This window comes from Pinus tabuliformis, chromosome 3_2 (assembly GCF_031772625.1).
Source record: "Pinus tabuliformis cultivar Carrire ecotype Pingquan chromosome 3_2, CPIR1, whole genome shotgun sequence".
Classification (NCBI taxonomy): Eukaryota; Viridiplantae; Streptophyta; class Pinopsida; order Pinales; family Pinaceae; genus Pinus; species Pinus tabuliformis.
Window position 1 is genome coordinate 93,510,429 of NC_142302.1, and position 72,089 is coordinate 93,582,517.

The 72,089-nt window shown below is 35.6% G+C and overlaps 1 pseudogene; it reads left to right on the forward strand.

Annotated features, from left to right (window-relative positions):
* Window positions 1-13,728: 13,728 nt before the first annotated feature.
* On the forward strand, window positions 13,729-50,149 carry LOC149179990 (uncharacterized; annotated as a pseudogene).
* Window positions 50,150-72,089: the final 21,940 nt, after the last annotated feature.

Here is a 72,089-nt window from a genome sequence, read left to right on the forward strand (position 1 = left end):
TGGGCTAATTTTCCATGCTTTCTCCAAAATAAAGATTCATTCATTGTCATTTTTTCTAAAAATTATTTCCCAAAATTTTATAGTATAAAATTATTTTACTTTAAAATTCACCAAAATTTTATATATAGACTATACAAAATTATTAGAAGTTTGAATAATTCTACTAAAATATCACCGAACATTTTAGAAATTTCATATTACGGACTTGTAAGGTTAGCCAAGGTTTCTAAACTTTAATAAAAAAAATCATCCTGAGAATTTTTTGTGGTCAAAATTTATGGATTCAAAAGCATCATTAATGTTAAGGTGATACAGATTATAAATTATACTAACCCATATCCTTCCTTTTAAGGAATCAATTAGGACTTTGATAACCATGAAATGATCACTCTAAATAAGAGGTAGATGTTTTTTTGAATCAAGGTAATTGATCATTACTACGCTATTCGATCGATATACTAAAGATCGATATCTGGAACATGTAAGACAGGATTTCAACAGAAAATACCTTGACAATATCTCCAATGTGACTATGGAGGGAACATTATATCAATATTACTGTTGATGGCATGTTGTGCTGGAATAACATTAAATATTCTTCCTGAGACTCACAAGAATCACTTGAGAATTGGTAGCAGAGATTACATAAATTCTCTACTAGAAGGTGCACATATATTACTCATGCAATACGATGGATTGGAGAAATGATACGTAATCCCTTGAAGTTTTATGTGGTGGTAGATGCTTATTATTTTATATTATATTTTTAGTTTTAGATACCTAAATAGGTAAGACTACAATCCTTTGAGGTAGCTTTAAAATAAACTACTTTTCACTAGTGAGTCGTGCATAAGGATAAGATGCACTATCGAAAGACATGCATAATTTTTCTGTAAATTAGGTTTAGGATGGATGTACGAGACACTGAACCAAGGCATATTGGGTTGATTTTACCTACCACTCCCTCGAAGGGTACATTTTAGTTTGGAATAAGAAAAATATACGAGACGAGGAATGGATAAATATATTTGTACAAACATTGGCTACTATCATATGGAACGAGTATATTGAATTAGAGGTCAATAGAGGAATAATAAACTAGGGAAAAATGACTCAAAACTTTAAAGTAACATTCAAATATGAATCAGAGGATCGTCTCATTTGATACAACTCTGTAGAATCTCAAGAAAAATATTTTTGCACTAGAGGGCCAAATTGCGGTTGTATCATTGTGATTCATCCATATACATTCTTAGATTGTTAAAAAAATCATGGAATGTTACAATGTCACAAAAGGATGTGAAGAATGGGATGACCTGAGAAACTTACAAGTACCAGAAGTAGAAGGAAAACATGCAATAGTAGGTCTACAACTAAATTTTGTAGACTGTTCAAGGTCGATAAGAATGTGCAAAGTTAATATTGGAACTGAACACAACACTAATATTGTAGTTATTAGGGACTATTGGGATGTGTAGACAATCAGAAAGGTTACTAATTTCTTGTGTGAGTACCATGACCTTTTCTCAACCACATTTTTGAGATGAAAGGTATTGATTGGGAGCTAGAAGTGATGAAATTCCCCTTGAAACATGGAATGTAGCCAATTAAACAAAGACAATACAGGATGAAATCAATGTATAAGCATAATGTTAGAGAATAGATAAACATGATGTTATAAGTTGGAATCATTAAACCAATATAAGATTCATAATGGATAAGCCCAACAACAATGCAAGGTAATAGAAAAAGCTAAATTAGAGTATATATATATATATATATATATATATATATATAAGAAAGCTTAATGATGCTTGTGCACATAACCCTTTTCCTAGCCCATTTATAGATGAGGTGTCAGAGAATTTACTTTGATAGGAGGATTATTCATTTACAGATGGTTTCTTAGACTAAAATCATATTAAGATTCTGCTAAAGGAAAAACATAAGACTGCTTACATCATAAAATGGGGATCCTTAAAGTATACTACCATTCCCTTTTCTCTGAACAATTCACCTGCAGTATTCTCCAAGTCGTGGTGACATGATTTAAAGATTTCATCCATAAGTTCCTAGAGGCATATTTGGATGATTGGAAAATATTCAACCTTTTAAAGAAGCATACTAAAGTCCTATTCTTGATGCTTGATAGAAGTGGACCACTACATATTTCACTGAATTTTAAGAAATGTATCAGTTTTTCATCATTTGATATTCTATTGTCACACAGTGTGCAATAAAGGCATGTTTGATGATCCTCCAAAAATCATTGTAATAGTGTATTTACCTCCACCTACCTCAGTGTGACATTTACAAACAAATTTTGGTCATACAAAAGGTATTACAGGAAATTCATAAGGGGATATGCATGGATTACGACACCATTACAAAGGAAATTGAGGAAGGAGGTTAACTTCCATTGGGATGAATATTGTCAATAGAATTCAGACACCTTAAAGGAGAAATTATTCACTACATTGATTTATTTTTTTCTTGATTGGGGAAAGGAGTTTCATTTTCAAGTAGATGCATTTTCTATACCTTTGGGTTCATTTTTATCTCAAACAAGAGAAGGGTAAATATGTCACCCTATTTCATTTTTTAGTAGGAAACTATCAATTGTTGAATAGAACTATACAACTATAAAGTGAGAAATATTTGAAATGGTATATGGTAACACTATGGAAGTTCATACATTACCTACTTGGGTCACACATAAATATGTATATTGAACATTCTATGTTGAGGTACCTTTTCAACGATCAAGTGTTGGGGAGAGAATATGTAGGTGGTTTCTACTCTTCAAATAATATGATTATGAGTTAATTGTAAAACCTAGGAAGCTTAACGCAAGACCCAATAATTTATCATGTATATTGAATAGGGAATATGTAGGGAATACCAATGACAACTTGCAAGATGCAAATTTATTTTAGTAAATATGGTTGATGATTATTTCCCTAAAAATATATAGTTCCTTAGCACAGGAGTAGCTCCAAGAGAATATATAGTAGTACAGAAGAAATAGTTGGTGGTAAAGTCAGTAAATTTTCAACTCATAGCAATATGGCTAGATAAAGTAGTCGCAAATGGAATGATTTTTTGTTGTGTATTGGAACATGAAATGACTTTAATACTATTAGAAGCACATGAATTTGTTGTAGGAAGCATATATGAAAAATATCTATCATGCAAAAGATACTACATGCAGGAATTTGGTGGTCAACTCTTACAATGAATGTCGATGAATTATGTAAAAAATGTGATATATGCCAGCGGGTTGGGAAACTATCCAAAAGGGACGAAATGTCGTTATTTCCATGTGTGAAATTAAAGGTATTTGAAAAATGGGAGGTAGAATTCATTGGAATTATTAACCATCTAACATATAAATCTTGAACTCAGTATATAATAATCGTGACAAACTCCTTTACTAGTTGGGCTAAAGTAAAAATTTTCGAATACTGCAGCATAAAAGCAATAGTGTGATTTATTTTCGAGAATTTGGTTATAAGGTTTGGATGTTAGAAATTACTTAATATTGATCAAAGCATCCACTTCTAAAATAATACAAGAACTTCCTTGAGAGAACAATTTAACATTTACCATCAAAAGAGCACACTCTATCATCCACAAATTTTTGGCACCATTGAAGCCTTAATCAATATCCTAGGAAATAATTTGGCAAAACCATGCAATTTAAATCATGATGACCAAGATCTAAGTATTCAAATATTCATATGGGATTATCATACCATATGTGAAATATTTATATGGAAAACACCTTTCATACTCATACATGGATAGGAAGCGATGATTCCTATAAAAATTATGGTGCAAAGTCTACACATTATTGCATTGACACACTTTTATAATTCTAGCATCATACAAAAGATATTGTTAGAAGAACTGAAATTTGAAGAATGTTGTGCAAGAACAAGTTTTCACCAAAATGTCCAAAAATCCCAAGAAAAATCTTGGCATGGTAGGTGTATAAAATAAAATAAAAATTTCAGCCATATGACTATGTTTCATTGTATGAAAACAAATTTTTGAATCATCCAAGAATTCTTCAAATGCATTGGATATGCTTGAATCTAAACAAGAATGTGATAAAAGTAGGGTTTGTTCACTTGGAAAAACAAAACGAGGATCCAATAGAGGGTTTTGTCAATGGAATTTGTTTGAAACTATATATGAGTGGACGAAATTTCACACAATATTGACTATATATATGGAGCATAAAATAATATCTTTTATAGATTATTTACAGACTTGATATAAAATTAAGATAAGAAATAAGGTTTTGGTTTGATAGGATTAGTAATGCTACAAAGCATAGAGCATACCCTTCACTTCTTTTGCAGACTAAAACATACAAACACCAAATAACTACATAATATATTTTTTCTCCTATGTCTCCATGTGGAATGAATTGGTTGAGTATTTATTAATAATAATTCTTCTAGGTAAACTGGTAAAACAAACATAGAAATGGTGATTCCCAGAAGGTGTTAAAGTTGTCGTTAAGGATAGATAAGGTACCAGATATGATCTTATATTATATCATCCCTTGGACTATTTTGACATATGGGGACTCATATAATTTTAGTGCAATCATATTTCAATGAACAACTATCTTAAGAATCTAGCATAAGATTTCACAATGGAGATATTATCAGAATCCCATGATACTAGTCACACTAAGTGTCAGGTGACTAGACATTACATGAATTTACATCCCACCATGCATCATACAAAGATTCATTCAATCACTAATGTCATTGGAGTAGCACAAATTTTGAATTCTTGGTTAGGGATGCCCTTCGACATGAGGTAGCGTACAGTTGTAGCATGGGAAGAATGGAGAATCATACATCTGTGACACACTTTCATCTATAGGATTATAGACTGATCTGTGGAATAGAGATATGTCTTATATATAATATTTTATGTAAGTATGATTCTATGAATCATGAATATACTAAATAGATCTTCTGACTGCAGGTAAAACCATGCCTCAAATTGTGTTGTTGTATGGGTATCTTCTGAGATCTGGTTTATTAACTCATTATGTTTGTTGGGAAAATTTCCTCATCCCATAGACACGAATCGCATAGTAAGATAATGAACCACGGTGACCAGTGGTTGTAGGGATTTCTCATCGGGCTACATTCAAACATCAACAATACCATTTTGGCATATTTTAAATGTCTCGTTATTTTACCATACGTTGTATAGCCTCTCCATGGATCATGCGTACATATATATCTTTGTCCTAAAAATGTTGCAAACCCAATATTCCCTTGGTACATTTTGGGTGAATCGCTAAGATACATTATATTACTTAAATTGATGTGATTGTTATTAATATAATGCTCAAGAATATGTTCCTATGCAAGATTGTTTTTTACTTTTTCTATAAGTTAATGAAAACAAAATAAAAAGAAACAATATTTACATAATAAAACTGAGTGAAATCCTTTGAAAGTAAGGGTTGTGTTAAAGTAGTTGTTGAGGTTATGGTTGCTGGGAAACCTGATATCTTGACATATTCAGGAGTTTCTTCCCTTGTAAGAATATATTATAGACAATTATCTTTGGGTTTTTGGTACTCTATTTTAAGATTGAATCTATCTAGCTAGAAAATCCATATCAATATCCTGTTCTTTCCTTGTTAAAGAAACCTGTTGTTTCTCAACATTATTGCCATATTTTTAAGGTTTGTTCTAACACAAAATTTAATTGGTGTAAGAAACAAGTCAAATCTTTAATCCCATTGTTCACAGTAAGAATCTCCTTGTGGGATGCAGGATATTTTTCTTCAGTGTCATTAAGGCATCTTGGTGCATAAGAACAAACTTCGTCTCACTTGGAATGGTTTTTCATTAGAACTACCCAAACTTCATTTGACACATCTATGTCCAATATGTATGGAAATTAATGTGATATCAAAACCAAACTTGGTATATTTTGGACCTTTTTTTTGATGATATTAACTGTTTATGTCATAGTTGGGGTCGATTCTACTCCTTTGAGTATTTTCCATAGGTTTTCTACATCCTTGGCCTAGTTCTAATAAAATTTCTTGATATAGTTAAGACTGCCTAAGAACCTTTGTAGTCATGCGCTATCATGAATTGTTACTGGGAACTTTTATAAAACCTTTAACACATGCTCTTGTAGTTCAACCATTCCCTAAACTAGGATTAGTCTTCAATATTCAATTACGATCTTAGTAAATCAAAAAATTTGGTTTTCTAAGGACTAGACCATGCTTGATGATCCTGTGATGAACAATATATGTGTGTTTTATGTGCTCCTATAAGTCAAAGGAACAAATGAACATATCATCAATATATATGATTACAACCTTTGGATCACCAAGTATGCCTTCCATATATTTTTGGAATTCAAAGGGTGCACTCATTAGAGGAAATTTCATTCTTAAAGTACCCATGAAAATTCCATATAATTTTCATGTCATAATAAGTAAACCAACCAAAATCGTTTAAATTTAAAAAGAGGCGCATTTAAATATTTTGGAGGGAAAAGAAGAAAAACTACTTTTTTTAATTGTATTAAAAGGGGAAGGTTTTTTATTAGAAAATCTTATCCTAACAACATAACACAACCTATAAAAAAATTGTACAAATTTAATTTATAAAAGTTGTAACTCCATTAAGAAGAATAGGAAGGTATTGAACCACATATCTAGTGGTCATAAATGTTTTATTTACAACTATAAACTGCAGACTTGTGGGTTTCGATTAGTATTCCGGAATTGCATTATGTTTTGAACATGAATTAATGGCTCCTATATCTAATTGGGAATATAGGGAGAATTTCTTGTAACCACTGACTTTGACATCTATTCTAATAACAATTCTAGCTTCAAATCCTTTCATATGAAGAATAAGTGTACCTAGTTCTTGTTGAGCCACTAGGTTGTCATTATTATTATCACTCTTTAACGCCTATTTCATCCATTTCTACCCTTCTTTATCACGTCATTTATCATACTTTATCATATAATTCCATTTTATAATTATTTATGCTCTTATGGATAAATATTATCTCTTCTCTTTATTTATAATAAATTGATGATTATTATGCATGATTTTACTAATGATGGTTTATTAATAAATTTGTTGTAACATCACTCACCATTTTAGCCTCCAAGATATTTTCCAGATTGCAGATTTGATCTCCAGCTCATCATTAAATATGCCATCTCAGAAATTCACTGGAATAAGAAGTGACAATTTTTCATTGGACGTTTCGGCCAAATGAAGAAGAATCTGGAAAATCTAAAACATGGGTTTTGTTCAGAAAGGACTGAGCTAGTTTTGTTCAGAAAGGACTGAGCTAGTTTTGTTTTGCACAATTTTACCAAATTTGGTCGGTATTAAGAGAAACAGAGGGTTATCTAAACACATTTTTCTTAGATTCGTTGTTGCAGCCGGTTTCCAAATTATCTCAGTTGCAATACCAAATTCGACCTATTCCCGTTGAATGTTGGTGGAAAGATATTTCAGATATGATCTTGCTGATCAATTTGTTGTGAAAAATCCAATTTTGTAATGGGAATCATATTTTAATCATCTCAGTTGTAACTTCTCTTTTCTCTCTATCTATTTAAATGAGAACATAGATCAAAGAAGGGGGATGGATTATTAGAGGTTAGAGATTAGATTAGAGATGGATAGGATAGGATAGGAGGAGATATAATGGAGGGATTTAAATTTTCATTGGGGACTGTTGGAAATAATACTGAAAGGGGGGGTCAATCAGTATTATCACATCAATATAACTTTTTCATTTCCATATTAAGATTCATATATGCTACTTTAGTTAAGGCAAACCGCGTGTATACGCAACTGTGTTTAAAGCAAAAAGTGTATATCCAGTAAACTTATGATTCAGTTAGTTGATCCTTAATGAGTGCATCAGAACATTATTAACCATATGAACAATAAACAAGAGTAGTAAAATAGAATAGATCATCACACACAAGAAGCACACATGAACACCATGATATAAGGTGGAAACCCAATGTGGGTGAAAACCACCTGCTGCAAGTTGTCTCTATCTTCTTTTAATAAGAAACTTCTTTTTACAATATTTATGTACTGGTGTAGTCTTATACTAGTACACAGGCTTCTACCTGTAGAAGGCTACAACCTTCTCTCGTTCTCCAGCTTCTCCTGGAAGGGAGCTGCAACCCCCTTTGCTCTTGTACTAGCTGATCCTTTTACTAGTACGTAGGTGTCGGCCTACTGAATGCTCCAACCTTCACTCGTTTTCCAGCTGCTACTGGAAGGGAGCTACCACCCCCTTAGCTCTTGTACTAGCTGATGTACTAGTATGTAGGTACCGACCTACAGAAGGCTACAACCTTCTCTTTCTTCCTCCAGGTACCACGTTTCATAAATTTTCAGACTGGATACTCATGGAACACATCATCATAATCTGAAGGCCACGTTTCATCCAATTTTCATACTGGACCCATCAATATCATTGAAGCACACAATCAATCAACATTAGCATCATCAATCTCTGAGTCACCCAATATTGAATCATTGAAACCCTGTCAACAAACTGCAATCACCAGAACACAGAGCAGAACACAGAGCTCTGCAACAATGTTCAGATCTAATTGTATCGTCAAAAATCATGCATCAGAGTGCATACGCTACTCGGAAGAGCCGAACCAGCGTGTATACGCAACTTCACCAGAGCGAAATAGTGTATATGTCATTAATTACTTACTTATGTCTTCGCTGCACTTCCTGACTTCAGACATAACCAGATCATTACATATACAAGAATAATATTCATGTTAGCAACCAGATCTAGTCCATCAGATCACATAAAGATAAGTCATTATGATCCTGATCCATCATTAATACTGAAGCTAAACATAATCAACCAATCTAACACCAGTAAATAGTCACCAGAACTCAGACTTTGCATCAACTACCAGAACCCCTTGTAACTTCAAATATCATGGTGTATATGGTATATGCTACTTAGATGTATATAACTTGCGTATGTACGTGCTTTTATCAAAGTCAGCCAGCATATACATCTATAAATATTCATTCATGAGTTGCAGCTATTTCAAACTTAAGTTATACCTAGATCAGAATATTACATGCGTCAGTATACAGATCTAGAATAAGCATAATCAAATCATATAGAGATGATTCATTCCAAACCATTTGATCCCGATCTATCCCTAGATCTTGTTCTCCATCAACCGGTGAGATTCCTCCTTAGCTCAAATCAAGCAAAGCATCATGAACCCATAACCTGCATACTGAATCTCATACTTCATCAGATATTCAAGACTTTCTCTCTAGCTTTGCCTAATGATCTTCTCCTACTCTTATAGTCTTAGGCCTTACTCAATACCATGGTCCAAAACCATAAATAATCAATACCTTGGACCAAATACCTAGGTTCAACACTTTAGAGGAGATACCATGGTCCAAAACCATAGGTCCAAATACCAAGGACTAAATACCATGAAACAAAACCCAATGTGCGTGCCTTCCCTTGCATGAAAGTGCATGTATACGTATACGCACCTTTTGGTCAGCTAACCCACGTGTATACGCAGCTTTATTAAGGGTAACCTGCGTATATCTCCTTTTCTTCATTCAGTGAGCCTAAACTGTGATCTGTCATCTTAGTAAGTTGCCATCAAGGACAATACTTTTATCATAATGCCAACAATCTCCCCCTTTGGACTTGATGGCAAAGCTAACTTGTCATACTGAGAACTATCATCTTAATGAGTTGTCATTGTTCATTACATCTGAACTGATTCCTTTGAGCTGTCCTACTTCCCATGTATTCTATCACATCTGATATCACTTCTGTAGATTCATCTAGTTATATATAAGTGATTTGTTCTTCTATGAGTGGGTTTCTGTTGAGTAGGTAAATCCCCTCTGCGGACAGAGGCGATCCCTACTAGCCCAAACCGGGTCTAGCAACAATCGTACAACGCTACAGTGCAAGTTCCTAATTGCAAATTAATAGAACAGCGATAAAGGCCTACCTGGATTCCAACACTAGTGCTTGTAGAAGACGTAGTGCTCCCGTTCCTTTACTCTGGCAGATCACAATCCTCACGATCTCCATGAATAGACACCTGCACATGCAAAGAATGACACAAACACAAGCATACAATCCAGCATATGCAACTATATGTCAGTCAGAAAGGACATAACTCATCATCATCACAAATAATAACAAGAGTGGAACCATAATGATAGTCGTCTATTATTGATAAACAAAGAAGAATACAACCATAGTTCTGACGTCAAATCCTTCTTTGGTTGGGTGATCAGCAGCACATGCCTTGCAAAGCTTGTTGGGAATGGGGAAACAAGCCTCTCTCTCCTTGGTTACTTGGACAAGAATCTCCTCACTTTAGATTTAGCTTTATGGGAATGAAGAAGGCTTCTTGTAGCATGAGCTTAGCAATTCTCAGACTTTGGGACTTAGAATTTGGAACTAGCTTGTCAAAGGAAAAAGGACAAGCTTTTATAGATAGAGGGGAAGGAGTTAGGATTTTCCACAATATTCATGGGGTTGGCTTTATCACTAAGAAGCTTCCATGAGAGGTGGAGAACTACTTCCCTCCTATGGAGATTCGAAGCCAAACTGACCCAACTCAATATAGATTCAGTTCATGAGTGGGTTAGGAAGAACCTTCGTAAGTTTGTTTGTTAAAAACTTTACCCAACTGGGCTGGCGCGAGTGCGACTCTGAGACAGAGCGCCAGCTGGCGCACCCTCTTTGGAGGATTTCCCCCATTGGCGCGAGTGATACACAGTGAACCCGCACCAATGGAAAAAGGGCTATTTTTATGGGTATTTTGCAGAAGGTGTCTTCAGGGCATATGAAGTACATACTTAGGGGAATACAATGCAAGTGTTTCCAGGTTATGTCACTTCTCACAAGTCCCGGAATAAGTCCTCCAAGGTGCGGGAGAAGGGGTAACAGGGACAGTGACAAATTACTGTGTAACAGATGCCCCCTAAAGCATGAGGCCCGAGAGAGAGAGAGGGGTGAAATGCTTTACAAGAGCATGGCCAACTGAAAACATTGCCTCCGGAGAACCTGCATGAAGAATTACAACTAATATCTCAAGTACATGATATATGTGGTATGGGCGCAGCCATCCATAGCAGAGTACATAAAAATCTGGATCCAAGGTATGGACGCAGCCATCCAGTGAGGATCGATAAACAGACTCAGGCATGGTCACAGCCATCCAGTGAATGAGTCATGTAATGATCATAATAATCCACAAAATCGCAACCTGGATCCCAACAGACAAAATCCAGGGTCTTACGCTCCATCTCAACCCAAAAAAAGTACAAGTTCAAGCATGCGAATATGGGAGTCGAAGTCGAACATGCAAGAACATCGTCTGATTACTAGTCAATAATGAAAACTGTTAACAGATGCGAGAGGTACCACCAATAATGACAATGGTCCTCAAGGTACTATAGGTACAATCTACGGCGTGCGAATCAGTGAGCCAGCGTCGAACACCCTTAGAATCATTCAATCGGAGGTCAATAATGAAAACCTCGTGTCGAACACGAAGAACCTGCCATTAAGGCATGCAGGCTCCAAGGCACCTGAAGGGAGTCTCTGGGTCAACTTCCTGGATAATGAGCTGAAGTCGACAGTGAGTGACCTAAATCGAAGGTGGGCCATAATTTTTCCCACATCATCGACACGAGAAAGATAAAAATGTTTTGTGAATCAGGATTATGTGAGGCATCAGAGGGAGGTTGAGTATTCTACAGAGGTCAACTTCTCTTGAACATATTGGCGGCACGACAGTGGACTTGGCAGTATTTGACATCAAATGATCAGGGGTCATGGTGACAAGGCAATGAGCAGATGAGAGGTCAAACAGGATAACCCAAACCCACGGAGGCAAGTGTAAAAACAAGATGAGGTGTCCCCACCCAGACACGAATGCAAACAAGTGCCATGTTCAAGAACGACATACTGCCGACACGATAATAATTGTGGTTCCGTTTTCCCCACCATCTCTGGCGAGTACCCCGGTTATTTTTTGATGACAAGCTTGACGGGGATAGCATATGCTTGAAAGGCGTTATTTCGACGGGATCCGATGTCATTAAGTTTTAAGGAGTCTGACAAAGGAAGAACTCGGCGTCTTTTCATGTTTAGAGAGTTTGAAAAGACAGCAGAAAAGTAAACTCCAGGGGCGTCCTTTTTCGTAAATTTGTGTCTCTAGAGTCTGAAAAAGTATAAAACAATGCTCGAAAGAACCGCCAGATTATTATGATCGAGGATTACTTTTCATGAGTAGTGATTTCGATCTGAAAAAGTAAAAAAGTGATCGAAACTACGTCACTTCGTAACCATTAACAAACCTGAAACGACAAGGGTCCGACGATCTTTTCGTCTTTACACAGTCGGAAAAGGGTTTAAAGATGACCCCCTCTCATTTATGTTTAACGAGTCGAGAGGAATAACTCGACATTCTTTTCGCGTTTAGAGAGTCATAAAAGAGCAGAAAGATGACTCCAGAGTGACTTTTTCGTGTGTTTACCGAGTCCGAAAAAGTATAAAATACAACTCGTTTCATCACCTAAGTCACACAAACACCTGTTGCTGCACAAAAACCAATGTAAAATCCATTTTCGACACAAATATACATTAAAATATTCATAAAAAGACTTTTAAAACCTATTGAGGATCAAAAAAGCTATAAAATAGGTGAAAATGGTAAAAACAAGAATTACTTTTCACTTTTACCTCATCGAGAGTGACATTAGTGCTTTTGGTGTGCGATATTCAGGCGACGATTGCGACAAATCCGGGTGACCATTTGGAGCGCCGTTAGTTCCATGTAAGAGGCCTCCTCTCCTACTCCATTTATGTCCGTTTTTAATTTGCTTTAGTTTGTTTTATCATCCTCTATGGAGGGAATTGCAAAAATAAGGGTTGCACCCATTGGCGCGGGTTTCGGGCACGGACCCGCACCAATGGGGCAATTTTCTACAAAGGCTCGCGCCAATGGCCGAGCACACCCATTTCTCAAAATTTAACAATTCTAAAGCTATTTCACTACATTTTTTAATTTCCCAAGGATCTAATTTGATGTTTTGACCTTGTGATTGCAGGAAAACACGCAAAATGGTACTCCAATGGAAAGAAAGAGAACATGACCAAGTAGACACATTGGCCTTAGCAGATGAAAACTGCATGGAAGCACTCAGAGCTTGCGGGCTTAATAAATACTTTCTCCTGTCCTATCTACGAGCTCAGCCGGCGCTCTTGCGATATTTGATAAACCTGTGGGATGAACATGATCAGGTGTTCCGCATATGGGACCAAGTACTGGAATTAGACGTATCTGACATCTATTTCATCACTGGACTGTCGCGTAGAGGGCCAGTGCCCCTATTGACAGGTAGCAGGCCAACCGGGGAGAAGATGGAGGAGGTGAAGGCTCGAGTTTGCCCAGAGGCAAAATATGGGTCCGGTAGCTCAAAAGTGGATATCCCCACTGTTTAGGACCTAATACTCAGAGCTCTATTGTTCACCATCACATGAGCTACGGGGGCACAGGCACCCCACGAAGCCACAAAGAACCAACTCATATTGGCCACAAAGTGTCTGAATCCCACTATCTTTGATTGGGCGACAGCGGTGACTACCAACATGAAGAGACAGCTTACAAAAGCTAAGCGAGGCAAACTGCAGTAGTTTGGGTATGGTTCTATCCTAGTATCGTTCATTCTGGAACGATTACCAATCTTTCAGGGCCAAGGGGCCATCGTAGCTGATCCAGTACCACGGGAGCCAAGAATGGCTCGCTGGGTAGCATTGATGCCCAGAGGGGGAGGAGGCCAGAGTTCTTTGGGTGGCTCCGTCGCCAGTTGATCGTGGTCGAGGATTGGCCGTATGCAGGGACTGACTTCACAGGTGACCTGGATCTCCCACTGCCAGAGGGAGAGGAGTGGGATGAGGAGCTGGGTATGACCTATTTTTTATTTTATTTGTTGTGATTTTTTTTTGTTAATAAATGTTCGTTCTAACAATAGTTATATGTGTATGCAGATGTTGGCCCAGAGAGACCAGCCGGTATGTCCCCTATTTCACGGAGAAACTAGCCTGCAGCTGACCCTCAGGAAGAGGGTGCCGAGGGAGGGGAGTTGATCCAGAACCTGGAGGGTATTGCTCGGGGGATTCCGGATTATGCCTAGCTGGCGGATGTCCCGATGGCATACCAGAGACATACAGTGGGAGTGCCCAGTCATATCCACCGTCTCTTGAGACGCCCAGTGCGTGCGGTGACGTGCTATCATGAGCACCACAGGGATTAGACACCTAGGTTTATTTTTATGCATATTTTTGAGAGACATGTCGTCTCCGGATGTATTAAGACGAACATGTATTATTTTTTGATCTATGTGATGCACGTTGTGCAAACATTTCGACACATACATATATACATATGCCTATTTTGGATGGATCTTTTACATGTGATGATGTTTTTATATGCTATGCATATGTCTAACACAAATGTAATCTAATGTATCAGTTGCATAAAAAATGACCCAATGCGAAATGTATTTAATCACATATTTTAATTTTACGCAAGCTTAAAAGCACACATGACCACACATATGCAAACTATGCTTGGAAATGGATTTTATTTTTATGCAAGCTTAAAAGCACACACATGCAAACTATGCTTGAAAACAAGGGAAACGGGCATGCCCCCACAGCATGATGTCTCAATTCGAGGTACATGCCCCCCAAGCTTTAGTCCATTGAAAATGGAGTGAAGGTTGACAATAGCTTGATCGCACTCGAATTGAACGAGCTGATGTTTCATTATTTTAACGAGGTTGACACATTTAAAAGAACTATCCTCATGACACCTAGTTTCATTTGTTAAGGAGCTTGACACAGGAAAGGAACTATGCTCCGACCAGACCCAGTTTCATTTTTTAAGGAGCTTGACATAGGAAAGCGAACTATGCTCCGACCAGACCCAGTTTCATTTTTTAAGGAGCTTGACATAGGAAAGCGAACTATGCTCCGACCAGACCTAGTTTCATTTTTTAAGGAGCTTGACATAGGAAAGCGAACTATGCTCCGCACGAACTTCATCATAATGAACAGAAAGTCGTTGCTTCCAAGGGTGTCGCTCCCGGTGGAAGGTCAACATCTTGGAAGTCAGGGCCCAATTCCCCCAAGACATCATGCACGACGGCATCATCACTAGATGCAGGCACGAGGTAAGTAGCCACGTAGTTGACCTGTGGTGGGGCAAACACAACCGATGGATAAAAACCAGGCGGGGGTGGCAGCTACGTAGGAGGCACCGGGGGACTAAAGAATGATAATTGATCGATAGTCACGATTCTTTCGTCGTGTGGAATGCAAACCACATGGAAAAGCGAAGAGACAAGGGCTCCCATGGCATAAACATAGTCACGGCCAAGGAGAAGACTGAAATCTAAAGCACCTTGGGTAACCAGTACATCTATATAGACGGTTTTGCCTCCCAAAGTAACAGGAAACTTCGGGAGGATCCCTAATGGTTGACTGGTTCCTCCGTCAAATGCCAACAGATTCTGTGCAACTAGCACAAGCTATGGGGAGCCCAAAGCTTGCCAAGTAGTGAAAGGCATGAGACTGACAGATGCACCCTCATCCAAGACAGTGCCAGGTACTACCTTATCATAGGCATATACTGTAATCTGGAAAGGCACATGGGATGGAAGGCGGAATGTAGTCAAATGACTCTAGTCGAAGGAAACGACTGAACTACTTGGTGGAGGAATCGTATGATTGCCCCCCCTGCTCTACAGGAGTCGAGGAGGACCCCCTTGATTAGCGAGGATAGGAGGGTCGTTCTCGGACTCAGGAGAATCTGACGAGATGAGAAGAACATGAGCAGTAGAATCATGATGCTCCTCCAGAACAGAGTAATCAACAGGTGGTGAACCCAAGTTAACACTCTCTCTGACCAATGGTTGGTCTGGAGCAGGCTTGGCACAGCCAGGTTCGGAAGGAGGAGGACAGACAAGAGAAGAATCTAAGTCGATCTCTTTGTCCACAAGGAGGGGGTCAGAAGAGAGCCTCTGATAACCAACAGGAATTTAGGGTGAAGAAGCTATAAGACTTTCCAAAACAGTGGAAGCTTTATCCATGAGCGGACAAAGGTGAAGGGGATGATTGCCTTCACATAGTCTACAAGGGATTCGAATCTTCCCTTTCTTCTGAATGTTGTGAGTTGATAGGGTGGCATCTCCATGAGCTTTAGAGGACGATGATGGATGAGCTGGATCGTGATACCATACTTCAAGGATCCTGGGAATACCAGGACAAGCACGAAGAAGATGGTCACCCTTGCACAACTTACAAGGAAACTTAACCTTCCGCGGGGGGGCGGAAGGTGTTTCGACCTGGGATGGATTTGGAGTAGTAACTGCACTTTTATCCTCTCGCTTATGAGACTTCTTCTTCTTTGTCTTCTTCTTCTTCTTCTTAGCCACCTAGTTACTTGAATCCAGACTTTCACCAAGCGAAGTAGAAGATGAGGACGTAGAAACAGGCGAAGACAGGGAGAGGTCCACCTTGGAATCAGCATGATGTTGTTTGGGTGGAGGAACTGATTGACTAGAAGTTGAGACATTAGAGACCACAGAGGTTGAAAACAACCAAACAGGCAATCCAATGGTTAACCCAGGCAAGGACAAAGTTGCCATATACGGAGCACCGACATTTCCAAAAGAAAGAAATGGACTAGGGTTTTCATCTAGGGGAAAACCTTGGCCGGTAGACTCAGGGAAGGTTGCCATCGAAAACGAGAAAGAACCCTACTCAATCTAACGCAAACAAGATCTAACAGGGTAGATGTGAATGTAGTCGAATAAATTTTAAGACACAAGGACATAACTTGACCTTTTCATCTTTAAAGAGTCGAGAAAAGGACAAAAAGATGACTCTAGTCGCCTTCGAATGTTTAATGAGCCTGAAGTGACAAGTGCTCAGATGGACCTTTTCTTTTAGGGAGTCCGAAAAGGAACGAAAGTGACTACTCTGGAGAACTAGGCAAAAGGTTTACCTGACAATCCGTAAAACTGCATATACACCTTGGCAATCGTAGGAAAACCAAGGACATTCCGTACGGTAGTCAATCTTCCCGAATGTTGTGTTCGGTGCGTTACGGCTTGTAAGGCGGCAGACACGGATTCCTATGGATAAAGGATGATAACCTAGTGGGGTCTCCCCATATACTCGATGGTACGTGAGAGCTCAAATCCATGCTAGACCACTATTGAGTCACGGAAGGAGGAATCACCCAACCTTGAGTGAAAAAAAAAGTGACTAGTTTTAACGATGCCAGAGCACGTCTCTAGCCTAGACCTCTAAATGTGTGCGTTATGTTCCAATGCATTGTTAGATTCATTCAGTTCATTTTAAAGTTGATCTTGGATTATGTTTCAGTTTTCAGGCCTTACCGTATGTAATGTCTCAAAATTTCTTAAATGCAAACTATATGCCACAATCTATCATTTCATTCGATGAATGCTAGCTACGAGAGAGTTGAGAGCTTTCACACAAACAAAATGATCATAGAACAATCAACAATATCTCTAATGCAGCTAATGGAAATTAATAAACTTTTCTTCAAAGTCACTAATCACTAATAACAACGAAAAGATCTAATTCACATTAACTAATCAAGAGCAAAAGGGATTTGTTTTTTCCTTTAAAAGTTGATGGCAAGATGCACTAAACAAACTTTGAGAAATTATAACAAAAGAGTAAAAACAAAAATTTCACTCAATGCAAACACATTCAGTTCCCTAAATCACAAAGCAAACCTCCAAAGAACGAGAAAAATCCCAAAGAGACCAATGAGCCGTGTAATCTAGGCTCAAAGTAAGACGAAGTGTAATTCAAGTGAAGACGAAGCAAGTCACCCAAATAACGCAATAAAACGATTTAAAACCACCAAACAAGTGCAAGGGAGCAAACAAAGAGTCGACTGGACCACTAGAAGATCAAAACACCTGAGGAAGGCTCGACACACAAAGCCACTAGATGCCCTAGGGCTAGAAATGTGAAATCGATGGAAAAAAGCAAACACCCAAAGGGTAACGATCAAAGCCAGTCAAATCACACTCCAACACACTCAAGTAGTCTAAAAAAAGGTACCCAAAAAAAAAACCAAGCTCAGAGGGCTCACAGACAAGCAAACTTTTGAAAGTTCCCAGGCCTGGCGCGACTGTCAGGCTGCAACTAGCGCCTTTCAGGATTGGCGCGGGTTGTCAATGTGAAACTAGCACCAACTGGCGTGACTGTAATGCTATAAAAGAGCGCCAGCCGAGTTTTCTATGGAAAAATAAAAAACAAACCAACCAAAGCTAAGTCAACAGTACCCAGGTACACCAAGGGGCAAGAAGCAACACAGGGACTCAACCCAGAAAGCTAATCAAGCAAGAGAAACCAAGAAACAAGGCAAAAAGCCAACTCCCCAGCGGAGTCACCAAACTGTTGTGGAGGTAAATCCCCTCTGCTGACAGAGGCGATCTCTACTAGCCCAGACTGGTTCTAGCAACAATCATACAATGCTACAGCGCAAGTTCCTAATTGTAAATTAATAGACCAGTGATAAAGGCCTACCTGGATTCCAACACTAGTGCTTGTAGAAGAGGTAGTTCTCCCGTTCCTTTGCTCCGGCAGATCACAATCCTCACGATCTCTGTGAATAGACACCTGCACATGCAAAGAATGACACAAACACAAGCATAAAATCTAGCATATGCAACTATATGTCAGTCAGAAAGGACATAACTCATCATCATCACAAATAATAACAAGAGTGGAACCATAATGATAGTCGTCTATTATTGATAAACAAAGAAGAATACAACCATAGTTCTGACGTCAAATCCTTCTTTGGTTGGGTGATCAGCAGCACATGCCTTGCAAAGCTTGTTGGGAATGGGGAAACAAGCCTCTCTCTCCTTGGTTACTTGGACAAGAATCTCCTCACTTTAGATTTAGCTTTATGGGAATGAAGAAGGCTTCTTGTAGCATGAGCTTAGCAATTCTCAGACTTTGGGACTTAGAATCTGGAACTAGCTTGTCAAAGGCAAAAGGACAAGCTTTTATAGATAGAGGGGAAGGAGTTAGTATTTTCCACAATATTCATGGGGTTGGCTTTATCACTAAGAATCTTCCATGAGAGGTGGAGAACTACTTCCCTCCTATAGAGATTCGAAGCCAAACTGACCCAACTCAATATAGATTCAGTTCATGACTGGTTTAGGAAGAACCTTCATAAGTTTGTTTGTTAAAAACTTTACCCAACTGGGCTGGCGTAAATGTGACTCTGAGACAGAGTGCCAGCTGGCACGCCCTAGTTGGAGGATTTCCCCCATTGGCGCGAGTGATACACAGTGAACCCGCGCCAATGGAAAAAGGGCTATTTTTATGGGTATTTTGCAGAAGGTGTCTTCAGGGCATGTGAAGTACATACTTAGGGGAATACAATGCAAGTGTTTCCAGGTTATGTCACTTCTCACAGGTCCCGGAATAAGTCCTCCAAGGTGCGGGAGAAGGGGTAACAGGGACGGTGACAAATTACTGTATAACAGTTTCCATCAAGTACAACACATGCATCATAATGCCAACAATCTCCCCCTTTGGACTTGATGGCCACAACACCAAATCACTCTCCCCCTTTGACATCAAGGGCAAAGGGCAGACCAAGATATTCTCTTTCCTTGATAAACGTTCCACTATCCATACTCCCCCTGAGTACCTACTGAAATCTCTGATTGAGCTCCCCCTTTGTATATGCCAAGGTGTACCAATCTATCCATGCTCCCTCTGAGTACATGCTGAAATCTTTGCTCTACTGAAGTGTGATGTTCATGGTCCCCCTAACTATAAGCAAGGTCTACAAAAGGATTTTCTACAAGAAGAACATGACTCTATATATTATAAATGACCTTCCTATCACCAAAGACTCATATATACATCCATCTCCCAACCAAGTGGGGATATACCAATATTGACTGATCCACCCAACCAAGTGGGGATACACCAAATACCAATACATGACTAAAATATTACATCATCCTTCCCATGCATAGTGGGGGTACAAATTACATCTTACAACCAAAAGGGATTCATAAAATAGATAGAGACAAATTATTACATCATGATTCTTGATATGACCTTTACATTGAATGATATACATGACATTTACAACAGAGACCAAACATATAAATAAGACCATGATAGTCATCAGCAACTATCATACATAGTATATGATTTGCTCTATAAACATCTGTCAACAGCATCCAGACCAGCAACTTGTATATGTCGATTAGTGTAGATAACATCAACCTGTGACAAAGTATGTCTGCATATAGATATCAACTCATCCTTTTGAATATTATCATAGCCTTCCATGAATGAATTCTGCATATGACATACAAAATCATTCACATTATATCATATGTGAAAAACACCATAGCCATCTCATCAACATCAACATCTACATGATCTTATATATCATCCATGTATCATCACCTGGGAACATCTACATCAATCAACATATGTAAGTATCAACCTATCATCCTATAGGTAAGAACTCATCATCATCATGTCTCCAACAATGAAACCTTGAGTAATCATTCATGTATCCATCATACTGTATATAGCACTATGTATCTTGAGCTCAAGATCTTTTGTCAAGACTTCTTGATATCATCAACAGCAACAATCCTCATCCATGTGAGCACCAAGAACTATAGGAATCCTGCATCATAACTGTATTATATGATCTTTATGCATATGATGATAGTAGCATATGAGTGACTCATCACCAAGTACTTTGTACTTCTCCTTATCCTTATGAAGATCACCATGTAAGCACCATATATGCATCATCAAATAATCAACCAAAAATCTGATCTAAACACCAACTATGTAACCCCAAGAATCATATGAGATGGACAACTCATAACCATATCATAGCAAGATATGTCATTTAGCCATACAAGCATCATCACTAATGACTACTAACCATAATGCCAACAATACATTATTGAAAGTATATGCTCCCCCTGAACCTGTACCATCTTGTTTACTGTCAGATCTGATCATGCATATATCAGCAAGAAGTATCAAGGCATCATCATCAACAAGTTAGGATCAAAACACTTCTAAACATCTTACAAGTATCAAGATATTTCCACACATCATCAGCAGATTATAACCATTATCAAACAGAGCAAGTAATGGATTGAATCATATCAGACCCTTTTCCTGAGCCCGTCCCACTGCTTTTCTCAAACTGACATATATGCGACAATGCTCATCTAACTCACGTATATACGTGAGTTCTCTTTATGAAACTTGCGTATGAGATTGAGAACGCTGAAGTTTTACAGTTTTAGCTTCCTCTAAGTCTGTTATGTCTGTACATTGTGTTGTGCCACATCTTTCTGACAGTACTTCCTTCCTCTTCCATATCTTCAAGTGTGATGATGTTTTCTCCTTTTGGTATGGTGTCCGTACTTTGTTCCTGCATTCCTTTGCTATATGTCCAAGCTTGTTACATGCATAACATCTTACATGTTTCATATTTCTTCTGTAGCAATCAATAGCTTTGTGACCAAACATATTGCAAGAAAAAAAATATCCCTTAAAGTACCTGGAACGTGAAGATCTTTCTGTGTGATGGTCTTGAACCATTCTACTTTTGCACCTAGCTGAAACATGTCCAAGATTATGACATACATAACATTCAACATTATTCATCAGAGGAGTAAAAGATTTTCTTTGAAGAATTTCTTTCCTTGGTTGTTGATGAGATTGACCTATCATCTCCTTGTTGAGTATTTCAGATTGTGCATGAAAACCTAGACCAGTTTTGATAGCAGGAGACCTTTGACTACAAAGAATATCATCCAAGATCTTAGTACTATCTTGAAATCGCAAGAGCTTATTCATTTCTTCTAAGTTGTCTTTTAGAATATTTACCTCAACTTGATGTTGCTCCTCCTTTTCATGATACTGCTTCTTCATGTTTTCTTCACCTTTTCTTCCTTCTTCCAACTGATGTCTTAGTTCAAGAACTTGTTTTTCTTGTTTTTCAAGAGCTTGGAGTAGTTCTTTATTCTTCTTATATGATTCTTCAAGATCTTCTTTTAGCGAGAGGATCGTAGCCTCAAGACTTTCATAGTAACTGGATCTATCTCTAAGTTTCTTGATTGTTGTGCTCCTTTCATTGACTTCATTTCTTAATGATGTCACTTCATCCTGCAACTTTTGACATTGATCTTCCTTGTCCTTATTTACTTCCTTACCTTGTTTCCTTCCTCTAGTTGAGCTTCTAGTTTGGTATCTTCTTCTTTGAAGGCACATTCCCTTTTGATCAATAGATCTTGTTGATCTCTAATTTTGTCTGTAAGCCTTTTAAATTCTGCCTCTATTTGATATCTTTCTTGCTCACCCATAAGAACAAATTTAGTTGTTTTGCTATAAATTTCATCGTCTTCAAATGGATGGATAAATGTATCACCAGAGGATAACGAATTCATACCTAATAGTTCTTTTGCTTGTTCATCTTCATTCTGAAGTGATTCTGAATCTGAAGTATTTCTTCCATATATTCCCCAATCGATTCTCCCACTGTCATAGTTTTTCTCAGATGTCTTCTTCTTCTTAGGCGATTTCTTCTTAAGCTTCTTTCCCATTTTTCTATGGATCTCCTTCAAGTGATCAAGCTTCTACCAAAGGACCTGCTCTGATACCAATTGTTGGAAATAATACTGAGAAGGGGGGGGGGGTGAATCAATATTATCACATCAATATAACTTTTTCATTTCTATACTAAGATTCATGTACGCTACTTTAGTTAAGGCAAACCGCATGTATACGCAATTGTGTTTAAAGCAAAAAGCATATATCCAGTAAACTTATGATTCAGTTAGTTGATCCTTAATGAGTGCATCAAAACATTATTAATCATATGAATAGTAAACAGGAGCGGTAAAACATAACAGATCATCACACACAAGAAGCACACATGAACACCATGATATAAGGTGGAAACCCAATGTGGGTGAAAACCACCTGCTGCAAGTCATCTCTATCTTATTTTAATAAGAAACTTCTTTTTACAATATTTCTGTACTGGTGCAGTCTTATACCAGTACACAAGCTTCTACCTGCAGAAGGCTACAACCTTCTCTCATTCTCCAGCTTCTCCTGGAAGGGAGCTGCAACCCCCTTTGCTCTTGTACTATCTAATCCTTTTACTAGTACGTAGGTGCCAGCCTAATGAATGCTCCAACCTTCACTCATTTTCCAGCTGCTACTGGAAGGGAGCTACTACCCCCTTAGCTCCTATACTAGCTGATGTGCTAGTATGAAGGTGCCAACCTACGGAAGGCTACAACCTTCTCTCTCTTCCTCCAGGTACCATGTTTCATAAATTTTTAGACTGGACACTCATGGAACACATCATCATAATCTGAAGGCCACGTTTCATCCAATTTTGATACTGGACCCATCAATATCATTGAAGCACACAATCAATCAACATTAGCATCATCAATCTTTGAATCACCCAATATTGAATCACTGAAACCTTGTCAACAAACTGCAATCCCTAGAACACATACCAGAACATAGAGCTTTGAAACAATGTTCAGATCTAATTGTATCATCAAAAATCATGCATCAGAGTGCATACGCTACTCGGAAGAGCTGAACCAGCGTGTATACGCAACTTCACCAGAGCGAACTAGTGTATATGTCATTAATTACTTACTTATGTCTTCGCTGCACTTCCTTACTTCAAACATAACCAGATCATTACATATACAAGAATAATACGCATGTTAGCAGCCAGATCTAGTCCATCAGATCGCATAAAGATAAGTCATTATGATCCTGATCCATCATCAATACTGAAGCTAAACATAATCAACCAATCTAACACCAGTAAATAGTCACCAGAACTCAGACTTTGCATCAACTACCAGAACCACCTGTAACTTCAAATATCATGGTGTTTATGGTATACGCTACTTAGATGTATATAACCTGCATATGTACGCGCTTTTATCAAAGTCAACCAGCGTATACATCTATAAATATTCATTCATGAGTTGCAGCTATTTCAAACTTAAGTTATACCTAGATCAGAATATTACATGCGTTAGTATACGGATCTAGAATAAGCATAATCAAATCATATAGAGATGATTCATTCCAAACCATTTGATCCTGATCTATCCTTAGATCTTCTTCTCCATCAACCAGTGAGATTCCTCTTAGCTCAGATCAAGCAAAGCATCAGGAACCCATAACCTGCATACTGAATCTCATACTTCATCAGATATTCAAGACTTTCTCTCTACCTTTGCCTAATGATCTTCTCGTCCTTTTATAGTCTTAGGCCTTACTCAATACCAAGGTCCAAAACCATAAATAATCAATACCTTGGACCAAATACCTGGGTTCAACACTTTAGATGAGATACCATGGTCTAAAACCATAGGTCCAAATACCAAGGACTCAATACCATGGACCAAAACCCAATGTGCGCGCCTTCCCTTGCATGAAAGTGCATGTATACGTATACGCACCTTTTGGTCGGCTAACCCGCGTGTAAACATGGCTTTATCAAGGGTAACCTACGTATATATCCTTTTCTTCATTCTATGAGCCTGAACTGTGATCTGTCATCCTAGTAAGTTGCCATCAAGGACAACACCTGTATCATAATGCCAAAAATCTCCCCCTTTGGACTTGATGGCAAAGCTAACTTGTCATACTGAGAACTGTCATCTTAATGAGTTGTCATTGTTCATTACATCTGAACTGATTCCTTTGAGCTTTCCTACATCCCATGTATTCTATCACATCTGATATCACTTCTATAGATTCATCTAGTTATATATAAGTGATTTTTTCTTCTACGAGTCAGTTGCCATCAAGTACAACACATGCATCATAATGCCAATAGGGACCTCAATTGTTATATACAAAATGTTATTCTGAAGGATGCATCATGCTATAATGAGGATTGAATTCAATGGTTAATACATAATCTACATTATTATTCATTTGTATTCTTTGAAGTAGCTCAACAGTATTTGCTGGTGGCTAGGGCTCGACCGCTGGTGGATCAAACTATGATTCTCTATGTTATATCTTTCTAATTCATGCGAATTTAATTAGTTTGATGTTTTTCCATTCTCTACTAGATTATCTTGTTTGCTATTTTTCGATTTCATGTATTGTAGTTAGTTTACCTTTCATTAATTCTAACCTTATGTGCTTCGTAGCTTTGTCATTTGATTCTATTTATGCTTCTTGTAGATTAAATTATTTAGCCATTAAAACAGTGAATCCTATTGATTTAATCAGCTGTAATAGTTTGGTTATCGCTATTGTACTCTCGCTTGACATCATTTCTATTTGGATTGCTTAGTTGAGATTGAGTGTGATTTAGATTGAATTATCTAAGAAGAGATTGGTTATTGCTACTATGCTCTTGGTTGATGCTATTTTCAATTGAATTATTTGCTTCATATTTGATTATGCTTTTGCTTGAGATTAAGTCATGATGCTTAGATGTATTGTTTCCTTTAAAAGTTACAACTTGAGATTTATGATTGCATCCAGTTACTCTTGTATCAAGTATTATAGTTCAGCTTAAAAATCATTACTCTTTGGATTTATAGCTTGCACATATTGTGTACACTCTTGAAACAAAAATACTTACTCAAGTTGATAATTAATGTGAGGCAATTAGGAGTTTTAAAAGACACCTTTTAGCACCCAAAAATTTTGCGCCATTGTCGGGGAGAGTGTTTCCATTTCACAGAGAGTGATGTATGTTTGATATTTGCTGCTGGGAAAGAATTGGGTATTAAAAACAGAAGGTAAGAACCTACGTAACGAGCAAGTAAAGTGCTTGCTCCGCCGCCTGCTTTTCAGCACAGTTGAACAGAAGTTGAAGTAGGTGTTTGATGTTTGTCTGTTGTGAAAGAATTGGGTATTAAAATGGAAGGTAAGAACCTACATAAAGAGCAAGTAAATTGCTTTCTCTTCCGCCCGCTTTTCAGCAGAATTTCGTAGGAATTGAAGTAGGAAATTTAGAGGTAGAATTCTTTTAAAAATCTCATTATTCCACTCAAGTGATGATGTAGGAAACACCCATTTCACTAACCAATTGACAGGAACATTTGAAGGAGGAGCCTCAAAGAAACACATGAAAAACATCTTCTATTATGGTAAAAAATGGCTCACATTGAAACTTTTGAATTCCCTATCAAAGATCTAGGAGGAGTGACATAAATGCACATAATTCCCCCATCTTCTCTACCAAATTTTCATGGTTTGACAAATGAAGATCTAGATACATTCTTATTTGAGTTTGAAATAATTTATAGAGGATATGATTATTGTACTAATCATCAAAGGTTGAAGGTGTTTCCTCTTACTCTAAAAGGAGCAGCTCTCCGATGGTTCATGAGCCTAGGTGGGAAATGCATCCAAACATGGGAGGACATGAAGAACATATTCTTGAAGAAATACCAAGACTACCGCAAATCCAATGAAGATATTTTCGATATGATACCATAAGAAGATGAAAGCTTGGAGGACTATGTGGAGCAATTTCGATATAACCTTAAAAAATCAAAGCATAAGTATCTGGAAAAAGAGATCTTAAAAACACTCTTTTTTAAAGGAATCAAAGATGAATTTTTAGAACTCTTAAATCTAATGGGAAAAGGTGATGTTTTTCATTTGTCATATGATGATGTTTGTGAATTGTGCATAAGGTATTCAAGAGGAATCTCCAAGGATGGTAAGAATTATAGAGAATTTTCTTCTTTCTTTTCCAAATCTATTACAAGAATAGGAGACATAAGAGCTCAAATCAATGTAAAATTTTAAAGTTGATTTTATTAGCTCTATAAATGCAAAATTGGATGTTTTGCAGGTTTAGAAAAATCAAGAAATTGAAGAAGTGTTTTTCCCTCATTACTAAAAGTAGCATCCAATAGATAGTTGTTCTTCCTTATCTAGGATGGAAGTAGCTTATCAAAGAGATGGGGAATCCGCAACGAGATCAAAACCATGGAAATCATGGCCTACAGGTATGGTTCAAAACACTTCATCTTCGTTCTCTTACTTGCATAATCCATTATGGAATACTCATGTCTTAGGGCAGCCATGTCCATCTCAATATAACCCCCACAAATCTTGTCTACAAGTTTGGCATGGTTCATCTTATGATTGCATGACTACTCTCCCTCATCTTGTAGCACAAACACATCCTCCATATTCTTCACCAACTCTTCCACAACATCTTTCTTTCCTATCAAAATAATCCACTCAACCCAATCAACTACATCTTCAAAATGCTCCATTCCCTACACAATTTCCTGATCAACTCATTCCACGCCCTCACCATAATAAACCAATACAACATGTTTACATTGTTGAATTGAAAAATTTACCAACCCTTCCCACCCATTCTATCTCACATGCACCATTGGAGAAAACTCATATTGAGATTCAGAATGTTTCAAATTCAAAAATTGTAGAAGTTATGGAAGAAAATGAGGTTTCTTTTAGTCTGCATCAACAAGTCGTTTTAAAAGCTCAATAACTTCACAATATGATGGCTATGGGAAAACAAGAAAGTAAAGGATATATTGAATATTGGTTTCACGCCATCATTTGTTTGCAGCCTCACTCCATACTTCAACAATTTTTGGCACCATCTTTTCAAGGGAAGCTGGCTTTTCATACCCTAATATTTATTAACATGCATTTTTCAAATTTGGGTATGTACATACTTGAGGCCTTATTTAGAAAGTGGTTCCATTGGAAGTACTCTTATACGTAATCATATTCATTTTTCAAATCAGAGTAGGTTAGTGTAAAATATAAAATAAGTAAGGACGTAAATAAATACATTTTGTTTTTATGTAAAAGTAGTTGCTTTTGTTGCAACATGCTGTGGAAATCAACATCGGTGATAAATGTTTTAATTCATTTGTGTATGTAGATGAATTATAATGAAAATAATAGTTCTACAAACACTCGTATTCATTTTATCACCGATTTGGAAAAATTGCTTGAATATCATATTTTTTTGGCTTGTGGGCTTGATGAAATTTCTGAAAACACAGTCGGGAGAGTCATGTTTTGAGAAGAAAAAAGGGAATATGTTTAAAACTTATTTCTATCCTAATTAGCCCTTTATTTCTACTTTCCAACCCAATTTGAATCACTCAATTTGGATTTGAAACGAAAAAGTTATAACCAAAACATGGACAGGGTGTCTAGTAGGCAACTTAGGAACAGAGTTGGGACAGTCAAGTTTTGGAGGACTAAATGACTATTATTTTTAACCTGTTTCTATCCTAAGTATCCATTGATCTCCACGTTCCAACCCAATTTGAATCACTCAATTTGGATTTGAAACGAAAATATTATAACCAAAACATTGACAGGGTGTTTAGTAGACATCTTAGGAACAGAGTTGGGATAGTCAGCTTTTGGAGGCATAAATGACTATATTTTGTATCTATTGATATATATTATTTTTGAATTGATCGAATACAAATTTTTAGAGATCCAATACTCGTTCTTTTTCTTCGAAGGTAACACCCATTTCATCAATTGGAAATTGTCATCCAGTGATAGGTGTGGGAGGTTGGACATCCCTAGAGGGAAATTTTTCTTTTGCTTGCAAGTTAGTCAACCTGGTCTCTTCTTCTGCTATTTATTTAGCAATTAGTTCATCTTTAAACTACTTGGCCAACTCTTCATCTCTCTTCTTTGTTTATTCTTATTCTTTTCTTTTAAATTTGTTTTCTTGCTTCTTCTCTTCTTCATCTTCCTGCTTCTTCTTCTCTTCTTCCTATTTCTTCCTCTTTGTTGCTTATTTCCTTTTCTTCTTTAGCGCTTCTTGCATTCGTCTATATTATTCTTCTTTTTTCTTCATCTTCCCTTCCTCTTTCATTTTCTTCACTTCTTCTTCATCTTGATTTTTTTTACCCTCCTCTTCAACTTGTTTCTTGGCTCCTCGTTCGTCGCTTTGTTTCTTCAATCTTTCCTTCTTGGCCTCATTCTCTGGTTTTATCCTTAGTGCATCTTTCCTTTCCTATAAATTTTTGCTCATGTGAGTTTCCATTTGAGTGTTCAGGGTTATATAAAGGTTGGGAGGTACCAATCCCTTGAGATGCTTGTAAGGCTTTGGTAGTGTTGAAATTGTTATTTACTTTATCCTCGTCTTCATCAACAATTGAAGTATATGCCAAACTATAATTGATTGCTTTGTAATGCTTGGTGGCAATACCATTCAGATCATACCTATGATAACTTAGCTCACCAAACTTGAAGGATTCTAAATCTCTAACTTCTACTTCTACATCCTTGAAATTTTAAATGCAATAGGCCATGATCTACAAAAGAAAATATGCCATAGAACTTTCTTGTACTTTACCAATGAGCTTGTCAACCCCATAGTATGTTGATTACTTCTTATAGTACCACTGCCCGTGAAAAAGTGGGTAATATATGAGGGGGTTTGTAAGAACCAAATACCATGATGTACTTGTAGCATCTCCAGGAGTAAACCAATATGAAACATCCTGCAAGGATGTACTAGCCCTATTCAACATATGGGGAGGCTCTGTGTCGGAAATTTTTTGATATATTATTGAAATGAAGTGTTTCATAATTTGGTCATACATCGATCTATAGCCTATGTCCCATGATATTTTTCAATAGACATGTATAGGTGGTATGTCCTGATCGAAAATCCATTTCCATCCCAGCGCCTCGAACTTGCATTTGGAACTTAAGGCATCCAACAAGTATGATTCCATGCAAAATTCTGATTGATCTCTCCTAGAGCTATTCTTTTTCATTTTAATATTTGATTGAATATATCAATCTATGATATCTACCTAATTGAAAATGGTTCCATCTGTAACACATGTGTAGATAATGGGAACCCAACTTTCCTCAAAATGCTTTGCATCTAATTTTTCATACATTTTGCAAAGCATGGCTGCTAGCATTTGGTAAACCTTTCTGAGTGACTTGATCTTGTAACTTTTGTCGAGTTTCTTCCTAAACTTACTTGGTTCCTGCCACCAATATTTCAAGATATATTTGGTTGGCTTAGTGAAGCTAGTAAGCCATTTTGTATTAAGGATTGTATTATGTTTTGGCACCCTATAATACTCAACTATTTTAGATGTTGTGTATATAATAGTTATATGTAGGCACTATGTCGAGGGGGCTTTCCACAACTCCCTCAACACCACCTATAGATGAAGAACTACTAAAACAGTCGAGATCAATGGTAACTGACATTTCAAATATGTTCATGGAAACATCAAGTGTTAGGAAAACCATAAGATAAACTATTGTTTAAAGTTAAGTTGCAAGTTGTGAGGTTATATTGCAATTGGCCTTTGTCTCAAGTTAGGAAAGTAGATAGCAATGGGGTTTAGTCACATATCGCAATCATAGACGTGATGGGGATTATTCATTGATCTCATATCACAAGGATAGGAGGAAAATGGGTTTTATTGTGACCTACACTAGCAATTTACGGTAAGAGGTAGTCGTGCAATCACAACTCGTAGACACATAACGCAATATAGAAGGGGCAATTATTTATTAGTGGTGGGAGAATTAGGTGAATGAGGGGGAAGGAAGCTACTATGAATTGCGTCGGTTCGATGAGGATTGATGGGCATGGCTCTAAGTCTCACACTTGTGGGACAATGGAAATAAAGGTTTACAAGGCGCGAGGATGGATTATGGCACTGAGCATGAAGGCCTGGGTGGTTTATGAAATTAGTTATGTGTAGGAAAGGGGGGGAAATAGGTCAATGGAGTGAGGAATGAGTAAAACAAGCTTTGAAGGATTATATAGGTTTAGGAAATGGTGCATACGAAACGTCAAGTAGGTTAAACGATGAGACATGTAACACCAAAATCACAAAGATGGAGAGGAAGGATATAGTGCATACCTAGATCTAAACAATAATCACGATCGTAGACTGCAAAGGTACACTATGACGAGTAGGATTTTCTTGCACCAAGTATTCACAAGTCAAAGAAAATGGGCAGTGAATAATGATTTTGGGGAGGAACCCCCTTTATATAATATTGACCACATGTGTGAGAAAGTCAAGGATATCATGGAAAAAATTGTGATATAAAGTAAGTCAATGCAATGGAGTTCACATGGTTGCAAAGTCCCAAACTAGAATGTGATAGCGCAAGTTCTAATTGGGGGAGGACTTCCTTAGTCGCAAATCGCAATATCAGAGAGGAGATGGGGTTAGATTTTGATATGAGGAAGTTATGTGCAATTAGGGATAGTCACGCTTTATGACGACATATTGTGATAAAGATTTTTTAATTTTGACCTAATCACATATATGTAATGCAAGTCTACGAAGCGCTTAATCACAAAATTTTGTGACAAGGCTATTTTGGGAAGAATTAAAGTGAAATAAGACTTGGAAGAATCTTATTTTTGAGGAAAGCCATTTTGTGTATATAATAGTTATATGCAGGCACTATGTCGAGGGGGCTTTCCACAACTCCCTCAACACCACCTATAGATGAAGAACTACTGAAACAGTAGAGATCAATTGTAACTGACATTTCAAATATGTTCATGGAAACATCAAGTGTTAGGAAAACCATAAGATAACTATTGTTTAAAGTTAAGTTGCAAGTTGTGAGGTTATATTGCAATTGGCCTTTGTCTCAAGTTAGGAAAGTAGCTAGCAATGGGGTTTAGTCACATATCGCAAGCATAGACGTGATGGGGATTATTCATTGATCTCATATCACAATGATAGGAGGAAAATGGGTTTTATTGTGACCTACACTAGCAATTTACGGTAAGGGGTAGTCGTGCAATCACAACTCGTAGACACATAACGCAATATAGAAGGGGAAATTATTTATTAGTGGTGGGAGAATTAGGTGAATGAGGGGGAAGGAAGCTACTATGAATTGCGTCGGTTCGATGAGGATTGATGGGCATGGCTCTAAGTCTCACACTTGTGGGACAATGGAAATAAAGGTTTACAAGGCGCGAGGATGGATTATGGCACTGAGCATGAAGGCCTGGGTGGTTTATGAAATTAGTTATGTGTAGGAAAGGGGGGGAAATAGGTCAATGGAGTGAGGAATGAGTAAAACAAGCTTTGAAGGATTATATAGGTTTAGGAAATGGTGCATACGAAACGTCAAGTAGGTTAAACGATGAGACATGTAACACCAAAATCACAAAGATGGAGAGGAAGGATATAGTGCATACCTAGATCTAAACGATAATCACGATCGTAGACTGCAAAGGTAAACTATGACGAGTAGGATTTTCTTGCACCAAGTATTCACAAGTCAAAGAAAATGGGCAGTGAATAATGATTTTGGGGGAGGAACCCCCTTTATATAATATTGACCACATGTGTGAGAAAGTCAAGGATATCATGGAAAAAATTGTGATATAAAGTAAGTCAATGCAATGGAGTTCACATGGTTGCAAAGTCCCAAACTAGAATGTGATAGCGCAAGTTCTAATTGGGGGAGGACTTCCTTAGTCGCAGATCGCAATGTCAGAGAGGAGATGGGGTTATATTTTGATATGAAAATGTTATGTGCAATTAGGGATAGTCACGCTTTATGACGACATATTGTGATAAAGATTTTTTAATTTTGACCTAATCACATATATGTAATGCAAGTCTACGAAGCGCTTAATCACAAAATTTTGTGACAAGGCTGTTTTGGGAAGAATTAAAGTGAAATAAGACCTGGAAGAATCTTATGGATAGGAAGGCTTAGGATAACCATTATAATGTGTCCTATGAGGATTTCAAGACAGGGGGCTCCAAATTTCAAAATGTAGAAAATTCGGGGGGTTGTTGTAGTCGCTACAACAATTGGCGATTCACGGGAAGGACCTCAGCATCTCTGATTAGCTTGTATTGAAAGTGAAATATGATCATTAGGAATTATTGGCTCATATCTATGAATCCCACTAGTTTATTTATTCAACCCCAGTTATGGATTAAGTTTCTATGTCACCTTCATTGGCCTGATTCATGACATATCGCAAGATTTTAGTCATATACCAATAGTTTTGATAGGGGATAGGGATAGTATATATATGAGCTTAAAATTTTTAGATCGTTTATACAAGTCTCTGGTTTTTTTTCTACTACCAATGAGCATCCATAACCTTGATGGAGTCACTTAAGGAATCACAAGCATTGCTTCGCTACCAAGGAGCATCCATGGCCTCGATGAATTTGCTTGCATCACTTCTCTATGCAGGAAGCCTTTACTGTTTATTATTATTTTTTCTTTTCATGCACTTTGCATCATTTGGGAATTGTGCTAGGTTGGATGAGGGATCTTGACTTATTTTATATCCAAAGAGGTTTTTCCTTGTGTTTCAAATACTTTAACATTTTCTAAAATAGGTTTGCTCATTTTGTATTTTCTCCCTTTCCCTTCTCTAACAATTGGACTGACAAGTAATTCTACATGTCAAGACAAATTTGGGTGAAAAAGATCCTAAAAAGGATGTGGGTTATTACAGCTTACCAGAGTTCTCCACATCATCTAAGTTTTATTTTATCATTTAGATGGAATTGACTCATTAAGATATTCAAGACTAAACGAGTAGAGGGAGATCTAATATTAACTAATGGTCGAGAAACCACTACAGTCTCTTTTAAAATATTTAGCATGTCACCACGGGGTCAAGGAAATTTATTTATATATAAGTCATTTTATTTATATACAAGGTATTTTAGTGGAATTGGAAAATGCAGTTGAAAGCATGAAAGTAATATATATAGTTGAAAATAGTAGCCCGAAGGGCTGCTAATGAAAGTAAAGCTTCAAATCTTGGCCATTTAAGGTAAGGGACTCAATCTTCATGGTTAGGGTTTTCAATCTGTAAGTATGAAGGCCAAGTTTCTTATAAACTTGAAATGGACCAAGTCATAGCCACTGGAATTTGGTGTATTTTCCCCTGTCTTCATGGGCTTTGTCCCATTTCAAGACAAGGTCACCCACATTGAATTCCTTGTTGACTACGAATTTCTTATCAAACCATTGCTTAATTTGTTTCCGGTGAGAGGAAAACTTATCGTGGGCCTTTTGTCTTTCATCTTCTAGCTTCATCATGGTGTCAATCTTACTTTGCATTATTGGGAAGGACTTACCATGAGATTCTTTGGAAAGATGAAGCACAAGCAAGTAAAGGTTTGGAAGCTAAATTTCTTCCTTCCCATAAACGAGGAAGTATGATGAAGTTCCAAGGGAATTCTTACGTGTGACTTGACTAACCTAGAGAGTGTTAACTAAGGCGTTGAGCCAATTTCTCTATTGGGTCAACATAGTTTTCTTTATAATGTGAATCATATTTTTGTTACTAGATTCAGTGTGTACATTACCTCGGGAATAATAATTAGAAGAATATTTAAGCACAATTCTATTTTCCAAGGAAAATTCATATAATTTCAAAGATGAAAATATGTAGCATTAAAAAAACAAGTGAATTTGAAACTTTGAACTTGCTGATAATATTTTGTTCAAGGAATTGTACCACTTCTTGATTGTTCACTTGTTTTAATGAAATGGATTCAACCCATCTTGTAAGATAGTTTGTCATTGTGAGGATATATTTGTGCTACTTTGATGAGTGAAGAGTAATCTCACCAATTATATCCAATCCCCATTATTGAAATGGATTTTATATTGTGATCAATTGTAATGGGGTTATTGATCTTCTTTCTCTCCCATCACACTTATGACAGATTGGACATTTGTGTGTGTATGTGCAAGCATCTTTAAATATTGTCAGCCAATACTATCCTACTTGGATGATGTTGTGTGTTGCAGTTTCGACAACAAAGTGTCCTCTAGTTGGCCCATCATGAAGCTCCTTTAATACCTTCTCAGAATATGAATATTCCAGACACTGTAGAAAAACTCCATTATGATATTTCAAAAATACAACTCCATAAACCAATTGATAAGATGTAGACTTCAATATAATGGCCCTCTTTTGTTTTTTTTAGTTGTGACCGTAAATTCCCTAAGCCCTTGCTCCAAGTATTTCCTTATTTTAGTGTATCATGATGATGGCATATATAGTGCATGTACAAAATAGTTATTATACATCTCCATCTCTTGTTCCCAACCCAACATATCTTCTTCTTGTGGATCCACAACTTCAGTAAAAAACTTGCATAAACCATGGCCTTTAATCTGTGAGCTATCTTGAATTTGATATTGTACCCCTATGAGGACGTCATCCAACTTACTCTTTGTTCCCCTAATTCTTTCTGTACAAATAATGATTTGACTACAGGATGGGTAATGATCACTTTAACATGATCTTTTACGATGTACATCCTAAAGTGTTTGATTTCCTTATAGACTACATAAGTATGCTTGTCCATGTCATAATAATTCAGTCCAATCCCTTTCATTCCAATGCTCATAAATGAAATGGGTTGTTGGCTCCCTTGATCATCTTTCTATGTAAGAACAGTCACCAACAAAGAATTGGAAGTGAATGTATAAAGCATGAACTCCTTGTCAAACTTTTTGACTAAAAAGAGTAGAAGCCTCGGTGATAGCTTCTTTTATCTTGGAAGAGGTTTCCTTTTCTCTCTTATTCCATTTGAAAATGACATATTTTCAATCATGTCTTGTAAAAGAGTTACAATCTAAGAGAAATATGAGACGAATTTTCAAACGTAATTAATTTTTCCCTGGAAGGATTGCATTTCCTTCTTACCATTAGGAAATGGGATTTGTGTGATTTCTTTTACGTGATATGGATCAATAGTTATACTACTCTTGGCTATAATATGTTCCAAGAGGTTACCTTCAGATACATAAAAAATTATGTTCTTTGGATTGAGCGATATTCAATATTTTCTATAGCACTCAAAAATTTGTCGAACATGACACAAGTGGTATGATCTTATTTTATAAAATATTTTGATGTCATCAAGATAAAAAACCACACTCTGGCCTATCAGTTCTATCACTAGTAGAAAATGGTGAAATTAGTGACTAGGTGACTAAAAAAGTTAGTCACCACAACTTTTCCAAGTGAAATACTACCAAAAATTAGCAATATTAAGAGACCCAACTAAAAATGACTAACATAAATGACTATTTTAGTCACCAGTTAAAATATATGACTAACTAATAAGTAATACTACTAAAAATGACTAGCATAAATAACTAATTTAGTCTAGGAAAAAAAATATGACTACCTAACAAAAACTACAATAATATGAATTAGTCATTTATGTTAGTCATTTTAATTGTGTCACTTCAACAATCTAAACCTACAAGTCATAGGGGATTCAAAGATTGTTTTAGATTGGGTGAAAGGTTATACTCACTTGTACACTTCTTTATTTGATCAAAGGATGCTTAAAATTATGGAGCTTATTAGAATCTTTAGGGTCATATCATTTGATCACATTCACAGGGAATCAAATTCAAAGGTTGACAAATTATCGAAAAGGGGAGTGGGCCAACACCTCCTTTTGCAACACGACATGACCACCTATATATGTTGCAATAACCTTTCCAACTTATTTAGTTGGTTGCACATATATTTCACATTTCTTCTTCGTCTTGCAAAGTGGTAGTGCTAAGGAGAGGGTATGAACTTTTATCAAAGAATGTTCACTTAGTACCACTAACAAATTTCCTTCATGCAACTTGCATGATGATAAATGGATGACATTTGAATGTTACAAATGTGTAAGCAGTCCACATTTAACTTTGTTGTCTTCATTATCCTTAGTAACAATGACAAGTTTGAATATTTCCTTTATTTATCATCACAAACACATAACTCTTTGTTGTCCCAAACATAGTTAATATTGTTGGTGTATGATCTCTTAATTGCGGAATGGTCTATTGATGATGATAACGAACTCTCAATCTCCAATTCTAATGAATACGATGAATGAATGATCTAATTCCTTACTTGTATAGACAATTTATGAGTCATTTTCTATTTTTTTTGTGCAATTGTATATATGCTTCACTAGCATCTCATGCTATATGGTTAATTAAGCAAGCTTTATCTTTCATTTTTCAAGTATAATTTGGTTGCATGAATAAGCATAGTTGTGTAATTAAAATTATTCAAAATTTGTTAATAATTCATGGTTTGTTTGACTATTCGCACACTTATCCCTGACCTTTTACTTTGAGAGTGAGTAGTGTCAAATCACTAGTCTTCGTTAAGGAACTTCCTTTCATTACTCAATGACCTAGATTAGCTCAATATTTAAGGATTCCCCCCTAGATAAGGATATCCTTCTTGTAGTCTAAAGAGTGAGAGAAGGTCACCAAGGTGACATTGGGTGGCTTGCTTGATGGGTGGGGTCAAGACTTTTTGTTTTCTATGAGAGTGTTTGAGTGGAGATACAATTTAGAAAATGCTTACAAGAAAATTAGTTTCCTTTATTTCCATCACCTAAACTACTTCAAATAAAATCATGTGCTTTTAATAAAATATAATTTTGATAAATAATTAATTCAATAAAATTTAAAAAATAAGATTATTATTATTATTGTTATTTTTTTGTATATGAGAGAATAGACAACTATAGCATGTTTGTACTTAAGGATTGATTCTATCCACTACCATAATCACCTCCAAGTGTACCCACATTGCCTCACATGTGACACACTAAGATAATCGAAGTTTAAACCAATAACATCATAAGAAATGCCTTAACAACCCATTCTATCATCAACTAATCTACACCATATGGCAGATTAAAAATAGCTTTTAATATTAAAAAATATAGCCCATTTATTTTATTTGAATATCGATTTTAACATCTAATTTGAGGAAACTCCGTAAAATAAAATTTAATGTGAAAAATGTTAAGCAAAATAAAGTTGGGGTAAATTATAAAAATAAAAATAAGTAAAGTGAAATATAAAATTAATAATTCAATCATATTTCTCCTATTTTACGAAGTGTTAGATGCATAAAATCTCTTCATATACAAACCTTTTTTAAAGTGAAAAGAGATTTGATCCCCTCTGCCCTTAGTAAATCCAAAATTAAGATCTAAAATTAAGATAGATCCAAGCTAGTTTTATATCAATTTATGTGGTTGAAAGTAAAGAATTATTATTTTAATGAAAAGTTACTTTCAAAAATATTTGTAATTTCCTCAATTTTACAATAAAGCCAGCCTAGTTCCATCTTAACTCCAGATCTATCAAGCGACGAGAGGGATCACATCTCTTGAGGTGTAAACCTTTTTTTTGAGTGCAAAACTTGAGGAAAGGTTTGTACCTCGAGAGATTTGATCCCTCTCGGTGCTTGATAGATCCAGAGTTAAGATGGATCTAGGTTGGTTTTAGTAATGTGCGGCTAAAGAAAATCTAACGAACATATGATTAATTTTATCAATAATACATAAATTCATCTAATATTAATATAATCATTTTAAATATGACAATATGTCTCAGATTAATCTGTATATTTTAATTTTAAATTTGATTAGTTGCCTCAGTTTGTTGTGATGATAATAACTTTAATAATGAAAAATGATGAAATATAAATTTTGAATGTAAAGGGACAATGTAATAGTGTTGAATGATAGAAAATGTGAATAATAAGAATATAGTCAATTACAAATAGACTTCATTGTGTTTAATCTAAAACTATTTTCTTCTATTATTCTAATTGTCACCCTTTTTACTTTTGTCATCTTTTCATATTGATTCTCATATTTTCATATCAATTATATGAAAAGGACAGGTTAAACCATAAACCTTTTAAATCTTTAGCTCAATCTATTGTAGTAAACATCATTCCTTGTCTCTCCTTCTCTCCAATATTAATAGGTTGAATTACTATAACACAAAAATCAATGTACATTCACTAGTAGAAAATGGTGAAATTAGTGACTAGGTGACTAAAAAATTTAGTCACCACAACTTTTCCAAGTGAAATACTACCAAAAATTAGCAATATTAAGAGACCCAACTAAAAATGACTAACATAAATGACTATTTTAGTCACCAGTTAAAATATACGACTAACTAATAAGTAATACTACTAAAAATGACTAACATAAATGACTAATTTAGTCTAGGAAAAAAGATATGACTACCTAACAAAAACTACAATAATATGAATTAGTCGTTTATGTTAGTCATTTTAATTGCGTCACTTCAGTAATCTAAACTTACAAGTCATAGGGGATTCAAAGGTTGTTTTAGATTGGGTGAAAGGTTATACTTCCTTGTACATTTCTTTATTTGATCAAATCATGATTAAAATTATGGAGCTTATTAGAATCCTTAGGGTCATATCATTTGATCACATTCACAAGGAATCAAATTCAAAGGTTGACAAATTATCGAAAAGGGGAGTGGGCTAACACTTCCTTTTGAAACACGACATGACCACCTATATATATTGCAACAACCTTTCCAATTTATTTAGTTGGTTGCACATATATTTCACATTTCTTCTTTGTCTTGCAAAGTGGTAGTGCTAAGGAGAGGGTATGAACTTTGATCAAAGAATGTTCACTTAGTACCACTACCAAATTTCCTTCATGCAATTTGTATGATGATAAATGGATGACATTTGAATGTTACAAACGTGTAAGCGGTCCACATTTAACTTTGTTGTCTTCATTATCCTTAGTAACAACGAAAAGTTTGAATATTTCCTTTATTTATCATCACAAACACATAATTCTTTGTTGTCCCAAACATAATTAATATTGTTGGTGTGTGATCTCTTAATTGTGGAATGGTCTCTTGATGATGATAATGAACTCTCAATCTCCAATTCTATTGAATACGATGAATGAATGATCTAATGCCTTACTTGTATAGACAATTTATGATTCATTTTCTATTTTTATTGTGCCATTGTATATATGCTTCACTAGCATCTCATGCTATATGGTTAATTGAGCAAGCTTTATCTTTCATTTTTCAAGTATAATTTGGTTGCATGAATAAGCATAGTTGTGTAATTAAAATCATTCAAAATTTGTTAATAATTCATGGTTTGTTTGACTATTCGCACACTTATCCCTGACCTTTTACTTTGAGAGTGAGTAGTGTCAAATCACTAGTCTTCGTTAAGGAACTTCCTTTCATTACTCAATGACCTAGCTTAGCTCGATATTTAAGGATTCCCCCCTAGATAAGGATATCCTTCTTGTAGTCTAAAGAGTGAGAGAAGGCCACCAAGGTGACATTGGGTGGCTTGCTTGATGGGTGGGGTCAAGACTATTTTTTTTCTATGAGAGTGTTTGAGTGGAGATACAATTTAGAAAATGCTTACAAGAAAATTAGTTTCCTTTATTTCCTTTACCTAAACTACTTCAAATAAAATCATGTGCTTTTAATAAAATATAATTTTGATAAATAATTAATTCAATAAAATTTAAAAAATAAGATTATTATTATTATTGTTATTTTTTTGTATATGAGAGAATAGACAATTATAGCATGTTTTTACTTAAGGATCGATTCTATCCACTACCACAATCACCTCCAAGTGTACTCACATTGCCTCACACGTGGCACACTGAGATAATCGAAGTTTAAACCAATAATATCATAGGAAATGCCTTACAACCCATTCTATCATCAACTAATCTACACCATGGGGAAAATTAAAAATAACTTTTAATATTAAAAAATATAGCCCATTTATTTTATTTGAAAATCGATTTTAACATCTAATTTGAGGAAACTCCGTAAAATAAAATTTAATGTGAAAATTGTTAAGCAAAATAAAGTTGGGGTAAATTATAAAAATAAAAATAAGTAAAGTGAAATATAAAATTAATAATTCTAATTATAATTAATAATTCAATCATATTACTTCTAATTTACCAAGTGTTAGACACATAAAATCTCTTCATATACAAACCTTTTTTAAAGTGAAAAGAGATTTGATCCCCTCTACCCTTGGTAAATCCAAAATTAAGATAGATCCAAGCTAATTTTATATCAATTTATGTGATTGAAAGTAAAGAATTATTATTTTAATGAAAAGTTACTTTCAAAAATATTTGTAATTTCCTCAATTTTACAATAAAGCCAGTCTAGTTCCATCTTAACTCCGGATCTATCAAGTGACGAGAGGGATCACATCTCTTGAGGTGTAAACCTCTTTTTTGAGTGCAAAACTTGAAGAAAGGTTTGTACCTCGAGAGATTTGATCCCTCTCGATGCTTGATAGATCAAGAGTTAAGATGGATCTAGGTTGGTTTTAGTAATGTGCGGCTAAAGAAAATCTAACGAACATATGATTAATTTTATCAATAAAACGTAAATTCATCTAATATTAATATAATCATTTTGTCTCAGATTAATATGTATATTTTAATTTTAAATTTTCTTAATTGCCTTAGTTTGTTGTGATGATAATAACTTTAATGATGAAAAATGATGAAATATAAATTTTGAATGTAAAGGGACAATGTAATAGTGTTGAATGATAGAAAATGTGAATAATAAGAATATAGTCAATTACAAATAGTCTTCATTGTGTTTAATCTAAAACTATTCTTCTATTATTCTTATTGTCACCCTTTTTACTTTTGTCATCTTTTCATATTGATTCTCATATTTTCATATCAATTATATGAAAAGCACAAGTTAAACCATAAACCATTTAAATCTTTAGCTCAATCTATTGTAGTAAACATCATTCTTTGTCTCCCCTTCTCTCCAGTATTAATAGGTTGAATTACTATAACCCAAAAATCAATGTACATTCACTAGTAGAAAATGGTGAAATTAGTGACTAGGTGACTAAAAAAGTTAGTCACCACAACTTTTCCAAGTGAAATACTACCAAAAATTAGCAATATTAAGAGACCCAACTAAAAATGACTAACATAAAAGACTATTTTAGTCACCAGTTAAAATATATGACTAACTAATAAGTAATACTACTAAAACTGACTAGCATAAATGACTAATTTAGTCTAGGAAAAAAATATGACTACCTAACAAAAACTACAATAATATGAATTAGTCATTTATGTTAGTCATTTTAATTACGTCACTTCAACAATCTAAACTTACAAGTCATAGGGGATTCAAAGGTTGTTTTAGATTGGGTGAAAGGTTATACTTCCTTGTACACTTCTTTATTTGATCAAAGGATGATTTAAATTATGGAGCTTATTAGAATCTTTAGGGTCATATCATTTGATCACATTCACAGGGAATCAAATTAAAAGGTTGACAAATTATCAAAAAGGGGAGTGGGCCAACACCTCCTTTTGAAACACGACATGACCACCTATATATGTTGCAACAACCTTTCCAACTTATTAGTTGGTTGCACATCCTCTCTCTCTTCCTTCCTCTCTTTCTCTCTCTCTCTCTTACTCTTAAGCCTCAAACTCTGTTACTATATCCCTCCCTCTCTCCTTCTCTCCCCCATTCTCTTCGTCTCTCCTTCTTTGTCTTTATCTCAACCCCAACCATACACACTCTCTCTCCATCTCTCCATTGTTACTCCCTCTCTCTCTCCACTTCTCACTCTCTATGTATTTTTTCTTCCCTCCCTCTCTCCCCCTCCAACTCCATCTCCCTATCCATCCCTCTCTCCTCCTCTCTCTCAAATATTCTCTCTCGTACTTCCTCTTTCTCCCTTTCTCTCCTACCTCCCTCTCTCTTCCCCCATCTCTCTCTCTCTCTCTCTCTCTCTCCCCCCCCTCTAATCCTCTCCCTTACCCTATCACTCTCCTTCTCTCTCTCAAGTATTATCTCTCATTCTTCCTCTCTCTCTCTCTCTCTCTCTCTCTCTTTCTCTACCTATGTTACTATATCCCTCCCTGTTTCCTTCTCTCCCCCCTTCTCTCTATCTCTCCTTATTTATCTCTTTATCTCACCCCTAAATATACACTTTCTCTCCATCTCTCCCTTGTCAAACCCTCTCTCTCTCCACTTCTCACTCTCTATGTCTTTCTTCTTCCCTCCCTCTCTCCCCCTCCAACTCCATATCTCTATCCCTCCCTCTCTCCTCCTCTCTCTCATCCTTCCTCTCTCGCCCTTTCTCTCCTACATTTATCTCTCTCTCTCTCTCTCTCTCTCTCTCTCTCTCTCTCTCTCTCTCTCTCTCTCTCTCTCTTTCTGCCCTCCAATCCTCTCACTATCTCCCTCCCACTCTCCTCTCTCTTCCCCCTCTATATTTGTGTCCCCCTCTCCCTCTTTTACCCTTCTCTACCTCTCTCTCTTTTTATTCCTCCTTTCCCCTCTCCTTCAATTTATCTCCATCTCTCCCTCGTCACTCCCCATATCTCTCCACCTCTATAACTTTATGTCTTTGTTCTTACCTCCCATATATATAGAGTTAATATATATCATGATATATCAATATATATTATAATATAACAAATTAAATATTGGATTAAAACAAAGTTATTATATTTAATAATATTAATATTATGATATATTAATATGAATATTAGATTTAATAATAACAATAACAATAATAATAATCTTTTAGTATTAATATTATGGTTAATAGTATTTTTTGCATGGTATAAATAATAATTTGGGCCATGGTATTTTTCCCATAGGCTTCACCTAAATAAAACCCATTTTGTGAGTGTTAGTAAGTATAAAGAGGTTTATGGAGCAAATATAAAAAGAGGTTTTATTTATTTACTATACCTCTTGTTTATTTATATTTTTATTTATTTATCATATTTCTTTTATTTACAATGGTATTTGGCCCATAGGCTTGGTATATAATTAGATGTTGATTTATAATCTTATATGATATGTTTTTATTTATTTACCATATATCTTTATACCTCTTTTATATTTATTTATTTATTTATCATACCTCTTTTATAAATATGGTAATTGGCCCATGGTATTAATAATTATGTGTCCGGCAGGATTAAATAAAACCTATTTTTTGAGTTTTCATAAATATAAAAAGGTTAATGGAGTAAAGATAAAAAGATGTTTTATTTATTTACCATACCTCTAGTTTATTTAATTTTTTATTTGTTTACCATACCTTTGGGGTAAATAAAAAAAAAAAAAAAAAAAAAAAAAAATCTTTATTTACCATACTTCTGGTTTATTTATATTTTTATTTATTTACCATAGCCTTTTTTTTTAACTATTCGTAAACCTCTTTATATTTTAAATTTATGTTGTCTTTATACATAATAATAGTTAGATTGATTTTTAAATAGGGCCAACATTAGATTAACAATGTTAAATGTTAAATATTAACTCTTACATTTATGTTTATGTTTACATTTACATTTAAGTTTACATGTTTACGTTTTGTTTTTACGGGAGATCTACCCCATGTGCGCAATAATTATTTTATTTTTAATCTAAAGTTACAAATAACTTTGAAAAATACATATAAATAACCAAAAACAATTTTATATTAATTAAAATAAAATAAATTTCAATTAATTGAAAGTTAAAATAATATTATTTGAATGAAAAGTTGTTTGCTATTTTCAAAGAGAGTAAAGAGATTTGTAATTATTTTATTTAAACTTTGAGTTACAAAAAAAAATAATTTAATAATTTAAACTACCATAAATTTGGGGTTTCTAATGATTTTTCCCTAAACCATAGGGGTTATAAATCATCTTGCCTTGATAATTGGCAATGTAAAGGCATTGTTTTACATCTGGCACTGTTTCTACCAAGGTAACACCTATCCAAATATCTAGGAGGATAAAACTGATCTAGATGGTGCGGCTAGATTTTCAGTAGATCCATGTGTTTGGTGCCCTTAAAAATAGACATCTCAAGTGTTTTTAGATTCTATCGGCATTGAACTAGCGACAACTAGTTGGAAACTAGAGAAAGAGAGATGTAATGAGCTGCTGAAACCTGGAAAAAAACTAGTAAGTTTTTAGATTTGAAGTTCCTTATAATGGAGACATGGTGGGTGCTTCAGATGTTGGTTACATGTCTGGCAGTTCGAACCGCAGAAGATGGATCAATGGATGCTGAGGTTTCATCGAAATTTGGTCTTTGACAAAGTTGAGGAAATCAAATATTCAGCTTGCAGAATGATTGATCCAATCATTACGTGATTAATCTCACATTGTTGTTGAGCTAAACCAAATATTCAGCTTGCAGAATGATTGATCCAATCGTTACGCACTATGGCAAAGTTCAACTATCTTACTTCTTTGCCCATCCAGATATTGTGCTAGATCTAGTGAGTAACTCTTAACAAAGTGTGAAAAAACATTTCGTAATTAATTTAGATTTTCTAGAGTATTTCCATATTTTTTTTTTATTAGATTACGTTTTTCATCTATATCTGGAAGATGACAGTGGATGGTTCTAAACTTAAATTTGACATTTTTTAATTATTTAAATCATTTTTATTTTATTTTTTTGGAGCTTCTCTACATTATTTATTTCTCTTGGGAGATCAGATCTTCCATATATGTCTTCAAAACTTCGACCCAAAAAACCATTATCCTTTTTCTCTTAAATGTGTTATTTTTTTTTGTTGAATTCAAATTGCAGATATCGGCTAACATGGTTGCGGATGCAACTTTAGCAGCCATGGCCAAACACGTAGGAAAGCATGGCATAAAGTTTTATTAGGTTGCTTCTTCGGTGGTAAATCCCATAACAATTCAAGAATTTTTAAAATAATATTTGAACATTTTAAATGTAATCCTTATATTGATCGCAAAGGAAACCCAGTAAAATTGTTGAAGCAATTGACCTGCGTTAATACTATGGAGATTATGGGCATGCTCTGGACACTTCTTACTAGAAATTTTGATGAATATAAGTGGAATTTGAAAAGTTAAAAATTTAATCATGTAAATTTTACTTTGCATATAATCTTTGTTCAAGGAGTAGATTCGTTATTTAATCTAAAGAATTATTGATTCACCATAATTAAAAAAAAAAAAAAAAAAAAGACATAAAATGAATCATCGTAAGATCATCTATCAAGGTCATCTACAAAATATATGTTATAGCAATTGGAGCACCTAGAAAAGATCTACGAGCCATATGCACTCTACGAAGGAAGGCGAATTATGTGCAATGGAGATGAAATACAAATGTGTTGGTGTTGTATTGTTTTAAACATTTTGATTGGTAATCAAGCAACATACATTAATATTTTTTTTAATATATTTGTGCAGATTTGATACAATTCTGGAAAATTGTTTCAAGAGCTCTCTGAAGATGAACAAGTCAGTTTTGGATTTGATGTGAAGGTGAACGAGACATTTTTGGATTTAATGTTAAGATTATCAAGTGGAAAAATTACATCGGAAATATTCATATTCCCTGACTTGGTGAATATATATTAAATGGGTGAATATGTATCAGTGGATCACAATCATTGTAATGGCCATGAAGACATCAATTTTCACTTCACTGGGTTCACTATTTCTGGGAGAGTGATGGGGATTGTTGGAGCAGAGAGTTGTCCAGATATAAATGGAGGTCGTGCCAATGTGAACTTTGAACTAATTTCCACCAGAAATGATCTCATTAATGATGTGTTTACGTTGCAAGGAGGCAGTTACACATTTACAAATATTACTCCAAGGAAATATAGGTTGGTTTCTTCCCATCATGAATACATAAACTTCATCAATCCTCGAGCAGTATACAAATATCAAGTCATATCAAATCCCACTACATTGTTTTTCAAAAATGAAAGGCCATGATATTTTTCTCTCTTTTCCTTCATTTGATACGCAGAATAAGTTTGGAGACTCCTTAAGGATGAGTGTCCAGAGGACATAGTAGCCCTCCAAGAAATAAAATGTGAAGAAGTAGAAAGAGCGGGTTCTGTGAGCCAATTGTTAAACAGAGGAAGAAGATACAAGGTCATACCTAATGTCGATCCTAGCTAGGATGGCGCTACGCATGAGGTACAATGATTGAGGTTTATAGAGTATATTTTCTATAATATTCTCTTTCAAATACATGATTCTCATGTTCTCTTAACAATTGTCCAAAGAGGCTCTCCAGAGATGGAGTTGGGATTTGGAAATTTGGTAGTAGATGACATCTTTTATGTCCCAAGTTATGATATGGATGGCTTAGTTGTTTCTCAAGGTAACCCTATTTTAGGTGTTCATGTATACCTTTATTCAAATGATATCTGTTATAGGAATATTTGGGCACTGCAACCCCAATCACATATGTCCATAAACCGAGGGCTTCTAAATCCCTAAAAGTGTTGTTTCATACCCTAAAGGAGAAAGGTCAGCTGATTACATCATCTCCCAGAAGTTCTCCATGAAAAACCACTCAGAACTGGTCAAAGTAGGACCATACAAACTACCCAGTGCTAAGGGTGCAATGCATCTCACCTACCACATGCAAAAAGTGTGATGCATACTAGAAAGCCCTTCTATAGGGTGCGATGAGCGAGAGCAAACAAATGGCACAAACAGTTTGCTAGGTGGAGACCCTGAGAATCTTCTGGAAGCTGCTCATTTGACACTTGCCTCCCTGAATTTGCCCAAGGATGAGTAAGAGATCATGAAATCTCCAAGTGGAACCAAGAACTATCAGAGAGATGACACTAATCAAAATCCTAGAAGCTGACTCACCCCCCTACAAATATCTATATATGGATCCCTCATCCCAGAGATCCAGAGGTTGGAATTTGGTAATTTGCAAAGAAGTGTTGTTGGTTTCTCTTTGAAGACATTGTTGGGTGATCTTGCTTTGTATGAGGTGAAGAGGGCTTTCAAGTTGGGAGGATGGCGCTGGGTCAGACCAAGTGGTTGTAATCCTCTCTTCTACTACTTTTATCAATAAAGCTATTTGAGTTTTCCTCCATATTCTTGTGTATCTCTGAATATTGTGTTGATATATGCATTTGTATGGTCAATATATATCTGATCCTATATTGTTTACAGTGATAGATCTCTATGCTTTGATGGTATTATGTTGCTGTGATTCTACAGGTGTTCTTTGAAGCGGGACAAGTAAGGAAGCAGTGGCGAGATTCTGTCAAAGGGGAAAGGAAACAAGCAAGGAGCCAAGTGAAAGACTGAGGTTGGTACTCTCTGCTTCTTTCTCATCTATCTCTTGTAAAGGAAAATACAAGTAACTTTAGTTTGTTTGTTTCTAAGATAGCTACCCGTCTTAGTGGGACTAGCAGTTCTGAATAGACACTAGTTTTCCCGGTAACAATATCCTTGAAGTGAAGTGCCCTCAAAGAAGCTCCTTGGCCAAATCAAGCGCTTTGTCATGCAATATACGATGCATATGGAAAATTTTCTTTTAAATTTATTCCATGTGGAAATTAAAGGTTGTTTCCATTCTACAAGGGTGAGAATACAATATTTGATGTTTCACTTCCATTTATAGAGGTTCTTGTTAAGCACAGTCATGTTAATATATCTCAGCCATTTCAAGTCACATGTTTCTTAGTTGGAGGACTTGTGGTGACTTCTGAAGGAGTTTGTTTTGAAGGTGTTAATATATTAGTTGATGGATGAGAAAGAGCTACAACAGATGTCCAGGGATATTACAAACTTGATCATGCAACATCAACACGCTACACAATCAAGGCTGAGAAGGATCACTTTGAGTTTAGCAGTTTGGAGAATTTCATGGTTGTGCCAAACATGGCTTTAATCCCAAATATAGAAGCAACACATTATAATATTTGTGGTTCCCTAAAATTAGTGACAAATGGCTATTATGGCAAGTGTCAAGTTGGCTTGACACATGGGCCAGACAATGTTAAGCCTCAACTAAAGAGGATTGATGATATGGGAAACTTCTGCTTCGAGGTTCAACCATGTTAATATCGAATATCCCCACTGACCACAACAACAGAATGTGATTCTGGTCTTCAATTTTCACCATCACATATTGATGTGACAGTAACTAGACCAATGTTTGGCATTGAATTTATAAAGGCCCTTGTTGATATCCGTGGATCAGTGATATGCAAGGAAGGATGTGACTCCTTGGTTTCTATATCACTTACTTCTTTGGCTGTTGAACTCTAGGTTCAGAGAAGCTTAACTCTTTAAGTTTAACAAATGAGAGCAGTGACTTCATATTTGAGAAAGTCCTACCTGGTGCATTGTGTCTTGAGGTAAAACATGGACCTTCATCTGATTTGTTAGATTGGGATGATGACTGGTGTTGGGAGAGAAAGGTTATTGATGTCAATGTTGGTGTTTATGATCATTCAGAGATAGTGTTTATCCAAAAAGGCTATTGGTTGTGTATTATGTCTACTCATCATGTGGCTTCTTACATCGTATAGCCAAACAAAGAACCAATGAATTTGTTGATTGAGAAAGGATGGTAGCAAATCTGCTTAGAAGCTTCTCGTGTGCACATGCTTCATTTCTTGAACTCATGCATTTTCTTTGGAATGTCTTCATTAGAATTCAATGTATTGAACCATAAGCCTATATATTTGACTAGTGAAAAATATCTACTGAGTGGTGAAATACATGTTGATTCAAGTTCTTATCCCAAAGAAAATGAGTTGTCTCGAAGCATTTATAGATATGATCAATAATGTCAAACTTGTTTCAAGTGCTAATGGACCAAGCAACATTGTTATATATCAATACACTCACTGGGCCAATCTTGAAGATGAAATGGTCTTTGTTCTAAGAGATAAAAGGAATGCTAGTGAGAAAAACAGTTTTGAAAAGGTCTTGTTTTATCCAAGAAGTTGGCACGTTATTGTTAAAACTGATGGGTGCCAACCTACTATTCCTTCTTTTCTGGGGTGCCTAGGAAAGTACATTCAGGGTCAGTGCTGCCAGCAATCCGAGGTGTTGACATTAAAATAATTGCTCAAAATGACAATAGCAATGGTCTTATGAAAAGGGGTGACTTGGTTCTTCAAACATCGATAGGATCAGATGGTCTTTTTTTGGGTGGTCCTTTGAATGATGGTACTAAGTACTATGTTGAAGCTTCCAAGGGATATCATTTAAAATCACTTGCATAGGACCCCTTTTGAATCTTAGTTGTATGCTCATCCAATTTGACCAGATGCCCCACTCGACTAGGCAAACCATAAAGAATATTTGATCGTCAGTATTTGACCTTCTGTGCACTCCCTGTGTTTGTGTTCTTCAGTAGAGGAATCATTGAATTTGCATCAAACAGCTACTAGATATGGACAAAACCTCTTCAATCGCATTGCTTCAAACTACGACCATGTAAGTCTGGATTTTACTATTACTATCAATGCTTTATAATGAAACTAGTGTAAATGCAAGTTGTATGTGGATAAAATATAAACCAATGTAAACGCGGGTTGTCTTATATGTGTATGCAGGGGCATAAATGATAAAATATTTTAGAGTGAATGGGATATTGTTTCAAGAGCTTTCATGCTCTATCTTGAGACTCAATATGCAATGTGGAAGTAATTTTATCGTACTAGAAATGGATCCATATCTTGATAATGCATACAATTTCTTTGTGGACATATTGATTGAGATGATGGGGAGCTTTAAATCATTAAAGGAGCTGGTCATATATATTGTGCCTTTGCTTAAATAAATATGTGTCTTCTCAATTTGTTGTTCGAGAGGCTTCCTAATCTCCAATGTTTGTTAATGGGTGACAACTTTATCTTGGTAATAACAAAATTTTTGCTTTTCTTTTACATGTGCAATGAACAACATGTTTCATTGTTTAATAATGTTTACATTTGCTACTTAGTTGTTAGGTATAACATAAAAAATAAATTATACAAAGCATATATTGATGTAGATTAGGTTGACTATTATGTTTTGGTTCATTATTATGTCCTATTTGCAGATTCAATATATCCAATAGATATGAAACAAAACCAAGTAACAACTTTGTTTCATATCTATTCCTTAATAAAAATCTACACTACCTAAATCAAAAAAGTTAATCTGCTATAAGATGTGAAAAGACCATAGATTTCTTCCTTGGTTTTTTTCCACGATGTTCATAATGAATATTTATGTCTTTTACCTCGTAAATGAGTGCAGAGTTGGCTTATTCTGGTTTTGAAATGCAATTCGAGAACTTTCAAAATATGCCATACTTCGACGTCTCAGATCCCCACTCTCTCATATCCGTATATAACAGGTTTATGTAGACATAACTAAATATCATGATAGGGAAATCAGTGTATTAGGTTTCTTTCTTCAGAGCACCCCTGCTCTAGAGATGATAGAACTTCGTTTAATTGATGACTTGAATTATGACAATCCACGATATGTAAAGTTTCTGGAGGAAGTGATTTATTTGAATAGAGTTTCAAATCAAGCAAGGATATTGGTATGAGAATCTTCTTTTTAAATACACGCTTCAAAATCTTTAAACTGTTGACCAGTAAAAAGGATTTTGGGCTTCATTTTATTTTAATTTTTTTCTTTACGAAAGGGTATGAACAATGCAGTTTGTAGTGGATACGAGGATGAATTCTACTATGGATACGAGGATGTGGACACCAGTGGAATGACCTGCTTAGTCTTGGGAAACATCGAGTATGGAAGCAATCTCATGGAGTGGGTATGCTACATTTTGACCCATTTTCATTTTGTTTATCATTCGTTGTTTGTGTTGGTTCTAATAGTCATTTTTAATTATTTATCTTTTTGTCATTTATATCATTAACATTTCATGTTTCCTAGGCAAGGTAACATCTTCGGTTGCTTTAGATGAGCAGCATGTAGGATTAGGATGTTCCCAATGAGTTTTGAACATTTGTCCAATATGCCTTGTCAATTTTGGATTGTCATTGCGGGTTATCGCTTTAATTGTTATCTGGTTTGAAATTTGATTGAAAACGAAATTCCATGCTTTTATAAATTATTTGTATGTTAATTTTTAAAAGTATTTAAGAAATTTTTCTTCAGTAACCGCACTTCAAACAATGGATTTCACACTACTAGGTTTAAGGTTTGGGTAATGTATTTGGTTAAAATTTCCCATGATTTATATCATATCTCAAGTGTCAGGTTTGGGTTATTTATTTGGTCAAAATTCCAAAGATTTATATCATATCTCAGCCTTTTGAAATTCATGCATTCATGTCATTCGAATGTAACACATCGCGACAAGGATGAGCCCTATTAATCTCACTAACTCTGTTACTATGCTTCATGAATCATAATTCAAATGGACTTTGAATTTGGCTCTTTTCCTTGACTAAACAATATTAAGCAAAATCCTCTCATTCAAACTCAACCCCAAATCATACTCAAAATTTTTACATGTGAATAACATTGGCTCGACAACAAGTTTGACACCCAAGTCCTTGCAAATTGGACAAGACTGTCCATTTAAAAAAATGATCATATCCTTAAATTGTTATCCTTTGACTCCTTCATTAAAGAAAAGATCATTCTATGATCTTGATAATTGGTCTATCAAAATGTGGATGGGGCGAAATATGAGTTAAGGAGTAGAGAAAGAAATTTTCCTTGACATTGCCTAGAATATTTTGAACTTTTGGGGGCACATCACATGACACTACCATCACGACACCAACATTTTTTGGTAAAGTTCCACTGCAAGAGGCATCCACTGATTCACGTTCCTCAACCCGTGACCATAAAGATGATTCTTCCTGAACATTTTTCCTAGATGATGATAATGATATATAGTCCTTATCATCATAAAGTATGGATTTTCTTTCTTCACCCGTGCTCCACCTTCCCCCTCCCAATTGTATATAAGCATCAATTTCTCTTGCATGCTTCCCTCCGATTGCAAAGTTATACCCATACCTGAAATCCTCGTCTTGATCTTGGTTCTTATGCTTCTCTTCTTCTTCTAAGCTAAGAAATCAGAAAAACATTACCTCCCTACCACCACAAATAGATAAACCATTTTTCCTACACTATCTTTCAAGATCCACAAGAGGAATACTAAACAATTCTCGAGTTGTTTCTCCCTCTCCAATCACCATAGCAACATATTGATTTGGACCAGATCCATATGTTATGTCTGTAAGATTGGATTCAGAACTATCAAGGTCCTTCAATGGTGGGGCATCTCCACATATTGAATGAAAGGGAGGGACATCTGAATTTCCAAATAGAAGAAAGGTAGCTCTCCATCCATTCACATAAGCATATGACAGGAGAAATTAGTCTGACCAAACCTATATAACTTTCATAAATCTCTCCTGCAAGGACGCCATAATATAAATGTAAAAAAAATCACAAAAAGATCCACACAGTCATTACACTAATTATGATATATTTTTTTTATGAGTAAAAATTACCACCCGCCTTGCTAATTGATGACCAATAAGGGACTTGATCTTAATACATGATCTATTTTCATCATTACTATCCTCAACATGTTCTATTATTTAGAGTGAGATTTCGTGAATTGGCAAGTGTGTTTTTCCACATTTCTGTTTTTATATCCCACACAATTGGAATCCTACTACATTTGGCCTCCTCTACTTCCCTAGGATACATGTGTTAAAGAGGGCACAAAACATTAATGATATGTTCTTTTTCCATAAGTTCTTCTCAATTTTTGGATGAATTCTGTGGAAATTTTATTCATGCCAATTATGTGGCAGGAAATAATGTTCCATTATTCTTTTTTATCATCTCTTATTTATGAGTTAGCATGCTTCTATTGTACTAGTTCATTATGACTATGTCATGTAAAGATCAAGTTGAGTGGGTTTTACATTTGATTTCCACTGTAGTCAACAATTGAATATATAAGTTTTATGTTAGGTTGAATGATGGGACAACACACTTTGATTTCCACTAGTTCTCTTTTTTTCATATACTATCACAAGTGCACAAATACAAACTCACTTTTCTTTTTACCTGGATAAGCAAATGATGACAAGTTTGTATTTTGTAGTGACAATGATAACTATGTATTGGAGATAGACCTTGATCCTTTCAATTCATCCTTTCCTTACCCAACACGACCATCTCCGACTGGTAACGGAGTTCAATTTTTGATCCAACATTTGTCTTCAATACTATTTCATGATAAAGAAAGAACACAACCATTGTTGGATTTCCTTCGAGCACACAAATACCAAAGCCATGTCATTTTTCTTTCCTTGGTTAATATATTGCAGCATTGTGTTTGATAGTTAATTCATTATTATTATATGCCAATAAATCTCTATCAAATAGCAGAGAAGGATATTGACCTGGCTGTTTTAGAGATATATAATATGAAATAATTAAAAATTCATAGGGTTATTTTGATTCTCATCTTTCTATTTCACTTCTTTAGAGAAAAATATATATTCAAATACCAACTCAACTCAAACCAAACTAAAATAGAGAATCCTAGTTATGAATATGTTTCTCTCTCCATACCTTATAATGACATTATTTTTTTGAATTATACTTAAAGTTCACTGATAATAACCTGGATTTATATATTTATTTTAGCACCAAATTGAAATCATGGTAAAAATACGAATATCCCATTAAACATGACCTAAAGATGAATATCACCTTTAGTTTGAGCACGTGGCAGAGTAATTTCAGAGGTGTGAAGTTTTATTAGAGGCATTGTTTGTTTATTTGTTTTGGTTAGAAAATGGTTTTCTCTTGCTTTTATGTGACTTTCAATTTATCATATCTAGCATGTTGAGAAATGGGACATCTTAAAAATGTTGAATGAAAGGATAAAGAGTTTAACCAAGCTACAATCCACTTTGGAAAAGGTACAGGGACATCTTTAAAAATTACCTAAGAATACACCATATACATAGTTTGAACATAAGTAATATATGGCTTTTTCGTTTGCAGATATGTTCTTTCTTCCATCCAAGATATCACAGCAAGACAAATATTGATATTGTAGAAATTGTTATAGGACCTCATTGAGGTTAATTTTTCTGATGTTCTACTTGATTGATACGTTCCCATGGCAAGAAGGCTTTAAATATGAATTAATATGTTACCAAAACAAATTATATTCAAAGTTTATACATATAAAATATAAAAACAAATGTCAATTCCTTCATTTGATTGTTACTTGACTCTAGTGTGGGCAGGTTACATGAAATGTGATTGGAAAAAGGATGGGGAGACAATATAGAGATCATGTCTTGGATATGATTCATTTGTTGTTGGATATCCTTCAAGCACTTCAGCCATCGACTTTGGAAATGTTTCTAGTAAGTATTCCTATGGTTTTTAATGTTGTGATTCTTTCACCTCATGATTATTTTGGGCAAGCAAATGTTTTAGGAATGTGTGATAAGATATCGATGGACAGGTAAACAATTTTTTTATAATTGCAATGTCCATTCCATGATATCCTCTCTTTATTGTTTGATTGTATTTTGAACGTTTATTTCGATTTTTCTTTGTATTTTAACTATGAAATTGAAAGTACTTGGTATTATGTTTGTTTAAACAACAACCAAAGCTTGAAGATGAAATTAATATTACACGATATTGATTGAAATCCTTTTAACTATTTTGTATTGAAAGATTTTTATGATTATTATAAAAGTGTACTTTCGTGTTGTTATTTGAGAACATGTCGTATATATACTTGACCAAGTTCATGCATTAGACAAAAAAGTGTTGTTTTGAATAAAATGACAAGGATTAGACATCACACCTTAGATTATTTGTTTTAACAAGTTATTTACAGCTTGAGCTTTTTAGCATGTAACTTAGTTGGCATGATTGTGCCTAAGCTTTCCCTGAAGGTTGAATACTAAGTTACTAAGGTGTTCTTTTCTATGGTGACTTTAATTTGTTTATACATGTCATCTAGCCACATAGTGGCCACTATCACTCAACTGAAGAAAACTTGTTCGAGTTTCTTGCTCTTATGGGGAAGAATGGATTTAACATTGTTGATGTTGAGATATATGTAATATAAATCCTTTATAGTCTACTTTCATTTATATTCTAGTGTTCATCATCTTTCATGTCTTACACTCTGCATTATAGGTTCTTTTTTTTTCATAAAAAGAACTTAGTATTGATGGTAAGCAGCAGGATTTGAAGAAAGAGGAGAACACTAACACTGGAGCGACAAATGCAAAAATAGAGAGAAGAGAACCGGTCTAGTGGTACCCTTAAAGCCAATATTCCGCATAAAACACACACATAGAGACTGATGTTCAAGTCTTCATAGTTGGTGAATTCACCTACAATGACTTGACAACACAATGATAATGTTTTATAGTGATGAAACAACATTTCATGTGTAAATTGTAGTCCAGCCAATGTTAAGTTGGAAACTCATATTGTAATACTCGACATTTCATATAATATAATTTCTGTGGTTGAAATTATTTATAGTTGCACTTGATATTGTTTAGTATTTTAACTAACATATGTAATTTTGAATTTTCATATTAAATGAACCAATTCACATTGTATGATGTTTTTTTTTTAGTCACAAAATCATACTAATTAATCTATGTTGATTAATAATGAACACATAAAATAAATCTAAAACTACTAAATTAGTAGTTTATATTGATTAATGATGAACACAAATAAAATGAATATACGACTAAATTAGTCGTTTATAATGATTATTAATGAAAATAAATGAAATGAATATAAACTACTAAATTAGTTGTTTATATAATGAATATGAAACTACCAAAAAAATATAAATGACTACTGCAAATGATTAATTTTTCATTACAAATGACAACTAAATTTTGCATATATACGACTATTAGTAGCTAATCTACAGTATCTTATAACATGACAAAAATTTAGTCATATTTCTTTGGTCATTAATTGGTTTCAAATGACGACTAAAATTTGCATATATATGACTATTAGTAGCTAATTTATAGTATCTTATAACACGACCAACATTTTGGTCATATTTCTTTGGTCATTAATTGGTTTTCTCAGATGATCATATAGTAATATATTTTGTTGTATATTTGGTCATTAATTGTGGCAATTAATGACTAAATCAATAACTAAATTAATGACCAAATTTATGACTAAATATACTGCTAGATGATAAAATTGAGACAATCAATTAATGACTAAGCTAAAAACGACTAAAATTTGGTCGCGTTATAAGATACTGTAAATTAACTACTACTGGTCACCGACTGAAAAATAGTCATTTATATGCAAATTTTAGTCATTGTTTTAGTAACTAATTAGCCATTTTGTATTAGTATATCTAGGAAATTTCCATGATTCTTTGAAAATTATACCCAACATTGATGTGCCCAAAGGGCTTTGCCTAAATGCAAATGTGCTCCAACTTGTTTTGAATGTTTTTTTGAGTCTTTCTGGTTCAGCAACTAAGACTTGATTGTAGCTAGAGAATCCATCGAGCAACAAAAACATCTCAAAACCAAAGATAATTTGCAGTATCTGATCCAATGCAGGGACAAGATAATTATCCTTATACAATTCACTATTTAAATTTTGAAAGTCCGCACACAAGAAAATTTCTCGAGACTTTTTGTTCATGGGAAATAGGATAGAGATCCAGGTAGAATGTCTGACTTTAAAAATAGTTCTTTCATCCAACAATTTCTTTATTTTCTTTTGTATCAAAGGTTCCATAGTTGGATGTACCTTTCATAGTTTTTGTTGAAATGGTTTTACCCCTTCCTTGATAGGAATTACATGTTAGATAATTATCATATCATACACTTTAAGATCATCATATGTTGGTGCAAAAAAATTCCAACTACTACTTGAATAATTAAATTAACAATCTTCATTCTTCTAGGGTGCAACAGGTACTGAGATTCACAAAATTTGGATCTTTCTGTGTACCCAAATTTATTTTCTCATGCAATAATGTCGAACATTATACTTTTGTGTTGGGTGGTCCTCTAAATCAACTTTGTAGATAATATAATTTTTCCAAAGATACAACACCTTTGGGCATAGGATTCCCCTAGCACATGTTGGCTCTTTCTTCAAGATATTTACCATGTTCATCTTCATATATAGTTGCATCATTGAAAATGTATGTGCTGGCAAGAAAATGTGGAATATGTTGATCATCATTAAAAACGCAAAAAATTGTTATATTGTCGAGAATTGTAGGTTTATAAACTCTCTATATAAAAACCATCTCTGAGAGGGTTAAACTTAGTTGTTTCATTTGCTAAGGTGTCTGCAACATTGTTATTCATCCTAGGCACTGATACGATATTGAAATCTTTGAAAGAAGAAATTAAATGACATACCTCTTGTTGGTAGCTTTTAAGATGAGGAAAAATACAATTAATTGGGTTTTGTACTTGTCTTGTGATGATTTCAAATTCACCAATAACTTTTAAGCACCCTACCATCAATTCTAAGACCTTCAAACAAAAAATCATTGCTTTGTATTTAACAGTGTTGTTATTACATTGAAATTATAAGTGACATGATATCAAGATCTTGTTCTTCTTTGGGTCCGTGAGGATGCATCTTGCACCAACTCCATCATGTGTTTTCGATCCATCATAATAGAGAGTCCAAACATTAGAATTTACAGAACTATTGACTAATCTAAGATTATTTACATCTAAAATGTAAGTTTCATTTTCGTCAGCCAGATTACAAGGAAGGAGTTATGACTATGTATCTAATAAAACTTGGGATCGTTCTACTTGATAACAACCAATATTTGATTCTAGCAAACAATTCCCCAATATTTTTTGAGAAACATTAATTAGTTTTTTATGACCCTCCAACTCAATGATCATGTGTTTCATATAGTGGCTCATTATTAGCCCTTATTTTATTTTTCTTACCATTGTATGGCAGCCATGAGTGAGACCAATCTGAAGTTAAATAACCCTGAATCTTGCTCGACCAATCTCTACTCAAAATAATTCCATAAGCCTCAATGATTTACAAACTAAAATATCAATGAACTAATGCACTCATGAATCAGAAGACAAATAAATCAGTACATTTTTAAGTTCACCAACTACTTGCACTTGAGATCTATAATTGGATGATCTTCGCATTAGTTTTCGTTGGATTAACATTAATATTTCTACAAACTGATAAAGGAATTACATTCATTGATGCACAAAAATCCACTAATAAATTATGAACATTGTATTTGAAAATCTCAAAAGTCAGAAAAAAAGGGGGAACTTTTGATCGTGAATTAACTCCCACATTTGATGCATTTACAATAGCTTTAGTAATTTTTGTGGAAAGGGGTTAAGTCATAGGCAATGTCTAAGAAGTAGAACTAACTTTAATTATTGAATTTTTTGGCGAGAATGTTTGTATAATCAAATCCCTTTACTTGGGTATCTGAGAAAAGTCAAAGAGTGTTATATTTGCTCGTCCTTTCTTGATATATTTGACTATACTATGTTCCATATTAGCCCGCACACTCTTGTCTCTAGTTGAATGAGTCAAGGATGTTAACTGAGAAGGCTTATTAGATGCCACAAGTATCTTGGAATTTCCTTTGCTAGTTCCCGAGGTACTTTTAGAATTTTTACTACTTATAGGTTGAGGGGCTGGATTTTGATTAGTAGTCTTTGAAGGGAGTATTCTTCTCAAAAAGATAACTTTCTTCTCCTAAAGACTAGGCTCAACCATGAGTATTTTTCTCCTCAAATTGTAATACTTAGGAGGGCTGGTAGGTTGATATTCTCTAACTGAAACTTCCCCAACCGATTGAGTCTTGTCATCTCTAACCACTTCCAACATTAACATGGGCGACCTAGTATTAGTATCATCTTTATTTCAGGTAGCCTCTTCCCCTTTGCTTGATTTCTTAGGTTGATCATCAAGTAGCTTATTAATTACTAGATTCATTGGATTTACTTAATGTGGGCATGTCTTTTCAAAATGGCTTGCTTGATGAAAATCATAGTAGGTGTCCATTCCCAACTCCTTTGCATTCAGATTGACATTTAAGATTTGAGCAGACTTGGTTGGGGGATTGTTGTTATGCTTGAAGAATGACTTAAAGGGTTTATGGCTTGAGGAACTTTCAATTATACTCCTCTTCAAATCTGATACTTCCTTCCTAAACTTCTTAAGTGATTTAACTACACTCTCAAGATTGGCGGTTTCTTTTTCATAGGACTTACTCGTTGATGCTTGGGTCTTGTTACCATTGGCCTTTGAATGATCTTGCGTATTTTCTACTCCAATGCCCACCATATCTTTCTCAACTGTTAGATACTCAACAATTTTTTTTGCCAATGTAGCTTTGTTATCCCTTTTAACGAAGATTGAAATGTTAGTTGGTGGGGCCATGGTATAATATTCAATCATCATTGAGTCATGGGGTGGTACATCAACATGAAACTTATTAAAAAGAGTAGTAAAGCATTGATTGAATGATTTTACCTTTTCCTTCTTTCCCATCTTCAAAGCACTTAACTCTTTCAACAACATTGTTGGTGTCTTCTCCTCAGTGAGTTTCTCCAAGAAAGCATTCTTGAAATGTTCAATTAGTAATCAATATTTCCAGAAGACTATGGTACCGGGTCACAAGATTATTTTCAAATGTATAAGGGAATATCCTACAAGCCACTTCCTCATAATGAACATCCAAAAATCTCAATGACAAGTATAATTTGTTAATATGATCTGTTGTAGTAGTGGTCTTATCTGGATCAAAATTCATAAGAAACTTATCCAGATGGTAAGGCAAGGGGTGTAGAGCACCGGAAAGATTTAGTGCCCCTTGGGAAACCATGCTGTCATTTGTTTCTAGCCATATAATTTTTCAAATTTTCATCATCACTATCAGATTTTGAACCTTGATTCTTGTATTCAAGATTCTCACTATTACCAATGTTTACAAGTTCTCATAGTTTACCAATGCTTCCATGTTCTCACCTTCTAGATTTTCTAGAGTTGATGGTCCTTCATTTCCTTCATTGAAATTTATTTCTATAGATTCTTCCAAGTCATCTAAATAAGCATTAAAATCTTGCATAGTACCAACTAACACTCCTTGATGGGTTGTTTGAGCTCTACTTAAACGTTTGTGGGGAAAGATACGTGTGACTGGAAGGGTTCCCATATTTTTAGCATATTTATGGTTAAAAGGGAACAAGAGCTCTTAAATTCTCATGAGTTACTCCATATACCCACTTGGATTTGTGTGGATGGGGTTCTCTGATTTCAATATGTTCCCACAGTGGAAGGTTTGGTGGGGGGGAACCTAGTTGATTACTAGCTTGCTCAGATGGTTCAGGAAGAGACTGTGGGAATTTTCCAACTATGTAATGGTGGCCCTCCTTCTAGCACCAAATCTGTTGACAGGAAAAAATGTTTTGCCAATGGTAAGGGGATATCCCTGGTGTAAAGTTCCAATTAGACCTTACACCGTTTGGGATAGGAGTCCCATCCGAAATATGGGATCTATTGCCATCATGTTGTTTTGAAGTTTGTTTCTGATTGAATGAACAAGGCATGAGAAAACCAATATAATGAAAAAATAGCTCTATGAAATACTATACAAGTAAGATACAAAAGACAAAACAACAACCAAAGAAAGTAACATGGATATTTAAAGGAAGGATGTAAGCATACTTCAATTAAGATACATGAATAAAGGAAATAATCCGTTCATTGCTTGTGAATTAGTTCTCAATTGACAATGATAATGAAAGCATGAAAAGCATACAACTTCAAGTAAGATATGTGTTTAAATCAACAAAATAGTTTGTTAACTTAACACATGGAAAGAACAATCACATACCATTGAATCATCATGAGATAAGTCACACAACATTCAACAATATATGGATGAAATTGTTGTCTTCACTCAATGAGATTCTCATTATTATGCTAAAATTTCCAATGCACCATTACATGAAGAATCCATGAAATCCAATAGTGGAAGTACTAAGCTATAACTTGATTTATCAAAAGGATGTACAATCTTTCCTAAATAATGTGCTTAAATGGAGTCCAAAACTAAAAAGTCCTTTCTAACTAGCCATGAGGGTATATTTATACAAAATGGGGTGACTCTTAACCTCCAAAGACCTTTAAACTTCCCTCATGGCTTTTCACCTTCTATATGACTTCTCATTTCTAAATGAATTTTATTTCCAAATTATATTATAACTTTAATTTTAAAATTACTTTATTTACAAATTACAAGAAATTTCAAAACACAAGGTTTCTTCATGGAACTAAACTCATGATAGCCATATCAAGGGCCTTAACTTGCAACTCTTGTGTCAAATATGTGTGTGAATCTTTTTATTTGGAAGCAATGGATTTGGCCTTTTTTGAAAATTCTCCTTCAAATATCATTTGGCATTCTCTAGAATCAAAAATTTGAATCCTCATGTCTAATTGTAACTGATTTGAAATCACAGAGAGTTTAGTGTGAAATTTTTTTGGTCCTACAATATGTCATTCTTTGCTTCCTTTGTAGGTTCCAATATGTTTTAAGCAGTTTCTTGCTTCATTCCATCTAATCTCCCCTAGATCTCCTCCCAAATTTCCTCTTTAGGCCTTATTACTCCTATTGCAACAATGGAGGGTATTTTGTGTTCCTCAATCAGGGCCTCAAATTTTTTGTGCCGTGTTTGATACACACTCAATGTTCTAGCCATATCTCTAGTCAAATTTTCATGGTATTGTATTAGCATTCTAATTCTTGCATTTTCCCTATCAATGCTCATTTTATCCTTCCATGGAAGTGTTGTTGGGTAATCCAGATATTCTTCGCTCTATTCAAAGATGTAACATGTGGTTGAGAAGGCTTTCTTTATCAATGCTCATCTTCCTTTCAGATCCCCTTACAATTCTAATAGTGTATATATTGCTTTATGAAGTATGATCATTCCTTCATAAACCCACTTGATAACTTATTCTACTACTTTGATTTCCTCCAAGATTGTTTCCCTGGAATCTTCTTTGAGGGAACTTGTGTCTAGCCATATCTTTGGTCAAATTTTCATGTGATTGTATTGGCATTCTGATTCTTGCATCTTCCTTATTAGTGCTCATTCTATCCTTCCTTGGAAGTGTTGTTGGGGCATCCATATATTCTTTGCTCTATTCAAAGATGTAATATGTGGTTGAGAAGGCTTGCTTTATCAATGCTCATCTTCCTTTCAGATCCCCTTGCAATTATAATAGTGTATATATTGCTTTATGAAGGATGATCATTCCTTCATAAACCCGTTTGATAACTTATTTTACTACTTTGATTTCCTCCAAGATTGTTTCCCTAGAATCTTCTTTGAGGGAACTTGTGTTTAACAGAGTGTCATTCTCGACATGCAATCTATCATTTTCCTGATGTATCCTTGCCAATTTCTCTTTTAACTCCCTTACTTCATCTACCAAATGTCGACCACTGTGACCTTCTCGGTGGTAATTGATATGGGCTTCTTAGGATCTCTCGCTAAGCACTTTCCCCTCTCTTGATATATCTTTTTTTTAATTGATTGAATCTAACGTTTGAGAGATCCAATGCTCATTCTTCTTATTCAAAGGTAACATTGATTTCATCAATTGGAAAGTGTACTCCAATGATAGGTGTGGGAGGCTAGACATCCATAGAGGGAAAATTTTCTTTTGTTTGCAAGTTATTCAACCTAGTCTCTTATTTTTCTAGCACTTTAGCGTTTAGTTCCTCTTCAAGTTGCTTGACCAACTCTTCATCTCTCTTCTTTGCTTCTTCTACCTCTTTTCTTTTCATTTCCTCTTCCTACTTCTTCTTCTCTTCTTCCTCTCTCTTCCTCTTTTTTGCTTCTTTCCTTTTCTTCTTTAGTGCTTCTTGCTTTTATCTTTCTTCTTATTATTTTTTCTTCATCTCCTATTCCTCTTGCCTGCTCTTGCCTTTTCATCGCTTCATCTTCGGATTGATTTTTCTTAGCCTCCTCTTCATATTGTTTAATGGCTTCCCATTCAGCCTTTTGTTTCTTCAATATTTCCTTCTTGGACTCCTACTCCTACTTCCTCTTTCGTGCAACTTTCCTCTCCTCTAATTTCATGCTCTCCTATGATCTCCAACTACATGTTTAAAGTTATCTAAAAGTTGGAAGGTACCAATCCCTTGAGTTGCTTCCAAGGATTTGGTAGCGTTGAAAATTTTCTTTACTTTCTCCCCATATTCATCAACAATTGAAGTATACACCCAACTATAATTGATTACTTTGCAATGCTTTGTGGTAGTACCATTCACATCATAAATGTAATAACTTAGCTCACCAAACCTGAAAAGTTCTAAATATTGGGCTTATAATTCTACATCATTAAAATTTTTAATACAATAGGCCTTGATATACAAAGGAAACATAAGTCATGGATATTTCTTGTAATTTACCAATGAGATTGACAACCCCATAGTAAGTTGATATTCCACTTCTTTTAGAACCACTTTGTTAGTGATAAACGTGAGTAAATGATGAGGGGTTTGTAAGTGCCAAATACCCTAGTGTATGTAGAATCTCCAGGAGTAAACGAAAATCTACAACATCCTGCAAGGATGCCTTGGACCTAACTGACATATATGGAGGCTCTTTGTCAAATAAATTTTGATATATTGTTGAAATGAAGTGTTCAATAATTTGGTCATACATCCCTCTATACCATGTGTCCCATAAGATTTTTCAATAGATATGTGAAGGTGGCATGTCTTGATCAAAACTCCATTTCCATCCCAACCCCTAAAACTTGCATCTAGCCCATAAGGCATCCAACAAGTATGATTCCATGTAAAATTATGATTGCTCTCTCTCTCTCTGAGGTATTATTTTCCCTTTTAATATTTGATTGAATAGATGAAGTTATGATATCTTCCCAATTAAATGTGGTTCCATCTAGAGTACATGCATAGATCATCGGAACCCAACTATCCTAAAAATGTTATGCATCCAATTTTCCATACATTCTGCAACACATGGCTGCTAGCATTTGGTATAACTTTCTCAGTGACTTGGTCTTGTAACTTCTGCCAACTTTCTAACTAAACTTACTTGGCTCCTACCACCAGGATTTCAAGATATCCTTGGTTGGTTTAGTTATGCTAACAAACCATTTTGTATTAAGGATTGTGTTATGTTTGGGAAACCTGTAATACTAAGTTATATCAAATGTTGTGTATGATGCTACTGGTTCACCACAATCATTACTAACTATTGTTTCATTTTCATCTATGTGATGGATGATCCATTCAATTGTCTCTGCACATGGAAAAATAATTGAATGTGTTGCTACGTTATGGAACACTGACTTCTTGACATTGATGTAAACTTGATGGTCTTCTTCATCCTTTGGCTTCTCATTTCTAGCAAACAATCGATATGTTTATGCCCAATTTATCTTCACATTTTTGTCTAATAAAAGGTGGTATCTATATACATAGATACTATATCTGGGGACTTTCCAAAACTCCCTCAATACTGCTTTCTGGTATCTCCTTTTCGGGCCACTTTCTAGTTGTTGGATCCATTTCACCTTTAGATAGTGATGTGGCCTAGTCACATATTGCAAGGATAGATCATGATGAGTGTAACATCCCTCGTTAAAATTCCATGTAATAAAAGTAAATAAAGGCAAAAAAAATCACCACAGTTGATGGGACACTTATTCCAAGCTTAATGTTGGGCAAGACATCCTAGGGGGAGTTCATTTGGTTGTTTATGTCTAAGGAAATTGGCGAAGGAAATGACTAAGGCTTTGGAAAGGTAAAATGGCATTTTTGGCACATTTATTTATGAAAATAATGGAAATTAGGAGAAAAGGGAGGTGAAAGGTCACAGGTTTCATGTGAGGAGGAAATTGAAGGAAAATAATGGAAAATGAAGAAAATAGAGGCCTCACTTATAAAAATGCTTCTGAGGATGAGTTGGTAACCTTTTGTTAGTTGAGTTTTGGAGCTCTCTCATTATTCTCTCTCTCTCTCCCTCTCACTCTCACTCTTGGAAACTTAGAGTTTTCTTGGAGCAATTTTGGCATTGGAGCAAAAAAGGCAAAGACGGCAAGAGGAAGCAAAGATCAAGCTGGGAAAGGTAGGATCAAACAGCTACAACGAGATTCATTGCAGGTATCAATTTACATGTGTATTTTCCTTGCTAGACTTGGCATGCATGGTATGGCATGTTGTTCTTTTATATCATGGTATGATTTTTCCCAGGTGTAACAATTTTTTCAACCTACCCTTGCCATTTTCAGATAGCCATGGTGGGATAGGTTCTCATGTTTTGGTTGAGCTGGATTGTCATATGGATTCGTCGCTAAGTGAGGTGGATCTCTGAATGATAGAGCACATGGCCTAATGGTCCCTGAACTAGATTATGGATCACAGTAAAGCCACTGGCCTAGTGACCCCTGAGCCAGACTGTGGGTTGCGGTAAAGCCAAGATTGTGTTGCCTCAATGGGCCTAGGAATCCTTGTCAATGAATGGCAAGATATATGGTAAAGACAAGAGGTGGGTTGATCTCCATTGGGCCAAGTAATCCCAGGTTTAGGATATGTGATAAAGCCTAGAGAGTGGGTCTCAGTTTAGGGCCTAGTGATCCAAATTTGGATTGCAGTAAAGCCTGAGAGACTAGGATACAAGAAAATGCCTCACAGTGTAGGTGGATAAATATGATGGCATCCATGCTTGTTTGGCCAAGTGATTAGGTGGAGATCGCGATAAACCTTGTTATGATGTTTTCATTGTGTTGGCCTAATGATCTAGGATGGATTACAGTAAAGCTCGGTTTCTATTGATGAGGGTGAGGTGCTTTAGCCTCAGTATGCCTTGGTTGGTTCTTTTTATTTGAATCCCACATTCATTCTTGGAATATGGCATGGGGGTGAATGGCTATGAGAGATTTGGATCAGTCATTCTATGGTCGGGTGGAACGTGGAAGTCCCATACAGGTTTGGTTTTTGCATCATTATTGAAAGGTTATTTCTCCTTGTATTTCTATGAGAATTTTGATGGACTATATGTGGTTTATATGGTTGTACTTTCATGAGTATTTATGTTGTTATTATGTTGGTTATATGTGTGTTTTATGACAGTAGCTATGTATGGCTCTCAACATGTTTTCTCTTGTAAATGAATGGATAATGTATCTATGTCCTAATAAATGGTAATGCAGCAAATGGCATGAAAGAACAATGGTTCTTAGTGATTCTTAGATAAGTACAAGATCCCTACGTTTAATTTTGTTGGCTACACCTGTAGATTACATGTTTGACGGAATGTTTGTCATGGCTAGTAGGTATCTGATTAAGGTCTTGTTTAAATTATTGCTTTTGCATCATTGTTTCCCTATTATTTTACTGCTCCTAAGTTATCATTCCATTGTGGGCAGTGACCTAGGATCTGGGCCTAAAAAAGTGGCTCAAATCCCAGGGATACTGGCACAAAACTAGAAAATTGGGTCTCTAGATGTTGACAGGAAAGCCTGTGAGAGTGACTCTGGGTTTTTGGACGCTCTCATACCTATAGTATGAGAGCAACTGAGGCTTAAGATTTCTAGAACATCAGTGGGACCCAGCAACAGGATGTCTGAGTAGCTTACATGTCTCCTTAGGTTTTTGTTGTTAATGTGGGTAGGTTGGTTGATGTGTTCCATCAATTCCACTTCCTTAATGTCACATAGGGGGTAGAATCCAATCATAGTAGCCTCTCATTTCATGTTTACCCCGGTTGGCTGGTTACTTGGGTAGATGTGCGAGGAAAGTGTTATAGATTTGTATCAAAGCATGGTTCACCCCTCGAACTAGATGGGCGGTGTGTGTTGGTCATGCATGCATGTTAGTTGCATGTGTGTCTCTTACACTTGCATTCCATGTGCTTGTTACATTTGCTTGATGATTGATTATGGTTGAATTAAGGTTGTTATGGAGAATTTGATGTTGATTTTGTGGAATGCATCATCATGAGTATATGATTGGCTGCATATAGTTATATGTCGCTTACATGTTGATTATATGTCGCTTGACTACATCCTTGTAGATCAGGTGCATTCTTGAATGTTTTGATTACATGTATCAGTCTTGTAGGTTGATTACGAGAATTAATCACTTATGCTCAACTACATGCATTTATGCTTATGTGTAGTTGACTAGACATTTCTTATGCATGTTGATGGTTGTACTTGGAAATGTTTACAAGGGAGTAATGGTTGTTGTGATGCATGAGATCATGGCATGCATTGTTGATATTGCCTCGCATTGATGACTGTACCCTAACTAGAATGATGTGTATGCGTCGATGCACTTATTCAATATATTTTTATATGTTGTTATGATTATAATGTACATGTATCATGCTAATTTGATGATCTTACAGACAAGGTATCCTCCCCCAATTATGCTAAGGTACGTTGATTTATTGTGATTTGATTTATTTGACATATTATGCATTGCAGGAAAGATATCAAATGGCTAGCAAGATGGTAGACTACATAGGATCTCACTATGCATCAAATGACTAGCGTGGTGTGGGGCACTCTTCTGATTTGGCAGATACATTGAGAAGCTTGAAGGAAGAGATAAGGAGTTGTAAGGCAGATAATGACCAGATCATACAGGCACAAGAGAAGCAAGTAGAGGTTAATTCTATACTCCTTTAGAGTTTGTGAGACTTACAACAACAAGGGTCGCTTCAAATCAACCATGGACATGAGGATATAACTAATGGGGCATATGGCAGTAGGTCTCCTGGTAGACACAGGTCAGATAGATCTAATACAGTGAGAGATGGCAAGTTGTTGGACACTCCGGATAGAAGGGGTGATGAGCACAGGTACTATTCTAGTTCTGGTTCTGATAGACATCATGATCATCATCATTATCATCCTTACAGGAGGAATGATAGGGGATACTTTCCATATGAGTTTAAGAAAGCGAAGCCACCTACTTTTTATGGAGATGTGAAGAAGTCGGAAGATGCAAAGGCTTGGATTCTTGGGATGAAAAAATTCTTTGAGTTGCATGAGTACACATATAACATGAAGGTCGGAGTAGTAATCATTAGCTTGAAAGATAAAGAAAACATTTGGTGGGAAGATGTTAAGCAGGTCAGAGACATCAAAACAGATGATTTGAGTTGGTAGGAGTTCAAGAGGATTTTCAAGAAGAAGTACTTGTCAAAAACTTACTACGACAGTAAGGCCAATGAATTCTATGTGCTAAAGATGGGATCAATGACAAATGAAGAGTACACGACCAAGTTTCTAGAGCTATTGAGTTATGTACCGTATATTACTGATGAGAAGGCTAGAGTTCAACGGTTTGTTAGTGTTTTTCCATTAGAATTTAGAGATCAGATTGAGTATGATGAGCCTCAGTCACTTGAGGAATTTATTGGGAAACTAAAGCATTTCTATGAACAATCAATGTGTAAGAATGAATCTTAGCAAGGATGGAAGGGAAAAGACAAAGGTAAAAGTAAATGGAAGCCTAAGAGGACAAGGCCTCAGCATGTGGATGAGAAAGAGAATGTGGCACCACAAAAGAGATTTAATGTAGCTAGATAGGGACATGAGTCGCAGTAACAACATAAATATGTTGGTACTGGTCAGTTGGAGTGTTGGACATGTGGTGAGGAACACCTTAAGAGAGATTGTCCATAGAATCAGTGTGGTAGGCCTCAAATATATAGTGCACAAGAGGCACAGATTGTTGAGGATGTAGGGTAGAGCATTCCTCGTATCTATGCAACAATGGATAACAAACGGGCAGAACACCAGGCATCTATCATTGAGATAGATGGTAAGCTTTGTGATCAAGTTATTTCTATTTTTATTGACCCTGGATCTAATTATAGACATGTTAATCCCGAATTGATGGATAAGTGTGGTTTGAGTAAGGAATTGCATGAAGAGTCTTGGTTAGTGCATTTGGCTACAGGTATGAAGAAGCGAGTTCATCACTGGGTAAGATCTTGTGCATTTGATTTGAGTGGTATGCCTACCACAACACATTTGAATGTATTACCGTTAGGATCATACTTTATGTTGTTGGGCATGGATTGGTTGTATCTTCATAAAACCAAGGTAGATTGTTATGACAAAGCCATTGAGTGTGTTGATGACAATGGGGAACTAAGAGTCTTGCAGGGTAAGAAGAAAGCCACATCAGTTAGGATGTTGACAATTATGCAAGAAAATCATAGCCATAGGAAAGGGTGTATGTTATTTGTAGTACACATTTCTAGTGATAAGGCTAAGGAGGTTGAGGATATATATGTGTTGAGAAGGTACCCAGTTTTGCAGTAGTTCAAGGATGTATTTCCTGAGGACATTACAGAGTTGCCACCTCACAGTGAGGTAGACTTTTATATTGAGTTAGTGCCAGGGGTAGCTCCAGCATCAAAAGAACCTTACAGGATGAGCACACCTAAGTTAGTTGAGTTGAAGCTACAGTTGAAGGAAATGTTGGACAAGGGATACATTAGGCCAAGTGTATCACCCTTGGGCACACCAATATTGTTTGTGAAGAAGAAAGATGGCACTCTCATATTATGCATTAACTACAAGAAGTTGAATAAAGTGACTATCAAGAATAGGTACTCTTTACTTAAGATTGCTGATTTGTTTGATCAGTTGAAAGGAGTGACAATGTTCTCAAAGATCGATCTAAGATCTTGATACCATCAAGTACGCATCCACGAGGAGGAAATTTACAAGATGGCATTCAGGACTAGGTATGGCCATTATGAGTTTGTTGTTGTTCCATTTGGCTTAACTAATGCTCCAGCTACATTTATGTGTTTGATGAATAGTGTGTTTCATCCATATTTGGATAAGTTTTTTATTGTGTTCATTGATGATATATTGGTATATTCTAAAAATGAGGAAGAGCATGTCGAGAATTTAGCAACAGTGTTGAGGTTGTTGAGGGAGAATCAGTTGTATGCTAAGCTTAGAAAGTGTAGTTTCTTTCAGATTGAGGTACACTACTTGGGGCATGTTGTCTCCAAGGAAGGCATTACAGTAGATCCAGAAAAGATAAGAGCCATCATGGAGTGGGTAGCTCCTAAGAATGTGGATGAGGTGAGATCTTTCATGGGGTCGGTAGCTATTATCGGAGGTTCGTCAGGAACTTCTCACAAATTGCTTATCCTATCACATCATTGCAAAGGAAAGGTAAGAAGTTTGAATGGACAGAGGAGTGCGAGGCTAGTTTTGAGTGGCTTAAGCAGTCATTAACACATGCACCAGTCCTGCAGATTGCAGATCCAGACAAGGAGTTTGTAGTATGTATAGATGCTTCCAAGAGAGGACTTGGTGGAGTCCTTATGCAGGGTGGACAGGTGGTATGCTATGAGTCACAAAAACTAAACAAGCACAAGAAGAACTACCTAACACATGATATTGAGTTAGCAACAATCATACATGCATTGAAGATGTGGAGGCACTATCTTCTTGGCAGGAGGTTTGTACTAATGAGTGATCACATTGGGTTGAGGTATTTGTTTAACCAGCCAAATCTGATGCCAGGCAGGCTAGATGGTTGGCCACAATCAGTGAGCTTGATTTCGAGATTAGGTACATCAAAGGTAAAGAGAACAGGGTGGCAGATGCTATGAGCTCCTATGGGATAGACTTACAGGATAGGATCTTCCAGGCAAGTCAGCAGGATGTTAGGTATATGGAGATTGTGCACAGGTTGCAGCAGGGTGTTGGTATAGGTACAGGTGGTAGTACAGGTACATTTACAGGTGTAGGTATAGGTAAAAGTAGTGGTACAAGTACATGTAAAGTTGTAGGTACAGGTACAATTAATGGTACAGGTACAGGTGGCAGTATAGGTACAGGTACAGGTTTAGGTGCACAGGGTATGGATTATCGTCTTACAACAGATCGATTGGTCAGATTCAAAGACAGGATATATGTGCCATATAGTAGCGAGATAAAGAAGGTGGTCTTGAGAGAGTTTCATGTGAAACCTTATTCAGGTCACCTAGGCTATTAGAAGACACTGACTTCAGTGAATAAATTCTATGATTGGCCGAATTTGAAGAAGGATGTAGCAGAATGTTTGGCTAGGTGTTTCAACTG